Source organism: Lycium barbarum, chromosome 7 (assembly GCF_019175385.1).
Source record: "Lycium barbarum isolate Lr01 chromosome 7, ASM1917538v2, whole genome shotgun sequence".
Lineage (NCBI taxonomy): Eukaryota > Viridiplantae > Streptophyta > Magnoliopsida > Solanales > Solanaceae > Lycium > Lycium barbarum.
In genome coordinates, this window is record NC_083343.1 from 100,708,363 (window position 1) to 100,780,451 (window position 72,089).

General features: G+C 37.2%; 2 protein-coding genes and 1 pseudogene across 3 annotated transcripts; 2 read left to right on the forward strand and 1 right to left on the reverse strand.

Moving 5' to 3' along the window:
• Positions 1-19,526: 19,526 nt before the first annotated feature.
• Positions 19,527-19,970, forward strand: LOC132602357 (uncharacterized; annotated as a pseudogene).
• An 8,591-nt stretch (positions 19,971-28,561) lies between these two features.
• LOC132602358 (VQ motif-containing protein 11-like) lies at positions 28,562-29,435 on the forward strand. Its single transcript, XM_060315238.1, has one exon. The coding sequence runs from the start codon at positions 28,703-28,705 to the stop codon at positions 29,252-29,254; it is 552 nt and encodes a 183-aa protein (XP_060171221.1). The 5' UTR covers positions 28,562-28,702; the 3' UTR covers positions 29,255-29,435.
• Positions 29,436-38,201: 8,766 nt separating this feature from the next.
• LOC132603643 (signal recognition particle subunit SRP54 2) lies at positions 38,202-46,337 on the reverse strand. 2 transcript variants are annotated; one of them, XR_009568471.1, is made up of 10 exons: positions 45,886-46,337; positions 43,225-43,324; positions 42,863-43,016; positions 41,268-41,418; positions 41,046-41,194; positions 40,177-40,277; positions 39,866-40,023; positions 38,873-38,987; positions 38,405-38,795; positions 38,202-38,261 (listed from the first exon to the last, which is right to left on the reverse strand). XR_009568471.1 is itself a non-coding variant. In XM_060316785.1 (9 exons), exons 1-9 carry the CDS (start codon positions 46,114-46,116, stop codon positions 38,461-38,463), a joined length of 1,494 nt encoding a protein of 497 aa, XP_060172768.1. In that variant the 5' UTR covers positions 46,117-46,335; the 3' UTR covers positions 38,202-38,460. The 2 variants fall into 2 exon arrangements, 1 of the variants encoding a protein (XP_060172768.1); XM_060316785.1 differs by having other exon boundaries at positions 38,202-38,795; positions 45,886-46,335.
• Between the last annotated feature and the right edge of the window lie 25,752 nt (positions 46,338-72,089).

The window sequence follows — 72,089 nt, forward strand, 5'->3', positions numbered from 1 at the left end:
ATTCACGGAGTGTGACATTACTAACCTATAATGGAGGATGATCCAAAGGCATTCATCCGCAAGTGCGACAAATGTCAGTGGCATTCCCAAATGCTACATCAGCCGGGTGAGGAGCTGCATCCTGTGGTTTCCCTTTGACCATTCATGAAATTGGGCATGTACATAGTCAGACCATTGCCAGAAGGACCTCGTCAAGTGGGGTTCGTACTGATGGTAGTTGACTATTTCTCCAAGTGGATCGAGGCAGCTTCGTATCGAAAGGTCCAAGAGAAGGAGGTGATCAAATTTATTTGGCAGCACAAAATCTGTCACTTTGGCATCCCGAAGGAGATAAAATGTGATAATGGCCCACAGTTCATAGGGTCCAAGTTTACTAAGTTCCTCGAGGATTTGAACACCAAACGCATAACCTCTTCTCCGCATCACCCTGGTGGTAATGGTATGGCAGAATCAACAAACAAAACTGTCATTCATAATTTGAAGAAGAAATTGGAGGATGCCAAAGTTACCGGAGGTATTGTGGGCTTATAGAACCACAATGAGGTCTAGCACTGCAGAAAATCTATTCTCCCTAGTATATCGGGTGGAAGCGTTGATCCCGGTAGAAGTCGGTACGCCAAGTTCAAGGTACTTTCGGGCACAAGAACAACCTAATACGGAGGCGATGCTGATGCAGTTGGACTTACTAGAAGAACACATAGATCTTGCGCGTGTCCGGATGGTCGCCTAAATGCAGTAGATGGAGCGTTACTACAATCATCGAGCTAATCTCCGACACTTCAAACTCAGGGACTTGGTACTTCGAAAGGTGACGCACAATACCCGAGATGCGCTAGAAAGCTCTGGCCAAATTGGGAAGGCCCTTATCAAGTAATCAACATTGCTGGCAAAGGGTCGTACCAACTGGAAGATGAGGATGGCAATAAGCTCCCAAGCAACTGTAATGATAGCTTCCTCAAAAGGTATTACGCCTGACTGGGGAAACCCTTGATAGCGATGCTGCACTCTTTTTCCCTTCATCTGGTTTTTTTCCCGATTGGGTTTTTCGGGTAAGGTTTTTAATAAGGCGGCGTCGTACGGTTGTTCAGAAATTTACCCGAGGGCATTCCACAGTGCTTGGAACTTCATTATTTACTCCCAAACACTGAGGGGGAGGGGGGATCTATATATACACATACACTCGTGTGAGGCTATACGACTTGGCCATAAGCAAAAAGTTGGCCAAAAAGCAAAGAAAAAGTTGAAATCAGTAAGAACCAGGAACTGCCCGGACAAAGGAATAAATACATGTAATCGGACTGACCACACTACATGGCAGCCATATTTAAGTTTTGTAACTCAAGTAAAAGTTAAGGGAATCACAAAAAAAAAATCCTTCTTACAAAAAATATTTTCCATGGAAAGCAAGTACATTAAACGGATGCAATTTATGTCATACCAGAGTCTTGTACCAAAATGAATTGGAGACGTCCTTTTCTAAAGCACAGAAAAATAAGGGTCCTCTCTTATGTTAATAAAACTTCTTCCAAAAATAAAGGACGAAAGAAGGTTAAGTTCGGATATAATAGCAACTGAACGAAAGCTTTCCCGACATGTTAACCAGAAACGCTAATTATAAACCTCACAGGGAACTGGCAGTTTGGAAGTATGAGAGAAAAAACAGACGACTAACATTCCGAGATCGCGAGGTTAAAACCTTTCGGACCGAAATCCCAAGACTTTAGAGTCACAGGTTGAGTCATCTTATCCTTCGAATCAAGGGTTAATAAGCCTTATTCGGAGAATTAAAAAAATGCAAGGGCTAAATAAAGAACAAGTCATAAAGATAACTGCATTTTATAAAAGTCTCTCCGGGCTTATAACGCCCGAAGACAAAATAAAAAAAAGCTAAGGAAGTCATCCAGTAGGCTCGACTTCGTGAAGGACCAATCGAAACCACAAGTGTTTGTCTGAAAGAAAAAACAAAGATAAACATGGGCACGCAGGCCCGTGAAATTAAAAAGTCTTAAAGCTAAGAGGAATACGGATCGCCCCCTTCATAAGGAGTGATACTGGTTCCTCCTGTTGGAGCTTCTATCCTCGAATGGCTAGAAGTTTGCCATTGCAGATTCAGCGGCCACAGAGTCCACGTCGGCATCCAATAGAGCTTCAGAGAGATCCAATTTCGTGTCAAAAGCTTCCTAAAAGGCGTCTCTACGAGACTTCAAAATGGAAAGGTCACGAACCAAGTTGGCATTGTGCTCTTCGGCAGCTCAACACCGTTGAAATCCTCCTCATCGTGCTCGGAGCCGGGTTCGGGAAGCGTCTGAACACCTTAGTTTCTCCCGAATGGTCTCCAATTCACTTTCCAAGCAACGAATCCTTACCTGAATGTTTTATCGATCAGAACTCTTGACCCGAAGGGACTCTTCTCGCTTGTCTAGCATTTGTTTAACCTCATCATAATTTAGCTGTAGTGAATGCTTCAAGGACTTTGACTCACGTCACCTTATCCAGAGTGTCTCTACCTTACGGCGCGGTTGGCGGTTCTCCACTGCCATCAAGTATTCTGCCAGCAACTTCCTCGCTTCAGCTATGGCAGTGGTGGCAGTGGCATGGCTCGTAAGATTTTGGTCAGCCAGCTAGGCCAGCAATGTTTTCAAGTTATGACCAAGGGACCTGGGCTGAGTGGAAATCTTCCCAGGATTAGTGGCGTTGAGATGTGCTACCAGGGGGTTGGGACTAGCCTGCCCCCCTTCAGACTCAGAAGGCTCTGCCCCATCAGGGGCAGAAGGTTCTCATCCTCGTCATCAACATCCACCACACTGCAGCTGGCTTGTACTTCCCTCCATGTCTCAAGAAGTCGGCGCTGGGTCCTCACATGAGAACCAATTCTTTTGGTTGAAGTCCAAGCAGGTTGCAGAGGGCTACGGGCCCTTCGCTTTTGGTCGCCTGAGTTTCAACTGGCGACAATCATAATGTTGGAGAAAGCAGTCTCCCTCGAGGGGATTTTCTGGGCGGATGATCATTTCTTGGGGATACCTATGCGAGATCAAAGGAAGTTCATGAGGAAAAGATGAGAAGCACAAGCGGAAGATTCGTGGTGGGGAGTATTTTATCTTACCATCGTTCTTTCCCTTTCACCATTCGGCAGTAAGGCTTTTCCAAGTCCTAACTATCCCTGAAGTAGAGTGCAACAGGTCCATCACCTAATCAAATATCCCATGCACATAACTAGATGCTACAGGGGTGGCTGTAAAATAGAATCAAGTTATGCCGCGACACCTATAAAAAGTACGGGTAAGGAAAAACAGGGTGGATTCAGACTTGCAAGTATGGTTCCAGGATTCCGGGAAGGGTTCTGGGGAAGCACGACGGAGAATGTCTATTCTAATCATAATAAATAGGTCACACCAACCCAGTTGAAGTCGTCCTTAGCACTGGATATCAGCCCGCAGGAGCCCTAGGGGAATCAATGAATCATTCCATCCCGGAACAAATGTGGGGAATAAAGGTGCATCAAGTGGTCGATGGTAAAGGCGGGCCTGGAGTGGTTAGCAAGGTTCTGTATGCAATAAACGGTCCTCCACAGTTGGGGGCAAGCTGGTCTAGGCAGACCTGATACTTTCGACAAAAGGTCTCCATCAAATGAGAAACCGGTAGCGAGAACCCGATGGTGAAATAATAAGTGTGGACCATGGAGTATCCCTCACCGTGGTTTGTCATCCTTCCTTCTGTGCCAACTAGAAGGACCACAACCTCAGGTGCCCAATTGCAATCCTCGAATAATTGAAGGAGACTTTCATTGGTTATCAGCTAACTAATCTCGCCTACTAATTCGTGGCCGGTTTCAATCCGGAATTCACCCAGATATGCACAATCCAAGGGTAGGATCTCTGCAGCAAGGGACCCCAGGACGATTTCCATGGTGGTAAAAGTCTCGGGAGCTTTTCCTTGCCTTTTGGGAGGAGAACTCTCTGAGGTATGAGAGGAGGAAGGAAGTGAATGCATAGGGTTGTTCAGTGCTAATGCCATGATAAGAAGGGTGTGTTTTACTTAAGGAAAAGTTTATGACTTCTGTAAAGAAGGGTTGATGCGTAAAAGAAAGGTTATTCACATGAATGAGGTAAACATGGTAAAGGTTTTGAGTTTATATATGGAAGGGAGATCTTTGAATTCCCTTGAAACGAAGCGTCACCAGTCATTTCGAAGCATCAATCGACGCCGCCTTCCATGAATAGTAAGGTTTCTGGTGATTGGCGCGTCGATTGAGGTAATTTAACGTCATCATTTCCCATGCAATCATATTAAGTTTGAACCTTTTCCACTTCACCATTACGACCGTTTGTATATGGAAAGTGAGGGGGGGCTATCTATATTGGGCTGAATTCGTATAAAAGAGCTGGACCAATGCCATTCCGACACGTGGCAAAATGGATAAGTCAAAAATGAGTCATCACACACCTTCACCGGAGGTGGCATCATGGCACAGAAGATACTGGAAGACCGTTGGAATACCTCCAGAGGAGAGCTCAACCTATTGTCATTACAAATCAAGCTTAATGTTATCCGTGTGGTGTTATTAGACTTAATGGTCCTTTTTATTGCTTGTTATTATTGCGTAGTTAATGCTCATTATAGACAGGGGCGCAATACATGGAATATGTGCCCCTAGCTCTTAGTATGAATGGGGATTGACATTCCCATTGTAACATACGAAATTCAAGTGAAATACACAATATAAAGAATACAATCATTCTATTTTAAGTTCTTCTTTGATTTATTAGCTCCCCGATCACAAGCCTGACTGGAGGAGTTAACACCGAATTCTAACAAGGACCAGGCTATTTCTTAACTTTGCTTTGTTTACATTTCGTTTTATATCAACTTTACCTGCATATTACGTAGCTTTACTGGAAACTTTGATCCACATGTCCTTGACCACTGTAACGACCCGACTAGGGGGCCATGACGGGTACCCGGAGCTAACTACCGAGCACCACTCATTAAGCTAGTCATCATACTCATCCTGAACACATATAAACTCTAAAGCAATACATAAATATACATAAACCCTCACGGTTTCCAAAATGATATACAAAAATGTACACTGATGTATCCATGAAACAACTACTACCCACGCATCCGTATCTATGAGCCTCTACTAGAGTGTAGTGACATAAGGACGGGACAGGACCCCGTCATGCCCATATATCTACATAAAAGAATGCTTCAATAACTGGCACCTCCGGAATAGAGGGGTGCTTCTGCGTAGCTGCTAATGGACTCCTATGAATCTGGGCCACCTCCCTGTCTACCTGTGGGCATGAACACAGCATCCAAAAAGAAAGGACGTATGTACAAACATTGTACTGAGTATGTAAGGCATGAACAATAATAACATATCGAAGAGATAAGAGAACATCAAGTAAGGAAACAACCTGTAACTGAATGTCACTTAAGACGGAATAGTGCATGCTATCTTACATCATAAACAACATAATATCAAGTATGTATATATAAGCTGTCCGACCATATAGGTACGGTGTAATCATCATTAGCCCGCGTCCAGGCCTCCCGCGTCCGGGGTAACCATCTCATGCCGCCCACTAGTGGTGTCTGCCCATGCCATCCGGACATGGTGTATATGTCGCCCGCCTTAGCGGCGTCTACCCGGCCATATAGGCACGGTGTAATCTCATCATCATATACTTATCATAAAGCATGCATAGAAACTCAAGGACAATCTATAACTCTATCAGGGTGACGTAAGGTCAAGAATCCCCGATTCCATTATGGAGTAGTCATGATCATCATGCCCCACCTTGAAGGAACTAGCATTATAAGGTGAGCAGCAATAATGAATAACTTCAAGGAATCATTAGCTTCATAAGAATGTCATAGCGTAAGCTTTGGAACCTCTAGACTTAGACTCATCCTCATCATTATCGTATTCGTAACATATCTCTTAACTTTATCTCATGAGAAGCTCTTTATAAACATAGACTCATAGTTTCCTGAAATATAAGAAAGTTATAGAAAGATAAGGAAGTCATATTTTAAGGATCATGCCTTAGAAAAAAAAAAAGGGACTAGCCTTACATACCTTTTCGCCTTTCTAACTTGCCGACTAAACGCTTCCTTCCAAGTTTGTAATTCTACATTCAAGGGAATTCATGCTAAGATTAGATAATCGATAGCATACTTAAGCTTAAGCTAAAGCGACTAAAGGCTAATAGAAATTGGGCAGAACTTCCTTTGTTTCTACAACCTTCTCCATATAATATAACAACTCCCAAACATCAACAACACACCCACAATATCATAATCAATAAACTTTGTTAAGTTGGCCATTATTCAATTCTTACAATTCCTTCTCAAAGTCATCCATAACCATGGTTATCACCCAACGTCGTATTCATCCACATATAATGCTTCTCTAACTTTATTAATATTATTTATAACAAGATTATACTCATAATATCTCAAGAATTATGGTTCATGTGAAACAATTATTAAAGAACACCATTATTTCACATTTGAGCTCCATATTCTACTTTTTTCCATAATCCAAGTCTTTCAACCCTTCAATATTCTAAATAGCATGAAATGATTATAAAACTCACCTTTGATTATTTAGGAACGGGCTTTGGATGGAAATGTCTCACTTGGATAAAACCCTAACTTCAATTCTAAAGAGATTTCTTGCTTCCATCAACCCTAGCTAGCATTCTTACACTTGATTTCCTTGGATTGATAAAGTTGACCTTTGATTTGTCTTGAATTTATGTAAATGAATTGTGTGGAATGGTCTAGAGGTTTATAGAAAAGTGGTGAAGTTGAAAGAATGAAAAATGAGAAGTGGGAACACATTTTTATACTTGAAAAATACTTATCCCGTCGGGAGTTATACGGACCCTTACACGGTCCGTATAATATTATACGATCCGTATAAGTGATCGTATTTCACCATCAGGGAAATCCCTTCTTCTATTGGGTTATATGGACCGTATAAGTGGTCGTATAACTCCACTTTTCTGAAATTAGTTTCGTCGTTTCGTTTGATATCTAATCCTTATGGAGCCTTCTTAGCACTTGTTCAGCACTTCACTAACAACCTAAGGAGCATTATAACTTTAACTCAAGACATTATTAAATCAACATTAGCTCGATACTTGCAAACCCCTTTCAAAACACGACTTATACATGACATTCTTCAACGAATTTTCTTCTCTTTCCTTAAACGTCTTTGGAATCTTAATTAGAACCATTAAGTACTACTTCTTACTTGTCGAAACATCATATACTTCACCCTGCATTATTCTATCTACCATACGGCGACGTGAAAGTTTTCGAGGTGTAACACTCTTCCCTCCTTTAAAAACATTCATCCTCGAATGTTAAGTTCTCGGGAATTCTACAAAAATTTCGCCAAAGTTTTCCCTGTAATATGGCGCTATCATCCTGTCACAACAGCCCACAATAACAATGCCTCACAGGGCTACAATACAACGGGAAGAAAATATGGCTACACACGACCAAAAGCGCTAAAAAGAAAGCATTACATACCTCATAATACTGATGTCTCATCTTGAATCTCCTCCGGGGGTGGAAACAAGTGTGGGTACTTGGACCTCATGCTTTCTTCCGCATCCCAAGTCATTTATTTTCGGTTATTATTTTACCACAAGACATTAACCGAGGCTACTTCTTTGTTTCTAAGTTTCCGTAGTTGCCTATCTAGTATGGCAATGGGTATCTCTTCATAAGTCAACTTTTCTGTAACTTGAACATCATCTACAGGTACGATTTTAGTAGGATCTCCAACACACTTACGGAGCATTGATACGTGGAAAACTGGGTGGACTGATTCAAGTTCTGGAGACAAGTCCAGTTCATAAGCTACTTGGCTTATCTTGCGGACAATCCTATAAGGTCCAATGTATCGAGGACTTAATTTTCCCTTTTTATCAAATCTCATCACGTCCTTCATCGGTGATACCTTTAAGAATATCCTGTCATCAACTTGGAATTCTAAGTCTCGCCGACGGTTATCCGCATAAGATTTCTGGCAACTTTGGGTTGTCAACAATCGATCTCGGATAACCTTGATCTTTTCCATCGCTTGTTGAATCAACTCCGGACCTATTAGTTGTATCTCTCCTACTTCAAACCACCCAATCGGCGATCTACACTTCCTTCCATATGGAGCTTCATACGGAGCCATTTGGATGCTGGAATGGTAGCTATTGTTATACGCATACTCAATAAGCGTCAAGTGATCATCCCAGCTACCTCCAAAATATAGCACACATGCCCGTAATATGTCTTCCAAGGTCTGAATGGTGCGTTCAGCTTGTCCATCAGTTTGTGGATGTAATGTTATGCTGAGTCTCACTTGAGTCCCCAAACCTTCTTGAAAGGATCTCCATAATTTAGCTGTAAACTGTGCTTCTCTATCTGTGATAATAGATATTGGGACACCATAAAGTCGCACTATCTTCTTAAGATATAACCTTGCATAATCTTCTCCCGAATATGTGGTTCTGATCGGAAGGAAATGAGTTGATTTCGTGAGTCTATCCACGATCACCCATATGGAGTCATACTTGCGTCGGGAACGAGGAAACCCTACAATGAAATCCACGGTGATCACTTTTCATTTCCAGGCGGGAATTTCCATGGCTTGTAACAATCCCCCTGGCTTTTGATGCTCAATTTTCACTTGTTGGAAATTTGGACATTGAGCTACAAATTCTGCGATGTCTTTCTTCATTCCATCCCACCAATACATTAACTTGAGATCGTGATACATCTTTGTCGCTCCTGGGTGAATGGAATACCGAGAATAGTGAGCTTCTTCTAAAATCCGACGATGTAGTCCTGAAACATTTGGAACACATAGCCTGTGTCAGTACCTAAGAACTCCATCTGTAGAAACTTCAAATGGCGACTTCTCTTTCTCAGGAAATGTATCTCTATAGTGATTCAACTGATTGTCTTCATATTGGCGCTCTCTCACCTCCATATCTAAGGACGAAATAGCTGGGTTATGAACACCAATTCCTGCATTGCCTGAATCAATTAGATGAACTCCGAGGCTGGCTAGCTGGTGGAGCTCACGAATTAATTCTTTCTTCTCCAAAGGGACTTCACATAGACTTTCCATCGATTTGCGGCTAAGTGCATCAGCTGCTACATTCGCCATTCTGGGGTGGTATAAAATACTCACATCATAATCCTTTAATAATTCTCACCACCGCCTCTGTCGTAGGTTTAACTCCTTCTGCTTGAAAATGTATTGGAGACTCTTATGATCTATATAAATATCAATGTGAACGCCATACAAATAGTGTCTCCATATCTTTAGTGCATGAATAACTGCAGCCAATTCGAGGTCATGGGTCGGATAGTTCTTTTCATGCTTCTGCAACTGCCGGGAAGCATAGGCAATGACTTTGCCGTGCTGCATCAACACACAACCTAACCCAACACCAGAGGCATCACAATAAACAACATAACCGTCAGGCCCTTCTGGGAGTGTCAGGACTGGGGCTGAAGCTAATCTATCTTTCAATTCCTGGAAACTGCGTTCACAAGCATCAGTCCATTGAAATTTTTCTGATTTCTGAGTTAGCTTCGTTAATGGTGGTGAAATAGAGGAGAATCCTTCCACAAATCTTCTACAGTAACCTGCCAATCCCAGAAAGCTACGGACTTTTGTAGGCGTTGTGGGCCTTGGCCAAGTCTTCACAGCCTCAATTTTCTGAGTATCCACGCGACTACCATCAACTGAGATAATATGGCCTAGAAAAGTCACAGAATTCAGCCAGAACTCACATTTCGAAAATTTATCATACAACTCACGAGTCCGAAGAATCCCAAGGACAATACGCAAATGGTCAGGATGCTCTGCTTCTGTCCGAGAGTATACTAGGATATCATCAATAAACACGATCACAAGTAGATCTAAGAGAGGCCTGAATACATTATTCAGCAGATTCATAAACACGGTCGGAGCATTAGTCAACCCAAATGACATCACCCGAAATTCATAGTGGCCATATCTCATTCTAAAAGATGTTTTCGGAATATCTTCTTCTCTAACTCTCACTTGATGATACCCCGATCTTAGATCAATCTTGGAAAACCACTTGGCACCTTGTAGCTGATCGAACAAATCGCCAATCCTTGGAAACGGATATTTATTCTTTATTGTCACCTTGTTCAACTGCCTATAGTCAATGCACATTCGTAGGGAGCCATCTTTCTTCCTCACAAATAGGACAGGTGCTCCCCACAGCGATGAACTGGGCCTAATGAATCCCTTCTCGAGAAAATATTTCAGTTGTGCCTTTAGCTCCTTCAATTCTACAGGAGTCATTCTCTAAGGAGGAGTAGAGATAGGCTTAGTATCCGGTAACACATCAATAGTGAAATCAATCTCTCGTTCTGGAGAAAGTCCTGGAAGTTCATCCGAAAATACATCCAGAAATTCATTCACAACCGGGACGGATCGAAAAGTCGGTGGCTTTGCTTCGGTATCATGAACTCGGACTAGATGATAAATATAGCCTTTAGCTATCATCTTCCTTGCCTTAAGGTAGGAAATAAACCTACCTCTTGGAGACGTTGTATTACCTTTCCATTCAAACACGGGCTCTCCCGGGAATTGTAATCGAACTATTTTCATTCCGCAATCCACATTGGCATAAAAAGAAGCCCCCCAATCCATGCCCATAATCACATCAAAATCTAACATTTCCAGCTCAATTAAATCAGTAATAGTCTGACGATTACATACCACAATCCCACAATTTTTATACACTTGTCTAGCTATTACTGGGTCACCAACCGGAGTAGATACCTCAAAAGGTTTAATTGGCTCGGGTTTCACCCCAATGCGGCCAACAATATTAGGGGTAATATAAGACAACGTAGAACTCGGATCGATCAATGCATAAACGCCATGAGAGAATATAGATAGTATACCTGCAACCACATCCGGGGAGGACTCAAGATCCTGACGTCCGGCTAGAGCATAAATACGGGGCTGGGTGCCACCTGAACTGGATGCTCCCCCTCTGCCCCTACCATGGCCTACTGGAAACTGGGGAGTCTGCCCCATCGGGTGCACAGACGAGGAAGAACTAGCTGCTGATCCTATGGGCTGAACCCAACCTCTACCACTCATTAATAGATAATCTCACATCATATGCCCAACCTGACCACAGGCGTAGCAAGCATCTGAACCTCAGCGACACTAACTAGAATGTAATCTACCACACCGGCTACATCGCGGAATCGGTGGAATCCACTAGCTAAGATCACCCCCAAACTGAGGACCTGAGACTCTCGAACTCTGACCCGAACTAGAATAAATAGGGCGATCAAATCTCCTGCCCGCAAATTGAGGAGGTGCACTCGTCGTGGACTGGCCCGAATAGCTGGAATACTGTTGCCGCTAATCCCCTCTATACTCACTACTAGCAAACGCAGATCTGGCTCTCTTGCTCTGTTCTCTGTCAATATCACGCTTACCCCTCTGCGGCTGTTACTACTCTTTTAAATTTTGGGTGTGAGCCTGAATACGGGAAATGTCCATCCCCTCCTGCAATGAAGCCGTCAGACAATCCTTGATCAAGTGTGTCCCTAAGCCACTGACAAATCAATTTACTCTATCTCCTATGTCAACCACCATAGTCGGAGCATATCTAGCCAATGAATTAAAGTGAAGGCTATACTCCATGTCACTCATATTCTCTTGCTTAAGATTCAAGAATTTATCAGCTCTGGCCCGAATAACCCTGGGTGGCAAATAGTGATGAAGGAAAGCATCTACGAATTCTTGCTAAAATAGGGAAGGTGCATTTTCCTCTCGAAGATATCCAATTATTATACCATAAGACCACTACATCCCGGAGTCTATAAGATGCCAACTCCACATATTCAGTATCAGAGGCATGGATGATTCTCAATGTCCTCAACATTTCATCAATAAAACCTTGCGGGTCTTCATCCGGCTTTGACCCAAAAAATTCTGGGGGATTTAAACTCATAAAATCACGGGCTCTAGCACTAGTCGCCCAGTCTCCTAGACCCGTACTCTGCCGTTGTACCTGAGCGGCAACTAGTTGTGTCAATAGCTGAATAGCTTCGGTCATTTGTTGACTCGAAGCACCTGGTGGAGGAACTGGCGGCATAGGAGCCCGAGTAGGGACCCCTCCTTGTTCTTCTAGAATAGGCGGAGTGTGAGAGGTATTGGATGGAGCCTCATTATGAGATTCACCCTCATCTATATTTGTTGGTGGCTCCCTTTCCATCCGTCTTTCTGTCGTAGCCTTGCCCTTCTGGGCGGTTGTGGCTTTTCTCTTTACCGGCATCGCTGAAATCATAACGCACAATTAGGGAGGAGAAAATCTTATAACATAGCTATATGGCACTGTCACGACCCAACCCGATGAGCCATGACGGGAGTCTGACCTCTACCGACCAAACACCCCTAAATACTTATCTGGGACATACTGAACATCAAAGGCCCATAAATGGCACAAACTGGTCTCATAAAAAGGAAACATCAGAACTCTGTACAATCTGCATATATATATACACAACATACGGAAGAACAGTGCAAGCCAGCCAGGCTGCTACATATACTGTACACAAAAGAATAGAATTCAATAAGGCTACATCATCTGACTACTACATACAACTGCCTACAGACCTCTACTGGAATGAAAGCTATAGAAAGAACGGGACAGGGCCCTGTCATACCCATACGCATACACATCTCAAAAGGGCATACCAAACTGACTGTAGCATCGGATCGAATGGAGCATACTGACCACTGCTAGATCTAGAGGTCCTACTAAGCTGGACCACTTGTCTGTCTCCCTAAACCTGCGGGAATAAACGCAGCCCCCTGAGCAACGGGGAGTCAGTACGGATAATGTACCGAGTATGTAAAGCATAAGAACAACATATACATAAATATACATGAGAATCATGGATAAAATCTGAACTCATAAACTAAAATGACTGACTATATGTACTTGTATGAACTAGTATCTTCCTAAATCTGCATAAATCTGCATAACTGAATGTCGTCTTCGAAATGTCCTCTTCCTTGACCCTGACCTGGTGATATCCTGATCTCAAGTCTATCTTCGATAAATATTTAGCACCTTGTAACTGATCGAACAAATCATCGATCCTCGGGAGCGGATATTTATTCTTTACAGTCACTTTATTCAATTGCCTATAATCGATACATATTCGCAAGGAACCATCCTTCTTTCTTACAAATAACACTGGGGCTCCCCACGGCGATGTACTAGGCCTAATAAAGCCCTTTTTAAGCAAATTCTTCAACTGTTCCTTCAACTCTTTCAACTCCACAGGTGCCATCCTATAAGGAGGGATAGATATTGGTTGAGTATTTGGCAATAGGTCAATAGCAAAATCAATCTCCCTCTCTGGGGAAATGCCTGGAAGATCATCTGGAAACACTTCTGGAAACTCATTAACCACAGGAACAGAATGAAGAGTCGACGACTCTGCTTACACATCTTGAACTCGAACTAGGTGAAAAATATACCCTTTTCTGATCATCTTCTCTGCCTTAAGGTAGGAAATAAACCTACCCCTAGGCGAAGCAGCATTGCCCTTCCACTCTAAGACGGGTTCGCCTGGGAACTGAAATCGAACCATCTTTGCTCTATAGTCAACATTAGAATAACAAGAAGCCAACCAGTCCATGCCCATAATAACATCAAAATCAAACATCTAACTCAATCAAATCTGCTACGGTGTGGCGGTCACAAACTATAACAACACAATCCCGGTATACTCGCCTAGCTATAACCGGATCACCGACTGGCGTAGACACCTTGAAAGGTCTAATCAACTCGGGATCTACCCCAAACTTTACGCCAACAAAGGGCGTAACATATTATAAAGTGGAGCCTAAATCAATCAGTGCATAAACATCATGGGAGAAAACTGATAATATACCTGTAACAACATCAGGATACCTCTCGCGGTCCTGTCTACCAGCCAATGCATACATGCGGGGCTGAGGACCGCTCGAGCTGGATGCTTCACCCCTCCCTCTATCTCGCCCTGCTGGCGTTTGAAAAACCTACCCTGGAGCATCCCACACATCCTGGCCCGGTGCTGGAGGCGGTGTATGCGATGTCTCAGACGGCCCCTCACTCTGAATCTCATCCTGGGCTCTCGTGGCCTGTCGAGTGCAGCTAGTGGCCTCACCTGTGGCTTTCTTTCCCTTCTGGGCAGCTGTAGCTTTCTTGGGAGGGCATCGCTGAAATCATAACAAGTCATCAGAAAGTGAACGCCTAACACATGGCTCTATCACACAATCTAGGAGAGAAAGAATGACATCATCCTAACTGTCATGTAGCCTCCTGTTTATAAGTATGGTGCACAACACGCCCATAAACAAGACTCTACTAGACACGGTCTGTCGACAACCCTAGGATGAAACTGCTCTGATAACACTTCTGTCACGACTCAACCAGATGAGCCGTGACGGGAGTCTGACCTCTAGCGACCAAACACCCCTAAATACTTATCTGGGACATACTGAACATCAAAAGCCCATAAATGGCACAAACTGGTCTCATAAAAAGGAAACATCAGAACTCTGTACAATCTGCATATATATACACAACATACAGAAGAACACTGCAAGCCAGCTAGGCTGCTACATATACTGTACACAAAAGAATAGAAGCCGACAAGGCTACATCATCTGACTACTACATACAACTGTCTACAGACATCTACTGGAATGAAAGCTGTAGAAAGGACGGGACAGGGCCCCGTCATACCCATATGCATACACATCTCAAAAGGGCATACCGAATTGACTGTAACTCCGGATCAAATGGAGCGTACTGACTACTGCTAGATCTAAAGGTCCTACTGAGCTAGACCACCTGTCTGTCTCCCTGTACCTGCGGGTATAAAGGCAGCCCCCCGAGCAACGGGGAGTCAGTACAGATAATGCACCGAGTATGTAAAGCATAAGAACAACATATACATAAATATACATAAGAATCATGGATAAAATCTGAACTCATAAACTGAAATGACTGACTACATGTACTTGTATGAACTAGTATCTTCCTAAATCTGCATAAATCTGCATAACTGATAATACCTTTATGGGCACATAATATGAATGCTCATACCTATTATTGATGATCGTGCATCTATATGAGTGCGTATATTACGCCTGATGTATGTGCGTATGTAACGCCTGTAAGCCTCTATGGCATCTCGTCATATCATATTGGTTTCTCTGTGGCCATAATTAATATCATCATCATAGTAGTAATACGTATATAACGCCTATATCTCTTCTCATACTTTGCATATGTCTAATATTCGCGTATATAACGCCTGATATGTGTGCGTATATAACGCCTTCTAGTCACGGGTCAATATACATAATATATAATGAATGTAATGCATAAATAGACTGTATGCACAAAACTGGCTACATAAGACTGGACCCATGAACAGAAGGATCACTCATAAATGAGGTACATGAACATCAAAGACTGAAGTACTCCTAATACTTCTAAGAGTAGAGTAATATGTAATCTCACGTACTCGCTTGTTGGATCATATCATAGGATCATGCCAAAAGAAGGAAAGGTTAGTCTGTACAATCTGCATATATATACACAACATATTCGTCGACGTGTTGACGGTCCGTCGACTTGCCCGTCGACCTGCGACTGCAGATGCATGGCTGCGGGATCCCATCGACGCCGCACGTCGAAGGTCCGTCGAACATGTCGACGATGGCTGGTGTCCTGCAGGTTTTTCTGGTTCAGTTCGGATCACGTCGATTCGATTCGTTCAACTTTTAACTCTATAAATTTTCGAGAATATCTGTTGGTACCTTTGTACACGGGGTAAGACATTTTCTACCTCCAAACTCGGGCTCGGGTCTCTATTCCAAGGGCATACCCGACTAGGAAACCATAGGTTCTACCACTACGAACACGAGAGGTGTAACAGGCACGATCTAATAAGAAGAAGAATGGTCATTTTTCCTAAATGCCCCGCAGCCTCTTGTTTATAAGTGTGGCGCGCTTCACACCCATAAACAAGACTGCTGGACACGGCTCGTAGACATACCCTAGGACGAAACTGCTCTGATACCACTTTTGTCACGATCCGAAAAGGGGGCCATGACGGGTACCCGGAGCTGACTACCGAGCACCACTCATTACGCTAGTCATCATACTCATACTGAACACATATAAACTCCAAAGCAATACATAAATATACATAAACCCTCACGGCTGCCAAAATGATATACAAAAATGTACACTGATGTATCCATGAAACAACTACTACCCACGCATCCGTATCTACAAGCCTCTACTAGAGTGCTGTGACATAAGGACGGGACAGGACCCCATCATGCCCATATATGTACACAAAAGAATGCATCAATAACTGGCACCTCCGGAATAGTGGGGTGCTTCTGCGTAGCTGCTAATGGACTCCTATGAATCTGGGCCACCTCCCTGTCTACCTGTGGGCATGAACACAGCATCCAAAAAGAAAGGACGTATGTACGAACATTGTACTGAGTATGTAAGGCATGAACAATAATAACATATCGAAGAGATAAGAGAACATCAAGTAAGGAAACAACCTGTAACTGAATGTCACTTAAGACGGAATAGTGCATGCTATCTTACATCATAAACAACATCATATCAAGTATGTATATATAAGCTGTCCGACCATATAGGTACGGTGTAATCATCATTAGCCCGCGTCCAGGCCTCCCGCGTCCGGGGTAACCATCTCATGCCGCCCACTAGTGGTGTCTGCCCATGCCATCCAGACATGGTGTATATGTCGCCCGCCTTAGCGGTGTCTGCCCGGCCATATAGGCACGGTGTAATCTCATTATCATATACTTATCATAAAGCATGCATAGAAACTCAAGAACAAGATACAACTCTATCAGGGTGACGTAAGGTCAAGAACCCCCGATTCCATTATGGAGTAGTCATGATCATCATGTCTCACCTTGAAGGAACTAGCATTATATGGTGAGTCTAGCAACAATGAATAACATCAAGGAATCATTAGCTTCATAAGAATGTAATAGCGTAAGCTTTGGAACCTCTAGACTTAGACTCATCCTCATCATTATCGTATTCGTATCATATCTCTTAACTTTATCTCATGAGAAGCTCTTTATAAACATAGACTCATAGTTCCGGAATATAAGAAAGTTATGGAAAGATAAGGAAGTCATATTGTAAGGATCATGCCTTAGAAAAAAGAAGGGACTAGCCTTACATACCTTTTCGCCTTTCTAACTTGCCGACTAAACGCTTCCTTCCAAGTTTGTAATTCTACATTCAAGGGAATTCGTGCTAAGATTAGATAATTGATAACATACTTAAGCTTAAGCTAAAGCGACTAAAGGCTAATAGAAATTGGGCAGAACTTCCTTTGTTTCTACAACCTTCTCCATATAATATAACAACTCCCAAACATCAACAACACACCCACAATATCATAATCAATAAACTTTATTAAGTTGGCCATTATTCAATTCTTACAATTCCCTCTCAAAGTCATCCATAAACATGGTTATCACCCAACGTCGTATTCATCCACATATAATGCTTCTCCAACATTCTTAATATTATTTATAACAAGATTATACTCATAATATCTCAAGAATTATGGTTCATGTGAAACTATTATTCAAGAATACCATTGTTTCACATTTGAGCTCCATATTCTACTTTCTTCCATAATCCAAGTCTTTCAACCTTTCAATATTCTAAATAGCATGAAATGATCATAAAACTCACCTTTGATTATGTAGCAACGGGCTTTGGATGGAAATGCCTCACTTGGAGAAAACCCTAACTTCAATTCCAAAGAGATTTCTTGCTTCCATCAACCCTAGCTAGCATTCTTGCACTTGATTTCCTTGGATTGATAAAGTTGATATTTGATTTGTCTTGAATTTATGTAAATGAAGTGTGTGCAATGTTCTAGAGGTTTAGAGAGAAGTGGTGAAGTTGAAAGAATGAAAAATGAGAAGTGGGAACACATTTTTATACTTGAAAAATACTCAGCCCGTTGGGAGTTATACGGACCCTTATACAGTCTGTATAAGTGACCGTATTTCACCATCAGGGAAATCCCTTCTTCTGTTGGGTTATACGGACCGTATAAGTGGTCGTATAACTCCACTTTTCTGAAATTATTTCTGTCGTTTCGTTTGATCTCCAATCCTTATGGAACCTTCTTAGCACTTGTTTAGCACTTCACTAACAACCTAAGGAGCATTATAACTTTTCCTCAAGACATTATTAAATCAACATTAGCTCGATACTTGCAAACCCCTTTCAAAACACGACTTATACTTGACATTCTTCAACGAACTTTCTTCTCTTGCCTCAAACGTCTTTGGAATCTTAATTAGAACCGTTAAGTACTACTTCTTACTTGTAGAAACATCGTATACTTCTCACCCTGCGTTAGTCTATCTACCATACGACGACATGAAATTTTTCGAGGTGTAACAACCACGAACACAAATTCAACTAAACCGTTTTCCAGGTAAACAACTAGTTCTGATGGTTAGTTCAGAGGCACAGCCTATGATAGGATCTTGTATTCTATTTCAAAATTTTATTTTATTTTATTTCATTTGCTATGTGTTGTGGCATCCTTTACTTCGATATTTTCATCGTAGCTTCCTTACTCTTGTTTTTCTCAAACCTGTTTTGAAAAACATTTTAATTGAGCCGAGGGTCTATCGGAAACAACCTCTCTACCCCATAAAGGTAGGGATAAGGTCTGCATACACCCCACCCTCCCAGACCCACTTGCAGGATTACATTGGGTGGTTGTTGTATATGTTGTGGCGTCCACTTACAATCATGTAATACCGTTGGAACTTTCGCTTGATAACCTGATAGCTGCCTAGTTTATCTCATTTCAATATGCCTTGATAGTTTCTAATGTTATTCATATGATAGTTGAAGCTTCTTGATGTCTAATAATTGAAATAGTTGCTAAATTCGATTGATAGACTTGCTTGTCTAAAATTCGACTCAAGGGAGGCTTAGTTGGTTGAGCATGGGGCTTCCATAATGGAGGTCTCAGGTTCGAAACCCCCTGTCCACGGCAGCAAGGGATTTTCCTTCTGGGTCGAGCTCGTAGCACGGGCCTTACCTAGTGCGGGTTATCTCTCCTGTGTGGTTTGCGAGTTATTGCACAGGAGCGGGGCTTACCCCGTACGCACCCAAAGGGTAGTGGCTGCGGCCTGTGGGTTCCCTTGTCATCAAAAACAAAAAAAAAATATTTCTTGGTTTCCAGGAGCAATGGCTTGATAGTCTCTAATATTATTCATATGATAGCTGAAGCTTGATGTCTAATAAATGAAATAGTAGCTAAATTCGATTGATAGATGTGCTTGTCTAAAATTTGACTCAAAGAAAAGTTTTATGTATTAGTTTCCAGGAGCAATGGCTGGAAAAGCTGTAAAGTCTGTGGCAAAAGCAGTTGGAGGAAATCAATATCCTTGGCAAGAAAAGTTGGTCAAATACAAGGATGAGCTTTCAAGGGAGTTTGGGGCCTGGAAACGTCTGGGAATCAGTGCTCGCCATCGAGCTCACCTGCGCAAGGAAGTTGTTCTTGCTGGACAAGATTGGCCATACGATCCAACGAGGAAGGAAATGAGAACGAAGCAGAAAGGGCACAAGTGAGACAGAATATCAGCAGAAAAACAGGCAAAGACAGCTGAACTGATGCAAAAAATGCCGGAAATGTTGGCTGATTATAGGAAGAGAAAGTGGGAAAGGAAAATGAAAGCAGAAGAAGATGCTGCCAGAAAAGTTGTGCAAGAGTAGCAAGTAATGTGATCCTTTCTCTTCCAACAAAATAATGAAAGCATGGGCAGCGAATTTCAGTTTAAGCATGGGCAGCGAATTTCAATTTTAGGATAATGTACTTTTTATAGAATTGACGATAGATTTGCTTCTCAATTGGCCTTGTTTTCTTATATTTTCTGTATTTTGGAACCACCATGCTCATCTATACCATAGCAACGGGCACGAATAGCAGGATTTGCCTCGTCGTTCGAGGGAGTTTGATAACTGGCAGTATAATCTTATAAAAACAAACAAAAGATGTTTTGAGCATACGGGGTAATGAAATTGTTAGGCTAATAAGTCTACGGTGAAGCTGCAACCAGATTACAACTCCGATTTATATATGATTTGCCTGTCTTAATGTCTTAAGTAATGTTGGTTCTTTAAATTCACCTTCTCCCCATTTATTTGTTGTACCGAGAATCTTACATCCAGTGGCAGAGTCAGGATTTTCACTAAGAGGATTCAAAATATAAAAAAGTAAATACATGAAGAAGCCAAAGGGGTCAACATCTACTATATATATATATATATATAAACTAATTTTAACCATGTATAAATAGTGTTATTTTTCGTCGAAGGGGGTTTGGAACCCCCTCATCCCTATGGGGTTTGGAACTCCCTCATCCCTATGTGGCTCCGCCCCTACTTACATCTCAACTGAAAAATTAGGCTAGATTGTTAGTACCGCCATTTTGTTTAGGATTGTGATATGTGTCATATATATGTCATTTTATCAACAGTAAGGTCTGCGTACGCTTTACCTTCCTCTGACTCCACCTGATGGGATTATATTGGGTATGTAGTTGTTGGTGGTGGTGCTTTGAAGAATGAAAAAAAAAAATTGGAAAGACAAGTTGATAGATCGTGTCGTATAACCTCAAGAATATGTCTTCTTTGAAACGAGAACTTGCATCTTAATAACATTCAAGTGTCTCAGAGTAAATTGTGACCATTTGATAGATTCCATAACATATTGTTTGAGCTTTATCAGAAAAATCACTTAGTTCGTAACATATTCAAGAATTTTAGTAGCAAAGGATATAATTAACCGCTACTGGACAACTTGGTAATTTTTTTTATGTGTATCAAATATCAAATTGATAACCATCAAAGGTTGTGATAGGGTGATAAGTATTTTTTCATTCTTAATTGGAGGTTTTGGGTTCAAGCACTGGATGTTACCCCCAAAGTAAAATTTTCCGGTGCGAATTCGAATAAGCCAGGTCTCAAAGTTAGTACAGAATACCAAATGGAAATGCAAAATGATCAAAATTTACTAAATTATAATAGTACCATCTTAATATAAAATGGAGTAAAATATTTCATTCGCTGTAGCCGATAGACCTGGTACGAGCCTATATTTAGGCATTAGTTGCACTTGGTAAAACTGTTTCCCCTCAAAAGAGAGCAATAATTGAATTTGTACGCAGTTTAAAGGATATGTGATCGGACTTGCTAACAAGATAAAACGAATGATCGAAAAGTAAAGAATTAACGTAAAATTAAAAGAAGATAGCCTGTGTAATGAAGGAGAGCAACGGGTCCGAGTGGGAGAAAGTTTTATCTCCTTGCTTGGACCAAAACTAAACTAAAATAGACGAAACTTTGCTAATATCGGGCCTTTACTATGAAAGAAATTTTTAAATGTTAACTGCGAACTTGAGATGGAGATGAGATGAAGATGCCCTCTAATGGGGCTGTTACATGTGCATTTATAGTGCTAGAGTCCTAAACTAACTGTATGACTCAAGCTTCAACGTGGGTAAATAGTTCCGGAAATACCAGACACGTCCGTTGAGGGCGAGATTTTCGGCGAAGTCAGCAAAAATATAAACTCATTCAGACTTATCTTCTCGGACTCCCTTCGTGCAGGTCCGGTTTGTTCCCTCCGTCTTCTCGGAATGACCCTCGATATCATTCCGTATAAGCCTTTGATGAACCGAGGTGAACTTTCCAAGTTATCACCGTACACAAAAACAAATCATTCGATCACAAGTTAAATTAATTGCATATCTGGGGACTATACCATTGAGGAAAGATTGGATCATGTCATAGATGTCTTGATATATACATATTTTAATTATAGTCTTTGTTACTAAGGCCCCGTTTGGATATGATTTGAAATCATGTTTGGACATGTAAATTTGGATATTTTAAGGAGTATTTTCTCTTATAGACATAAAAACCCCACAAGTTGTGAAAGCTATCAAAACATTCTCAATTCTATACAATCTTACCAAATGAGCAAGTCATAGTTCACAACAAAATTAATACGCTAATTCATAACAACCGGCTCAAAATTAATACTAGAACACCTTTCTAAAAATGCAACATCAATTGATCAAATTTTAGTTCAATAAATAAAATTAAACTATGGGTCTTTTTTTACAAAATTAAAAGGTTGGTAGACATAAATAAAATTTGGTAGAAGTTAATGAGATTGGTAAATGATTGTTGGGGGTAATTGTTAAAAATATCTACCAACTTATGAGTCTTTTCTTACAAAATATAAACTTATGAGTTAAATTTTATATTTTAAAAAGTTAAAATCATGATTTCAAACTCCAAATCATATCTTTTTGGATGATTTGGGATTTGAAACTATAGTTTCAAACGCATGTCCAAAAAAAGATAGGCAAGCCCGCAAAGAAAGAGAAACCAAAAAAGAAAGAAATCCAAAGAGTAAAGCAAAGAAACTTGTACCAACATATCCCTAACATTAATATGATTAAATTTTACATCACCAGGTCATATTTATAAATAATTTTTTATAAGAAGAAATATAAATTGATAATTTGTAAATATTTGATGCAGGTTAGAATTTAAAATATATGGATTTTTACATCGGCAACTTCAAGTTAATACACAATAACAATTAAGTTCTCAGTTAAATATTTATAGATATTTATTGTGTACTCTGGACAAAAACTAGGTTCTCGTTAGCTCAATTGTTGTACTCTTGATTCGCATATGTTCGCAAACATATTAAATAACCTGATGCAGCCAATAAAACCACATTAAAGTATTAAAAAATTTATACTACCATTATACAATCATCCTCAATTATAGCATTTCACTATAAGAGTCTTGTTTAATTCCTATGGAATCGATATTTTATGTTATGCTATATTTTATGTTATCTGTAATTTGCTACAGCAGTCAACAAAATATATTAGAACAAACGATGCTATTTATTATAGAAAGATTTGATTGTATATAAACATTGGTTTGACAGTTTAATAGTCTAGGGGATAGGACTAGTATTTTAAGGAAAGACCACTAAAGCATATAGTGTGGCGATGGGGCTGATCCTCTCTTAGTCAGAGGTCTCGAGTTTGAGTCCTGAATATGTAAAAGTTCTTGTAGAACGTGCTTCACCCTGAATGGGGCATATGTTGTGCGAATCCGGATATAATCAGATTCCAATGTGAATAAACCGACACCAAATGAGGAAAAAAGTCTTTTAAGGAAAGTGGTGTAACCATTGTAGCAAAGATAACTAATATCCAAAGAGACAAAGCAAGGAAACTCAAACAGAAAGTAAGACCTGTTTTTTTCAGTTGTTTTTCAACGTGTCAAAGTTCCTTTCCCTCACGCAATCAAAGGCAATACAGAGAAGGATTCCGCGTCTAGACGTGTGTACTATCTATGTCGTTTATGTTTACTTATTACTCCAATAACTTTGTGGTCAAATATTCAATTCATAGTACTATGATGTTATCCATGTTATCAATCTTTGTGGTCACGAAATACCCAATCTAACATTTTCTACCTTCTGGTAATACCATTCGTCCCAATTCATACCAGGTTGGATCAATTTAGAGAGTCAAACAATTTTTTCTTTGACTCAATTTCAAATATAAATTTTTGAGTGTTTTATAATAATTTTACATAGTTGAAAGTTATATAAAAGCACTGCAGGTCAGCATAATTAATATATATGAAAACAGTTGAAGAAATCATAGTCAAAATAAAATCATAGGTTAATCCTCATATAAATTGGGACAGAGGAAGTATATAATGTGATTTTTCGCTAAGACAATTTAGATGAATCACTTTAACCTGTCTATCTCTGTCCCTGCTGATAATCATATGATAAAAGAAAAATAAAAAAGAAAAAGGGGTTTCCTCATTTTTGGCCAGTCTCTCAAAATTAATTATGGACGAAAGTTAAAATATACAAAATCTATACGATGGTTATGCATATAGTATGTATATCTTATTTATATTGTAGTTATATTATATGTATATTCCTCCATCTGTCTCAATTTATGCAATACACTTTTTTTTGTCTACCCTAAAAAAAATAATATACATTTTTTTATTTGACAACAATTTAACTTTAAACTTCATCTTTTACACTTAACGAGATGATTTACAATCACATAAATATCTTTGATTTATTTAGACCAGAAAATTCAAAAGTCTTTCTTTATTTCTTAAATTTTGTGCCCAACTAAATTATAGTATCACATAAATTGAGATAAAGAAAATATATAAAACATATAGTCCATCTGTTTCAATTCATGTGAACATATTTTCTTTTTAATCTGTGCCAAAATAAATGACCTATTTCCTAATTTGAAAACAAATTCACTTTATGAGATGATTTACAGCCACACAAATATTCAAGACTTATTCTAAATCACAAGTTTCAAAAGTCTTCATTCTTTTTTAAATATCGTATTCAGTCAAATAAATTCATATAAATTAAAACGGAGGAAGCAAAATGTCGCTTGTTTCCTGTTTCAATGCCCCGTTGACCCTTCTGTGGCTCATCATTAATACATTTCATAGACAGCTCATTACCATTTAATTTACTGCGGCCTTGTCCTTGTTTCCTTCCCCACACCCCACTGCTACTTACCACTTTAAATTTCAAACTTTTCAACTCCACTGAAAATTAATCACCATATACAGATATACTCATCGGTAAAATACTTCCTTCATTTCATAATAAGTCTCTTTTAGCTCATACATTTTTCTTAAAAAATTACTCACTCTTAAAAAATTAGGAGTATTTTTATCAACTTACCCCTAATTATATTTTAAGTTAACATTAGATATTGAGTAGTAGGTAATTAAAACTTTAGTTGGATGAACAATTAACGAGGGGTATCATTAAACCTTCAACTAACAAAGCTTAATGACTTCAATGAATCTTGATTATTTAAACAAGGGTAATTTTGGAAGAATCTATCCAAAATGTTCTTGAAATCCTAAAACGTCACTTATTTTGAAACAAAATAAAAAGCCTAAAAGGTCACATGGAGGGAGTATTATATTGCATTCTTTTTATCTTTTTACATTCATTTCGAACTTGAGCTTATTTCTCCTATTCACAGATGCATCCCTTCTTTAAAGTTTATGATTTTTACGGTGATCTTAAGTTAATATACAATAAAAAAAAATAAGAAGATTTCAAAATAGTTATTTATTATACATTTAGTGGATTTCTTAACATACAAATATAAGGTTTAGGCAAAACTAACTAGATTCACGTGAGCCCATAACTAATGGGCTAATACTCCTTCCGTCTCAAATTATTTATCGTGGTTACTAAAGATAATTGTTTTAAATTATTTATTATTTTAAAAGTTCAAGGCACGTTAATACTCTGTCTGTCCCAATTTATACGACACACTTTTCTTTTTAGTGTATCCCAAAAAAGAATGTCACTTTTCTATATATAGAAACAATTTAACTTTAAGAGATAATTTACAACCACACAAATATCTAAGACTTGTTTTGGACCACAAATAAAGTCTTCTTTTCTTTCTTAAATTTTGTGTCTAGTCAAATGGTACCACATAAATTGGGATGGAGGGAGTAATTTTTCCCATTTTAGTCATTAATGGAGATGACACATAAATAGAGTAAACATTCAATTGATAAAGATTATAACTTAGACATAAATAAGGATAAATATAGTTAAATATCCCTCCTAATTAATATTTCTTAGGGCGTGTAAATAAAAAGGTTACAAATAATTTAAGAAGGAGAGTGTAATCTGCCCCTGCCTTTTACACTATCTAATTCTCGTTACTGAAGTGTTTTGTTCCTATTGAAAATGTTAACACATTATTTAATTAGACAGAGTAGCTTCTGAAATGACTCTTTCATGACGAACACAAAGATGGTCCAATGCGACAAATACATTATAACGTGTGTGGAGTGGAAATAGCAAATCATGGATTATATATGTCAAAAAGTAAAAGCATTTAGTTATGCTTTTCCTAAAGCCTCAAAGCCTTCTTGGAATAGTAACTGACCATTTTAGTATTTTACATCAACATGCGAGTTTAACTTCTTAATATTAACTCATGTGTAAAGAGGTTAAACAACACCCGATTAATTAAAATTAATCTTTATACTGTCTCTGGGTGTACATGAACCGGGTTGGTTCGGGTTTTAAATATCAAACCAAATTAGCTATGTCGGATTTTTAAATTTACAAACAAAATCAAACCAATAAAAGACGGGGTTTTCAACTTCAAGTTTCTCGAGTTTTTTGGTTTTCTAATTATCGGATATTTTCCATGTCTTCATACAAAACATAAAACTTATGCTTCAAATATTTCTTTAGTCCTAATAAAATATAACTATCTAATTAAGGTGTTTCTTAATAAATAATACGAAATGTGAGATGAGTGATGACACTGTACTAAAATATTCAACAAAAAATATAATGAAATCGCGAGTTTTGGGTTAAAATTGTCCCTTATCTATGGGAGTAGGTTCATTTTGGTCCCTCAAATATTACCCTGAGCATATTTGATCCCTTATCTATGGGAGTAGATTCATTTTGGTCCCTCAAATATAACACTAAGCATATTTAATCCCTTAACTATGCTAAAGTGGGGCACTTTTTGTTCCCCTAATAGAATATGTTTAAAAAGTAACAGTGTTAAACTCATGTGACACTCACGTGACTTGTAAGAGGCTAAACCCATTGGACAAAAATACTAAACTCATTCGCCTTTCTCCCCAACTTCATATGAAGAAACACTTCACCAGAAAAAACTCTAGTCTCTCTCTAGAAAACTTCAATTGGCTGGAAGAAGAAGAAGAAGTGGATTCTTTAAAACAGGCAGAAACTTTATCTAATATATTAAAATTTGCATTCACATGCTTCTTAAAAAAATTGGAGCGGTTACACCAATTAAGATAATTTATAACAGTTGTTAAAATGAATTTTGATTTTTTGAATATTTAAGAAAAAAAAACTTTATATTCACATGCTTCCAAAATAAGTGGAACGGTTCCATGTGTGCTGCCAGATTACCGTTTAAGAGTTGGTTACCTACTATATGATCCAAATATTATGAGTTGCTTTACTAATATCTTATATGAGTTGCATTTTTGTAGAGAAATGCCATTACTCTGCTTTGCATTTTGTCCGATGGGTTTAGCCTTTTACGAGTCACGTGAGTGTCACATGGGTTTAGTACCATTACTTTTTAAACGGGTTCTATTAGGGGAACTAAAAGTGCCCCACTTTAGCATAGTGAAGGGATTAAATATGCTTAGCGTTATATTTGAGGGAACAAAATGAACCTACTTCCATAAATAAGGGATCAAATATGCTCAGGGTAATATTTAAGGGACCAAAATGAACCTACTCCCATAGATAAGCGACAATTTTTCGGATATTTTCCATGTCTTCATACAAAACATAAAACTTATACTTTAAATATTTCTTTAGTCCTAGTAAAATATAACTATCTAATTAAGGTGTTTCTTAATAAATAATACGAAATGTGAGATGAGTGATGACATTGTACTAAAATATTCAACAAAAAATATAATGAAATTGCTAAGCCATAATGAAAATGATCAAAATCTAAAGGTACTAAGTCATGCTAAAATAAGTACAACTAATAAGTATTAATTACAACTAATTATTAAAGAAAAACTAAATTAAATTATGCATTTTACACTATCCATACCAATGAAAAACTAAGAAATAAATACTCAACATTATTGTTATTCCTAGCGTTAGAATTGTATTTCTTTTGTTAGCATCAGTATGGATTTGGTTTTGATTTGGACTTTAGTTGAGTTACTAACATCCATGGGCTATAAAACTTGTTGGACCATTCAAAATTCTAAGTCCAAGCTTGAAATAATATGTGAAAAGACAAAAACAATGAATTTTATTTAAAAATATTTATAAAATACATTACAAATAAATGTTTTTATATATAAAGGATTTAAACAAGTTGTATATGTATAAGGTTGGGTTGGTTTGGTTCGGTTTGACTTTTTTTAGTTAAAACCAAATCGAATCAATTATGATCGGGTTTTTATTTTCAATACCAAACTAAGTCAAACCAAATCACTAGTCGGGTTTTTTTCTCGGTTTGGTGCGATTTGTCGATTTTCTTTATCCAACTCTTACTGCCTGTGTATATAACATCAATCTTTTGACTTCCTATACAGATGTAATAGTCAACATATGAGTTCAACTAATATCCACCGATGATTAGGCCATCTCCACTTATTATAACATGTATTTTACCTTAAAATTACATATCCACAGTTTGTGAAGAATTTAAGCGTAAAATTGATATAAAAGTTAAAACTTTTACTAACATAAAAGTGCAACCCTTAGGGTCCGTTGCAACTATAAAAACACCAACACATAAAGCAACTCAATTTCTCTCTTTCATTTCCCATCTAAAATAGCCAACTTTTATGCCTTTTCTTTTCCATCCCTCTCTCTTGATTTCTCCTTCTTGTTCTTCATAGATCTTTATTCAAAAAACATGGCTTCTTCTAGCCATACACTACATAACCAAAACAACAACCAACCCAATAATGTTGTGATGAACATCTCATGTGCTTCTCCATCTAGTAACAATAATAATAGTACTACTTTTGTCCAAGCTGACCCCTCTAACTTCCGCTCCATCGTCCAAAAACTCACCGGTCATGATGAATCTTCATGTCATCCCATCGGAAAATCCAACTTTGGCAAGAAAGGTCCTCCTCAACGATCGATATTTAAGTTGCACGAACGAAGGCATAGTGCAAGAAAGCTTGAAAATATTTTCACTAATAAAATCTTGTCATCACCTAATTATTCTACGTCTAGGCAAAGAAGTAATTTTCTTGCATCTCCAGTGTCCCCTCTTGAAATGATGACACGTGGAATAAGTCCAAGATCACCAATGGAAGAAGAAAAAGAAGAAGAAAGAGCTATTGCTGAGAAAGGATTTTACTTGCATCCAAGTACTCCTAGAGGTTCTCAGCCACCTCAACTCTTGCCTTTATTTCCACTTCAATCTCCTACAGCTACACATCATTCTTCTTCTTAGTTAATTCAATTATAGATATATTGTGTAGGATGTATTTATTTACATATAGACACTCAAATTAATCCTAGTTGATATTTATTGTTAATTCTGATGTTTTAATCATGTCGGTTAAATTTTGGGTGATCTTGTTGTGTCTCGAAAATATTTGAAGATACCATAAGCTTGCAGTCCTCTTTTTCTCCGATTAGTCTATGCAGTACTCTGTTATAACGAGGTTGTAACCTTTCTCCTGGTTATCTCCTTCCTTCTAATTTTTGTGTCACTTTTTACTTTTCGAGTCAATTTGATTAATTTTTGAAGTTAAATTGGATTAGATCAGCTCAATATTTTAGAATTAAAATTTGAATATTCAAAAAATTATATGAAAAAGTTAAGTTGTAGTACTTCTATGTTAATATGATGAAAAATACATGTTAAAATATTGGACAAAGTTTATATAATTTCAATTTTTTTTAAAAAAAAAGTCACATAAATTGAGACAGAAGTAGTAAAAAAAATTTCCCCTTATATTAATTTCGTATTTAAATTTTAGAATTAAGGTGTGATTGTTATATGAATTCAACTGAAGCTATTACATTTTGACACATACCATAAACATACTTGCGAACAATAGTAGAAGTAATATAAATATTAAATTTTGATATATATTTTCAATAATAACTCAGAGTAGAGCGAGGGGTCATATTTGAAGATTGGTGTCCTTTCATTTATCTTGATTCTTTTATGTATTATTGGCTAGGACATTTGAAGAATTCCACTGCAGTAATGATTAGTTCTTTAATTTGCTTGTAACGTTTGTGGAATTTTAGAGATATAAAATATTAATGAAACTAGTACTACTACAGTTATTAAATGTTTCATCAATCAGAAAAAAGGAAATTAATGGGGATTGGCGATCTTTCATTTCTTCTTAACGTGCTAGCTATTCTTTTATACTACTCCTACATCGTGCGTGTCAATTTATGTGGTATTTTTTATTTTTTTAAAATTTAAATTATACAAATTTTGACTACTGTTATAAAATATATTTTCTAATCCTATTGACATGAGAAAAATTATAACTTATAACGTTAATATATTTTTTGAGGAATATTAAGGCAGTTGGAAAAAAGACAAGAACGCTTATATGTAGTATAAGCTTTCTTGTCTTTTTCTTTTAACAAGTCTTTGACCTCTTTAACCAATTTCAGTTATGGATTACTAGGACCAGTTCATGAAATCATTAATTGGCATAGATCACTAGCATTAAAACTTACTAAGTACTCTATATCTTTGATTGAGAAGTCAAGTCAAGGTATAAATCAAGTTCGTTATTGTTTGAATGATGAAACACGACTTTTAGTGTTTTAATAGAAGTTGTATTTGGATAACATTTGCTGGAAAGGTTAATTAGTCATTGAAAACGAATACTTTTTGTATAATTAGTCCTCATTTCACACTAGCGTGCTGTATATTCTTACAAGAGGAAATTATATTAAGAATTCTGTTTTTTAAGTTCAAACTCTAAAGTTCAGGTTTAATATAACACAATTTATTTTGTCTATCATGTTGCCGATAAGCACTCTAAGTTAGTGTATTCTTATTAGCATCTCCATCTTTTTCCCTTTTTTCCCGCAATGACAATAACATAATGTATTGCATTTCCGATATACATTGGAGAGGAAATAATGAAACAAGTGAACGACCGTTGCATGCTTAGGTACAAGTTCCGGGGACCTAATAGTTTTTGCTTGTATCTTATATACATATTAAGAATTTATCAATATCTGATTGTGAACTAGTCACCATTGTAGATTAATTTGAAATTATTATAGAAATCCATAAATTAAACTTCAAAACCTGGATACGTGTTGCAAGCAAGTCTAAAGTATTTAGAAGTTGGAAATGAATGTACAACAATTTATGTAACACTAGACCAAGTGCATGCGAAATTAAGTGTCAAATTAATTCAGGCCAACGGCTACTATGAGCCTGTTTGGATGGGCTTATGCCTATAAGCTGAAAACAGCTTATAAGTCAAAAAAAATAAGTTGGGGTAGCCCAACTTATTTTTTTTTGGCTTATAAGCTGTTTTCAGCTTATAAGTTGCTTTAGATAAGCTAAATTAAATAGACCCAATTATTTTTTTGAGCTTATTTTAAGCACAAAATGACTTTAAGCTGGTCAGCCAAACACTCAAAAAAGCTAAAAACAGCTTATAAGCAACTTATAGGCAACTTATAAGCCAATCCAAACGGGCTCTATATCTGTCCTTGGTGTATTCAACCAACTGCTACGTAAATTATTGCCAAAATCTCTTCCTTAAATGTTGATCTAAATTTTAATATATTAGGTTTTTCAAATTCAAAATCGACTCTAGATAGAAGTCATAGAAGTGGTCCAAATCCAATATGCTGCTATACCAGTAATTGTCAAAGTTGTTCAATAAATAGCCTCCTATCTGCGAGAAATTTAAATTTGGTACTCCATCCTATAACAATAGTTATTAAATTAAAGTACATGTTTAATTAGAAATGATATTACTCTCAAGTACTCTTGACTTGTTGAACTTTAGCCTAATGATATTGATAAGAGTCTCACATACAATTAAAAAAATGAATTCCACTCCTATTATCCCTACTCCCTTCTCGGCAGTAATGAAAACCTTTTGGAAAAAGAAAAGGTTTTGAGGTTCATCGGAACAAAAAATGAGTTAACATGGGCATTCAACAAACAGTTTTTATCTTAGAAAATTATTCAACTTTATTTTGCAACATAAAAGTCACTCAACTAACGGTAATTATCTCAGAAAATCACTCAACTTTGTTTTGTAACAGAAAAGTCACTCATCTATTGTCGTTTCACCTACAAAGTCACTCAATTGTTGTTATTTCACCTATAAAGTCACTCAACCAATTCAAGCAATATTTTCGATAGATATTACTGACGTTGTAATTTTTAATAAAATAAAAAGCTATTTATTTTAATTAACCATTAAATTGACCCGCTTTTTATTTTTACTGAATTGAATCACTTTTTATTTTTTCTAAAATTTGGTTTTAAAAAAGTTCCACGTCAGCCATATCTACCGGAAACATCACTTGAATTGGTTGAGTGATTTGTAGGTGAAATAATAATAATTGATTTGTAGGTGAAATGACAACAGTTGAGTGACTTATCTATTACAAAACAAAGTTGAGTAACTTTTTTAGATAATTACCACTAATTAAGTGACTCTTGTGTTACAAAACAAAGTTGAATAACTTTCTAAAGATAAAAACTGTTAGTTGAGAGACCGTACGAGAAATTAACTCTAGCAAAAAGTATTAAGAAAATTAGATAGACGTAACTCACTACATAACTTGCCTTGAATGGCCATTTTCTTACTACGTTTGTGAACATATAGATGTAGCTTTGCTGGGCCGACTGAATGGGAGGCAACTAAGGCCATCTATTTGCGCGGATTGTCCTTCTTAATTTTTGTCCTTCAAATTGGTGGTTTTTAATTTTTGTCTTTCGTCTAATAGCTTGAGGTTCTGGATTCGAACCTCAGTTCAGTTAAAAAAAAAAAAAAATTTCGCAAGGCAGAGTTTTGCCTGAAGGTAAAATTCTATCTTAAAGTAGAGTTTGAAACTCTGCCTTGTGATTTTTTTTAAATTTTTGACTGAGCGGGTTTTTAAACCCGAAATCAAGAGATTTTTAACTAAGGTTAAAAATTAAAGACCACCCCAGCTAAGGGACAAAATTTAAAGACCACCCCAGCTAAGGGAAATCCTGCAAATTACCTAACTAAGGCCTTTGCCTTAGACCCCATAAATTTGGGGGGGCCATTTTATACAAATATGTGTGTGTATATATAAAATATTTTTCTCTTTAAAAATGGAAGGTTAACCATTGAAATTGTGATAAATTGAAAAAAATTACTCGGAATTAGAAGAATAAATTATTTAGATTCTTTTCTTACCTCTGAATATAAATCTATTTGGGTCATATACACTTGATATTGGAGTAAATAACTCAAATACTGCTTCTTGATTTTTGCTTTTTATAAGAAATTTGTTCCTTCACTTTAATCCCTTCATCCAAATACAAGGCATGTAGTTGGTTGAACATAGTAGATTGCATGCTCCTTTTAATTATTAAAAGCATTCAACAAGCAAATTGAAGTAATGAGAACTTTATTCTTATATAAAGTCTTCAAACTTTCAATTGTTCTTTTTGTATTTGTGTTTTTTTTTCTTCTTTTTTATTGCCAAAATTTATATTTTCTTATCTAAAATCAATAAAGCCTTAAGAAAGATTAAATGCATCGGTTATATAGTTTTGTAAATTGCAAAGAAATTATTAGAAGAAATCGACTAATGTTTTTTTTTCTTCTTTTTTATTGCCAAAATTTATATTTTCTTATCTAAAATCAATAAAGCCTTAAGAAAGATTAAATGCATCGGTTATATAGTTTTGTAAATTGCAAAGAAATTATTAGAAGAAATCGACTAATAAAAAAAGATAACAACTCTGCTTAATTACGTACATATATATGTGTGTGTATGCAAGCGCACATTTTTTTTCTAGGACAATTAAGGCCCATTATTAAGATTTGACTTATGCTACCAAATTTGTTGAGCCGCTCATGTAGCTTTGACAAAAATTAAGTGGAGAAATGTAAGTCCCGTTTGGCTATAAATTTTGAAGTTGAAACTTGAAATTTGAATTTGTGTTTGGACATGCATTTTACTTGAAAAAAATTGAAGTTTGTGAGTGGAAGTCACAAAAATCCAAAATTGGCTTGGACTAGTTTTTGGAACTTGAAAATTTTTTGAGCCTGATTTTCAAAATCTATGGTCAAACATATAGTTGAAGATGCATTTTTAAAATCTGATCCAAAATTTATGACCAATGCTTGGATGGTAGTAGTTGTTAAATTCAAAACGTGTCTTGCATAACAACGAAGTATAGTTGACTTTAAGCAGGACGTAAAAAAGCAAGAATTTTTACCTTTCTGACAGGGCCAATTCACACATTGCAATCCAAGTTAGATGACAAACTAGTCTTACAAGAAAAGAACAATATATTGTTAAATTCTGCATAGATTGTGTCATTGTGACCCATTTATTTTGTCATCCATCCCAAACCTTATCTGCGCCCTTTGGTCCTGACAATGGTGGGGCAAAGCGTTGAAAATGAGAAGAAAACAACACAAGGTAAAAGAGTCAATTGAAAGTTTTCTAGATTTGTGGTGATTTTGCATTGATTCTTCTATATCTAAAATAAATAATGGGAGCTTGACAGTTCAAAATCAAGTAATTTCAAGATCGTCATCCAACTTTCAAATTGTACCAAAGTTATCAAGTGGACAAAAAAACACCGGAAAATACTAAATCTTATCCTTTGAAAAACTCAAGTAGGTGTGGTTTCAACAATTAAAAAAAATAGTTCTAGCATAAGTGTTACTTTAGGAATCCAAGAAATTTTTTAGTTTTTTGATCTAACTATTTCTTCTTAATAGTTGTCAATTCTCAAGAAATATTTAATAGTCAAAAGGGATATAATGTTCACATTCTCATTATCTTTGGTAAAATCAAGTCCACCGCGAAGACATTAATAAACGGCTCTACCACAGTTTTAAGGGGATAACCGCAATTTAGGTTACTAGTACATTCCAACAGCGGACGACCATGCTTGTCCAATTTATCTCATTCAACTTGGATCCCATGGGGACCTTGGAAAGCTTTAACATAAGCAGGAGGGATTCGCAGATCTTACTGACGTAGAGCGCGCGGAGCTTTGAACCCAAATACAGTACCTACAATGGAAGTAAACGTAACAGAACCTTCTTAAACTATGTATTGTATTTATTGATTTCTTAATGAACGTGAAATAAGCTAAAGCGACACTTATTTTTAGGGCGGATGAAATATAAAATTATTGTGTAAGTATAACCAAATATCAGGAACTCACTTTACATAATCCACGTGGCACTACTTAAAAACTCAAAAAAAATCATTTTTGACTCACTTAAAAAACAAAAAATAACTCATGATGTGTCACATGCATGGTGAAACACATCGAATTTTAGGTTGGTCTATAAAAAAGTTTTTTTAGTTTTTCTAGCAGTGCATATATATATATATATATATATATATATATATATATATATATATATATATATTCTGTAAGGTGAATTTTCGAAGTGGCAGCCCACTTGTGTTTTTGGGACTGAAATTAGTTTTGTTTTGACGTTATATATATGGAGCTTTGAATTATTTTCTATTGAAAAAATTAGTTTTATGGCTTTGGCGTAAAACTCAAAAGTTACATGCTTATCCGTGATTTTTTTTTTTTTTTTTTTTTTTGCGCGGATTACCCTTCATTTAGGTGGTCTTTAATTTTTGCCCTTCAAATTGGCGGTCTTTAAGTTTTGTCTTTCGCCTAATACTCTGAGGTTGTGGGTTCGAACCCCAACTCAGTAAAAAAAATCACAAGGCAAAATTCTACCTTTAAGGCCCAAATTTTGCCTTAATGATGGGCAAAGAATTTTTACCTGAAGGGCAAAATTTAAAAACCACCATTTTGAGAGGCGAAAATTAAAGACCACCCCCAGCGAAGGGCAATCCTGCAAATTGCCCCTGTAACATTGACCCCAAAGTATGTGAGCTATTTGGCTGTGAAGAAGAAAGAAAAGGAAATATGTTTTTTTGGTAACTATTCTGTGGTGGTCGGACCGACTTGTGCACACCTCAACTAATTTTACAGGTACCTGTCACCTCCCACCAACAACGGTACCAGATTACTCTAGCCACCTAAGTTTGGACCGATGGAAAGAAATCACCTAAATTTTTTGTACCGCTGAAATTTAAACGTGGAGAAGAAAAAGAAAGAATATTGAGTAAAAGAAAGAGGAGCCAGTTGAGATGACGCTTGGAAGAAGAACAAGTTTAATTTCTTGAGAAGAATATAAGCAACTTTTAGGCACAAATTTAGGTAGTCTTGCGTGATGTCTACAACTTTGTCAAATCATATATTGCTTGCCGAGTCATTTTATTATGCTAACATCATACCAGTATATATCTCTTTTTTCTTTATTGGAATTTTGATGCTTAAAACAGCCTAAGGAATAATTCCACACGATAATGCCACTATCAGTCAATACTTTCACATTTAACTATTAGGGGGTTCGTTGGAATTAAACATCTGCTTTGCGTGCCATTTCTTAGGTGTTCAATCAATCCTCAATTGCTATACAAAAGTTAAAAAAGGATACTTTTTAGATGGTCTAGGTTTGTTATCATTCACTATCATCTGCCGTAGTCCATACCTGCCAATAAACTTATCATATTGTATTTACACAATAATGGGTCTTTCGTGTGTGTGTGTGTTTTTTTTTTCCTTTTTTCTTTTCTTTACAGTTTACACTAATAATAATAGGTTTGTAAAAAAAAAAAGGAGAGAAACAGAATAGACAGCAGCAACTTCTAGGTTATTAGAATTCGTAATTCTACCATTTAAATTAAAAAATATTCAGGCACCACACTTCCCCGTGGAAACACAAGTAGACCCTTCCTTTATTTACTTACAATGGGATCTTGTCATTTTTCTACATACGTGTGTGTCAGTGTGTAAAGACTTGTTATTTTATTAACGGGGTCTTCGTTTACCCTTCATAATTTCCCTCATCTGCTATTTAGGACTAATGTCAGTTGTAGATATAATCAGATTTGACTCTACTAATTTAGGCCTCATTTGTTTGCACTTATTGGAGGTCTGAATCTAAATGGTTCAGATCTTAAGTCATTAAGTGCATTTATTTGCATTAAGATCTAAGCACTTAATGAATCTAAATAAGTCTTAATTATTAAGATCTTGAACCAAGTCTTAATATCATTAAGAGATATGTTTGTATGGAACTTTTTTATCACCAGCTCCAATCCCAACCCTCCACCTCAACCCCATTCCCACCCACTCTCCACTCCAACCCCACCCATCCACCTCCACCCCACCTCACCACCCACCGACCCTCCACTCCAACCCCCCACTCCCCACCACCCCACCCCACCACGAACCCCAATCCCACCCCCACCCCCTACCCCTACCCCACACCACCTACCCCCACCTCCCACTCCCTGCCAACCCACCCCCGCTACCTCCCACCCCAAACATCCACCACCCACTCACCCCTCCACCCCCATCACCACCTACCACGACTACAAAACATCTCCAGCATTACTAGTGAAAATAAATGTTTCATTTTTTTTAATCAAATAATATTTTAGTTTATTAAATTTGTACTATATATTTTCTACTATTTAGTTATTTTTTAATTTGAATTGTATATTTATTATGTTTAAATAAATACATTATACACATTCAGATATTGAAAAACAAACAGTCTTAATCATTCAGTGTTCAGATTTAGAGACAACATCTTAATCATTCAGATTCAGACGTATTAATCTTAATGAAAACAAATGAGGCCTTAGTCAGAAGAAAAAGGCAGAAGAGAAGTTTGCAGTTGTTCATCGTTTAATAGCATGAAGACAGCTTGTAACAAGTCAATTTCTCACACTGGGTATATAAACAGGCTCAGCTCCTGGCATAATATGTGGAAACTCCTATTGATTTTCTTGTCTAACCATGCAGTATCAGAAGCCTACTAGACCAGCTAAATCTGATTAGCATATTGTAAGTCCGATAAAGCGCTCTCTATTGACAGGTTCGGATCACAACAATCCCACAATACCAGTTGGTGGTGCTACTCAGAGCTTGATGAAAGATCTTCAAGGACAACTGAGATTCAAGAAATGGTCTTTCTGATGTTTGCAAAACAATGCCATTATGCTATCTTAAGGAAACAGAACCGTCATTTATGCACTCTGTACCACTCATACATCAGAGGAAAACAAAGAAGAAACTCCAACGGAGATCCTGAGACTATTTGAAGAGTTGAGAAACACTGTAGGTAGAAGCATGCTGAGAGAAAAGATTGACATCTATAATGCTACTCAACAATTTGTACCTGTGAAACATCCCGCTACAAAAATACAGCAACAAAATCATGAAGCTACAGGAATCACAACAAATCCTTCTATTGACATGATTTGTTTCCCAAACTTCCAAAATCTATGGCCAATAATACAAAGGGAAAGAGGAAATTCCGAGGTTAAGATGTTTTACCAGTTAAAAAAGATATTTGCCAGCTTCGAATTTAACTTGTTAATCGTGGTTTCATGTTACTTGTCCCCGCCACCACCACCAAACATACCCATCATGTCCTTGGCCGAACCCATTTGCTTCATCAAGTTCTGCAAACCACCCATGCCGCCTATTTGTTTCAACATCTGAGGAGGCAAGACTTTACTCATGTGCTGTGCATTCATGTTTTGAGACAAGGCACTCATCTGTCCTTTCTTTGGAATCTTAAGCCCCTTCATCTTACTCCATATCTTCGCCAGTCTTTTGTATTCCTCCATCATTTCCATCACCTCATGCACTTGCCGCCCAGACCCCCTAGCTATCCGCATTATTCGCGAGTCCGTCATAAGCTTTGGGTTCGAACTATCCAATTCTGCAATCATATTAAAAGTTTCAAACTAAATTCTAAAACCAACTAATGCGTAGAAGTCACAGTATTAGATCACTTGCCTTCATTAGTCATTGAATCCATCATTGTCATGTATCGTTTAATTTTTGCCTGGCTTTCCTTTTCACGACCTTGCGGCATCAACTCTGCACTGAATCCCGGAAGCATCGAGAAGACCTACACCACATAGAAACATCAACAACGTGTAAGATGATATCAAGTCAACTTCTAGCAGGGTTATGAAGCATTGCAGCTATGAATTTTGAAGGGGAGGCAGGAAGCCAAAGACTGGGAAGGGAATGGGTGTTGGTTGAGCAAAAGAGTTAGGGTTGACAATTCCCTTCAATTATAGTCAAGGAACTAGATCGGGAGCTTTCTCAAAGTTATTTTATCATTAGCCATGGTTTATTAGAATGGGAACAATAAAATAGCAAACAAACCTAAGAGACATATACTGCAAGAATTATGAACATAATATAATGGCATAAGCACCTGCAGTAGACTACAGGCGTGTTTAGTATTGGAGGAAAACCTTTTTTAGGAAAATGTTTTCCAATTTTCCCATGTTTGGTTGGTCAAATTATTTCGGAAAACAAGTTCCTTACAAATGAGGAAAATGACTTCCCTACTGAGTGTAGGGGGACCATGCCACCCCCAAACCCTCCACTCCCCACCCCACCCCTATAGTGTTTTCCTAGATTACGTATAAATGCTCCTGGGACAATATTCTTTTGCCTACTAACCAAACGCTAGAAAATATGTAAGAAAACCACTTAAAGGGCAGCCCGGTGCACTAAGCTCCCGCTATGCAGGGGGTCCCGCGAAGGGCCGGACCACAAGGGTAAGTAAGAAAACCACTTCTTATCCAAAAAATATTTTCCATGCAAAACATTTTCCTTCATACCAAACACACCCTATATTTAAATTAGTTCTTTCCAAATAAATTGGATACTGATGAAACTTTTCCAACCCGAATGTGAAGGAAGTTGACACCCAAAACCACCCAAAAAGAGAGTTTCAGAATTAGAAAATTTAAAAGCAAGCAAGTAGCAAACCTGGCCAATTGGACCCATTTTAAGTATGTTTTGAAATTGCTCATACATTATCCTCAAGGTAAAATGTCCTTCCGACAGCTTCTGAAGCAGCTCAGGCTGTTGGTCCATCGGGACAACTTCTTGTATCTTGTCCATGAACCCAGACCAGTCACCCATGCCTGGTGGACAGTGAGACAATAGACATCAGCAACATCTAATACCTCAAATAAGTAGAGATGGTTCAGGACCCAAAAAAAAAAAAAAAAAATCAAATAGCAGTAGAGATGTAAATGTATCCAAGCAGAGGGAAGGAAGACAAAAGTGATGCAAACCTAAAAGACGGCTGACAAATGGTTTAACATCGAAAACTTCAAACTCATCCATGTGTTCACCAGTTCCGATAAAAATTACGGGACTTTTTGTCGCAGCAACTCTGCATAGAAGAGAAACAGATAAATAAATCTTCTCCACTCCCAAAATTAGGTTATAAATTTCATTGCATAAAACTATTTAGTGAAATTAGTTCCAAGTTAAAAACTGAAAATACGAAAAAGAAGTGCTTGTAAGCAAAAGAAGAACATAGCTGAACAGGGTAGTAGAATTTTTGGGTTAATCAAGGCTTCAGAAAAATGTATTTATCCTAGATAGGAATCAGCAGAAGTTGTGGCTTTAGGCCATTCGAAACCTTGAAATTTCAATTCTTAAACAGCATCTATTCCCCCACCACCACCACAAATACAATTTGCATTACTCATTTGCATCAACTTATCAAACTTGTCAGATAAAGAAAAATAATTTTCAACAGGGACATGTTCTATAGCTTAGATGAGCAATTATGTAACTGGACGAGGTTATAGAAAGAGATTTTACCTAGCAAAAGAACAACTAAAATTAAAAGACTGCAACTGACATGGCAAAAGTTGTAATCCTTGGAGTTTCCCAGACGTGCTCCAAGGCATATTTTATTGGACTTTTTCATTTTTGGCCCGTCGTCCAAAGTTAATTACGGGTGTTAGCCAAGCTATACAAAACCTATACACTGGTTATGTATATTTATGTTTAATTATACATTTGTTGGCTATTTTGTAAATTAGATCACCGAAAGGTATTGGACTGTAATAATCTCTATTTTATCTAGTTGCACAAAAGTGCAATAGAAGGCATACTTTATAAGTGCGACAACAGAAGCAAGGAAACTTACGCACTGAGGGCACCACCTCCTTTTGCATGGCCATCCATCTTAGTGACAATCACAGCTCCAACTGCAACACTTTGCTTAAATGCTTGAGCTTGATCAAAGGCAGCTTGACCAATACTGCTATCCATAACAAATATCACAAGATCTGGTTTCTGGAAAACCAAATAGGAAGATTAGCATTTCTTATTCAACCTAACCATCCACGTGGAGCATAGTAAAACATACCGTTGCTTCAGCAACTTGTCGCATCTCTTCAAAAAGAGCCGCTTCTTGTTTGTGGCGCCCACTGGTATCAACAATTATTAGATCACAATTTTCCTTCTTAAATGTTTCAACACCATCAACTGCTATTTTTACAGGGTCTGACTCCGTGTAGCTGTTGCAGAAACATTCATTAAATCAAAATACAACATTACCTATAGTTTTGCTTAGAACAGAAAATGTAGTTCAACATAACCTATTGAAGAATGAAAAAAAAGTCCCTCATTGGTGGTTAATGAGATGGGTGATCTACTTATAAGAAATTGAGCAGTCCTCCCCTCATAAGCTAGCTTTTGGGGTTGAGTTAAGCCCATGATCCATTTCTTTACATGATATTAGAGCAGGACCCATCTCACCCAATGTTGGGCCCCCAAATTAAATTGCCCACGCTTCAGATGTCCAGCCCTGGGCGTGAGTGTTGAAGAATGAAAAAAAAAAAAAAAAAAGTCCCTCATCGGTGGTTAATGAGATGGGTGGTCTCCTTACATGAACTTGGGCAGCCCTCCCCTCATAAGCTAGCTTTTGGGGTTGAGTTAGGCCCATGACCCATTTCTTTACATAACCTAATTGATTAGTTACTATGTTACGGCTATGCGATATGGATCTTGTCACAGGGCGATTCACTGAAAAGTCTGCGCTTAACGGATCCTTTCCCTTGTTTTTATTCCGTGAACGACCTATTTTGCTAAAGGAAACAAATAAGCTCGTTAGAAGGGAGCCTATAACCTTAGGACTCGTTAGAGAGAGTCCCAGACCTCTTGTTTTTTGATAGAAATTTTCCTCCCTTCTTTTATTTCATCTGCGTCTTTAAGTAGAGAACCCTATTACAAGATATTAAGAAAATCTAGGAATCTACTAACATAGAGAATCTATTCAGCTACGAATTCTAGTAAAACTAAACTACTGCCTATTTATGAGAATTCTAGTGAAACTAAACTACTGCCCATTTTAATGCAAATAAAATCTGCCAGCTGTATCAGATCTCCTTATCCTCTTTGACGTTATTATCTTTTTTCAACATGAGGGCTCCGCCTTGCATAAACCTTACCCACGAATGAGTCTATAGCATACTAATTCATAGTATGCAAAACACAATAACAGCAAACTTCTCAATCCATTCAAAAGCAGATGAGGATTTTCTTCTTTTTCTTTTTCACGAGGGTTGAAGCAATTAGGAAAAACAAGTTAAAAAAAATGTCCATTTCCATTTCAGGAGAGAGAGAGAGTGAGATCACTGGTTTCTTAGTAGTGAGAGCTCTTGAGCAGACTAGCTTAAAGACTCCCCCTAAAAGCAGGTAGCTTAAGGACTTCTGTCCAAATTGAAAATAAAAAGTGAATCGGAATAAATATGCAATCCTATGCCTATGACATTATTTATCAATTAAATCAACTAACCAATATGTAGAACAATTAACTAACCAGTATGTAGAACAATTAACTAACTATTATGTAAAACGCCTTCAGAAAGTACGATGGACAACATTCACGATCAACCTTTTGTAGCCTCTCAAGCTTATAAGAGTGCAAAGAGAAGTAACACTAATAGATTGAAGAGGTACCTTCCATAAAAGGGTATCTTGGCTTTTGTGGCATTCTGCTTCAATTGATCGAAAGCACCAGCTCTGAATGTATCAGCACACACTAAAGCTGGTTTCCAACCTTTTTTCTGGTGGTAATATGCATACTTTGTACATGTTGTTGTTTTTCCAGACCCTGCGATAAGTTATATTATAAATAAGGATGTCCATCTTAAGCAGTGAAAAATAAGAAAGAGAAAAATAGCAGGGGATTCGGCTTATGTATTCAGGCGAATTCCTATTGCCACTCAGAAAGCTAACTCCTGGTCATGTGGTAGTCACTAAATTTCTGAGGTATCATTTGATATGATATCACTTAAAAGTTGAAAGTTGTATCAACCCACCTTGCAAACCAACAAACATGACAACACTGGGTTTCCCTTTTTTCGGTGTAAAAGAAGGCTTCCCAGGATCCAATATTTTGCAGAGCTCATTAAAGACCGCCTATACATGAGAGAAAATTGCCTTAAGTCAATAAAAGAATATGATAAGAAAATAAAGGCATAAATGATCCTTTCACCTAATAACTCTGAACAACATATTAAGAAAATTCCAACTGGGAAAAATGAGTAACAAAAAGGAAGAAAAAGAAACAAAAATCTACATAAGAGATTTCAAATATGATACTTCTCACCCAAAGGATGAAAAAGAATCGAACAGCGGCAGGAGAGCCTTGCAAACCCAGATAAATGTTACTCTATATATTCAATTTTATATGATGGTTTTTGACACAGAGTTTAAGATGTTGATTTGGTTTATATTACTTTAGTGATGGTGGAAGAAAAATATTAAAGTATTGGATCAATAGTCAGTTTGATAAACAAAAACATCAACAATTTGAATTACTTAATAAATTTGATTTTTGATAGTTGTGGGCATTGTATAAAATGAAAAGGCATCAAATATTTTAACGTCTCAAAAATGGAAAGAGCATCATATAATTTAGGATGGAAGGACCATCATGCATGCGTACAAGTTTTTCCAGGCAACATAACATGAGTTCTTTTTCATAACTCTGGCGTCTGGGCCAACTTGCAGGCACCTCAACTAATTACATGAGGCACCTGCTGTGTAACTCTGTCCACCAAGGCTTGACAGATGGGAAAAATCACCTAGTGTAGAGGCAAAAACAGCAGTGCATGAATTTTCAGAATGGCGATGGCTGCTGCAGTATATTACTTGTGGCAGGAGAGGAACTATAGAGTTTTGTCAGAACAAGAGGAGGACTCAAAATGGCTATCACCAGGCAGATTATCCAGATGTTTTTTATGGAACCAGTAGTATTCCTAAACTGACTGTATCTAAAGAACTTCAATTTTTATCCAAGCTAGGCAAGCAGGTAGATAGTGCATATGTGACGAGATGGTGAGGAGAGGATGGATCATATTCTGGGGCTTCATGTCCAGTGTTCAGTCAGTACTAGTCCGTTTAATTTTGTTGGGCTGTAGTTTCTATAATTGGTAATAAAAGTTAATCTTGATTACCCAAAAAAAAGATCAAGAAAACATCAGCAATTTGAATTACTTAATGAATTTGACTTCTTGATAGTTGTGGAAATTGTATAAAAGTGAAATGGCATCAAATATTTGGACATCTAAAAAATGGAAAGAGGATAATAAAATTTAGGACAGAAGGACCATCACGCACGTGTACTAGTTCTTCCCAAGCAACATAACATGACTTTTTTTTTTTTAAATAATTATGGTGTTTGGGCCAGCTTGCAAGCACCTCAACTAATTCCACGAGGTACCTGCTACCTCCCACCAACACAAGTACCGGGTAACTCTGCCTACCAAGGTTTGGACAGATAGGAAGAATCACCTAGTGATTTTGCCTCCGTAGCCTCCTTCGAAGACAAGTAAATGCAAAGTCCTTAAACTGTCCATCTCAACATTTTACTAACTCAATTTCAACTACAAGCTTAAAACTAAATATAACAAATGCTGATATTTGTATTTAAACAAAGACGACATAGAACTATGTGTTCTTCCTTCCTTCCTTTTCATTATAAACCAACATTTCATAATTTCTTATTATTACAGCTAAATATTGAAATTTAGAAGAACCCTATAACAGATGCTATTTACTAACATTACTATTACATGGCTAATCGTATAGTTAAAACTTGTGTGCCACTCTAAATGTTCAAGGCTAATATTTGCGTTTCCACCTTTTAGATACTCCCTTCATCCCAATTTATGTGACATTCTTTCCATTTTAGTCTGTCCCAAAAAGAATGATATCTTTTTATATTTAGTAACAATTTAACTTCATACCTCCCATTTTACCCTAATGAAATGATTTATAGCTACACATTTCTCTATGGCTTGTTTTTACATCACAAATTTCAAAAGTCTTCGTTATTTCTTAAACTCCGTCCCCAGTCAAACACATCACATAAATTGGGACAAAGGGAGTATATATTACGCAAGGTTTTATTTTTTGGATAGAAAAATCACATAGAAGTATACCAACAATTTAAAACAAGCAATATGAAATACTCCCTATGTCCCAATTTATTTGATACGATTCAAATTTCGAGAGTCAAACTTCTTTATTTTGACCATAAATTCGGACATAAAATCTTTGAAGATTTTTGAAAAATAATTTACATATTTAAAAACTGCATAAAAAGTACTAAAGTCACAAAAATTACTCCCTCCGTCTTTCTTAAAAAAGTTGTCTCGGGTCGTTTTTAGAAGTTCATGACAAAATTAATTAGTTTTTTCCAATTCTTGAAGACTACAAAAACCTCAATTATGGGGTGATGTTATGATTGTTCAAATAACAATAAAGGGTAAAATAGTTAAAACCCCTCATGGCGTTTAAAAGAGAATCACGACATATAATTTGAGACGGAGGGAGTAACAAACCAAAATATTTAAAGGGCATACAAATAAATCGCGGTCAATAATTTTCTTGTTAGCCTCTCGAAATCTGAACTGTATCACATAAATTGGGACAACAAAAGAAATCCAAAAATGAAGCTAAAAGTAAATTTTGACCTGTTGGATGATCCTACGCTTGTTATGACCAGCAGCAAGATCATCAAGATTAACAATTTTCTTAATATTAGTTGTCATATCACGGACAAGTTTAAACTGAACATCAGCTTGAAGAAGGGCACGCGTGATTTCATTAAGACATTCGTTCAAGACTTTCTCATCAATGATTGTAGCATTGCTCATCTGCTGGAGAGCACGTGATATGCTCCCCCCTAATTGTGCTAACACCATCTTGAATCAACAATTGGAAAAGGAGATCAATTAATTGGGGTTAAGGTGAGAATTAAGGGATGATTTTAGGGGGTTGAGGGATGGAAGGGGGAATTATGATGGGGAGGATAATCTTTGCTGAGGTACAACAAATGCAGGGTGGAGAGGAAAATAAAACCCGACCCGTTACAACTTATTTCTGCTCCGTTTAGGCTGGTATTTTGAATAAAATAGTCTCTCACACAACCAATTTTTCTTTTTGGATTCCTAAAGTAACACTGATTCTAGAACTATTTTTTAAGAATTTAAGAAAGAAACTAGGGTCATTTAATTATAGGTGACCTTTAAGTTTTAAAATTAAGGGGAGGTGACTTAAATTTTAATTATTGGGTAGAGGTGATGATTTTTTATTAGTGACTAACGGATTTTGAGCTTGCCTAACAATTTTATTTTTGACACTTTGACCCTCATCTTTATTTTTGACACTTTGACCCTCGTCTTTATTTTTACCTTCCGTTTGGCCTCAAGTTTTATTTTTAACATTTTACCTCCCGCCCCCACCCCCTCCCTGCCCCCAGCCCCCCACGCCACCCCCTGCCCTTGCCCCTCTCCCCCACCAAAAACAAATGTTTTTTTAAAAAGATTTTGAAAAGTGTTTTTTTTTTTTTTGCACCACCCCCCGCCCTCCCAAAAAAATTTAATTTTATTTAAAACAAAAAATTAAAAAGTTTTTATTTTTTGTTTTTGCCCAACAATTTCGTTTTTGACACTTTGACCCTCAGTTTTATTTTCAACACTTTGCCCCCCGCCTCCGCCCCCCTCCCTGCCCCCATCCCCCAATGTCGCCCCCCGCCCTTGCCCCCCACCCCCCACAAAATAAAATGTTTTTTTAAAAAAGATTTTGAATTTTTTTTTTTGCACCACCCCCCGCCCTCCCAAAAAAAAATTATTATTTTTTTTAAAAAAGAGTTGTGAAAAGTTTTTGTTTTTGGTTTTTTGCACCACCTCCACGCCCCCACCCCCCAACCAAAAAAAATGTTTTTTTAAAAAGATTTTTAAAGTTTTTTTTTTGTTTTTATGTGCCACCCTCCCAAAAAAAAAATGAAAAGTTTTTATTTTTGGTTTTTTGCACCACCCCACCCCCTCCCCCTCCCCCCCCCCCCGGAACCCCCTACCTCTCAAAAAAATTAATTTTATTTTTTAAAAAGAGTTTTGAAAAGTTTTTGTTTTTGGTTTTTTGCACCACCTCCACGCCCCCACCCCCCAACCAAAAAAAATGTTTTTTTAAAAAAGATTTTTAAAAGTTTTTTTTTTTTGTTTTTATGTGCCACCCTCCCAAAAAAAATTTGAAAAGTTTTTATTTTTGGTTTTTTGCACCACCCCATCCCCTCGCCCTCCCCCCCCCCCCCCCCGGAACCCCCTACCTCTCAAAAAAAATAATTTTATTTTTTAAAAAGAGTTTTGAAAAGTTTTTGTTTTTGGTTTTTTGCACCACCCCCTCCCCTCCCCCTCCCCCCCCCCCCCCCCCCCCCCCGTCCCGCAAAAAAACATTTAAAGGAAATTCTTTTTCTTTGGTTTCTTACTCCACCCACCCACCCACCCCAAAAAAAAATATTTTTTGTTTTTTGCACCACCCCACCACCCAAAAAAAATCTTGAAAAGAAGTTTTGAATTAGAAAGAGAGATACCTCCTCCATATGTTGATCCTAGCAAACCCGGAAGAAGGCAGACAAAGAGGAGGTGTGGAAGCGGGGAATCATTGCGAACGAGGAAAAACAAATGCTCCTTATGCAAAACAGTTGGCACAAAAAATAACATGTCCAAGCTGAAATGCTCCATAGTTGTTAATTGCACTGTGTTGTAATAATAGTTATTTGTTAGAACTTTATGACATTTTAATGTTATTTGTTCTTTTTTAGAATGGTAATTTCTATTCTTGGTGTTTGTGAACTTGGTTTATATGATATGTTAATCGTGTTCAATCACAAATGTATGTATTCTTCTTAATAAATTGCTGAACAGTTTCCCACAAGTAATGAATCTGTTGCAACAGCTCTGTAACTTGTTATGTTTTATCCAACAAGTAACAGGATTTGTTGCAGCAACTAGTATCTTGTTGGTTTTATCCAACTGCTAAAAGATTTTTAGCAAGTAAACAATCTGTTGGAACAACTGACAGGCCTTGTTGCAGCAACTAAGTTACATGTTGGGGTTTTCCCAACAAGTGGAGTGACTTGTTGCAGAAACGGGGTAATTTGTTGTGTTTATCCAACAAGAGTAAGGACATGTTCAACAACTATGTCACTTGCTGCAATAGATACTACAGTTGTTGCAACTAGAGCTGGGCATAAATACCGAAAATCGAAAAACCGGACCGAACCGAACCGAACTTCAAGAAACCAAAATCGAAACCAAAAAAACCGAACCGAACTAGTTTGGTTCGGTGTTTGGTGTTCAACTTCAAAAAATCGAAACCGAAATAGCCTAACCGAACTTTGATGAAACCGAACCGAAGAACAGAAATTTAAACCGAAATTTATAAATTACCCAAAAAAATTAAAATAGTTCAGACCCATTAAGTTTAAGCCAAAAAAAAACCTAATTGTAATAAGCTCTCTTTTGCTTTTGTATCCCTAATTTTCCACTTCAGTTGAGAAAATCAAATATCCTTAACAAATAAAGGTGACTAGGATGTGTCTTTAGGATTAATGTATGTCGTTTATGTGTTTTCTTAATTATTCTTACTGTATGTATATAACACCTAGTAATCCTATATTATGGTTATGATTTTCTGTTCTTGTGTATCCTGTTTGTTTGATTTTGATTTTAATTTATTAGTTTTATGTTTTGTTACTTTTGAGAATATGAATTAGTGTAAATGGAATCGCTTCTAATATCATATAAAAAACTGAATTGAAAAAATCGAAACCGAATCGAACCAAACTTCAAAAAGCCGAAACCGAAAGAACCGAACCGAACTAGTTTCGGTTCGGTGTTCGGTGTCCACCTTAAAAAAATCGAAGCCAAACCGAAGTTTGATAAAACCGAACCGAAGAACCGAACGCCCACCCCTAGTTGCAACAGATACTACGCTTACTGCAATAATATTACAGTTGTTGCAACAAATACTACTTGATTCACCCATATTTAGTGATCAACAAAGGGAATCAATGGTATTTAGTGATAAACAAAGGAAATCAACGATATGTAGTGATCAATATATAATACTTAATCAATTTGATGGTATTTTGAGTCAGGAAAGATGATCTACTAAGTCAGTATGCACTAAATCCAATGATCATTAGAGTGAATTGATGTGAACTATTTGATTCACCCATATTTAGTGATAAACAAATGAAATCAGCGATATGTAGTGATCAATATATAATAATTAATCAATTTGACGGTATTTTGAGTCAGGAAATATGATCTACTAAGTCAGTATGCACTGTGAACTATTTGATTCACCCATATTTAGTGATAAACAAAGGAAATCAACGATATTTAGTGATGAATGTATAATACTTAATCAATTTGATGTATTTTGAGTCAGGAAAGATGATCTACTAAGTCAGTATGCACTAAATCGAGTGATCATTAGAGTGAATTAATGTGAACTACTTGCTTCACCCATATTTAGTGATAAACAAAGGAAATCAACGATATTTAGTGATGAATGTATAATACTTGATCAATTTGATGTATTTTGAGTCAGGAAAGATGATCTACTAAGTCAATATGCACTAAATCGAGTGATCATTAGAGTGAATTGATGTGAACTACTTGATTCACCCATATTTAGCAATAAACAAAGGAAATCAATGATATTTAGTGATCAATGTATAATACTTAATCAATTTGATGTATTTTGAGTCAGAAAAGATGATCTACTAAGTCAATATGCACTAAATCGAGTGATCATTAGAGTGATTTGATGCTAACTACTTGATTCACCCATATTTAGTGTTAAACAAAGGAAATAAATGGTATTTAGTTATGAATATATATATCTACTAACATCCTTAATGGATTAGATAGTAATTTCATGTAATTTCATGGATTAGATGGGCAATTCTATTGTAATTTTCCTAAATCGAGTGATCATTAGAGTGTTTTGATGTGAAGTACTTAATTCAACCATATTTAGTGATAAATAAATGAATTCAATGTTATTCAGTATAAGCAAAGGAATTTAATATGATCAATATCGTGAATATGTTACAACAATGGAGGAATTGTTGCAACATATGATATACCTGTTGCAACATATGAGTAAGTTGTTGCAACATATGAGATACCTACTGTTATACCCCATTTTAACCGGGAGTTGAAGCGGAGTACAACATATTGGAGATTCCTTTATTGTTTTGTTTTAAGGAGTCGCCACCTAATTAATTTTAACGGTGAATTAGGACACCTAGACATTAACTAAGGTAAATCTAATTAAACCTCCGTTAATAGTCTGCTTAACCAGTGTGATTTTAGGTAAGGGTTCTATATTATTCCAAAGGGAAGGAGTTAGGCATCCTTTAGAATCCGTTAACTACGGTTATCCGGCCAAACTTAGGTTAATGAATTAATGCTAAATAAGGTGCTTTAAATTTTTTAAAAAAAAAAAAAAGGTTAGGAAATGTTGCTAAGGTTTTTAAGGAAAATATAAGAATGTTGCTTAAAATAAGACTTAAGAAATATGCTAAAGCTTTAAACAAAAATGTTATTTAAAACAAGACCTGTAGGATAATTTGCACAAAAAGAGACCTCAAATGATATTTAAAATAAACTATAAATGTTGCATATAAGTGATAACTTTTAAGAAAGGACTTAGCACATTTAAACTTTGAATAAAATCATGTGATATGAATATGGCAATGTAAAAATCTAGACTTTTTTTTTTTTTTATAAATAGGATGCAAGGGGAGTGAATTTTCTTTCTCTTTTTATTGACTCTTATTAACTTAGCTAAAATACGTGTGATTAATTCAAAACTTGGAGAGTGATTTATAAAACATACTGGAATTTATATTTGCATATTAGTGATATTTTGAAATTAAGATAATGAGAGTGAAATATGATTCCTTTAACTCAAAAATATGAATTTATGCTATCAATTATTCTAGAAGTAAATATTATAGATACCATAAATAACTTTAATATAAAAAAAGCAGAAAATGAAACTTATGGGATTAATTGTTAATATTCCTTAAACTAACTACCCATTACTAAAACTAAAACCTACTAATCTTGCTAAGGTTCATTTTATCTAAAAAAAACAAACAAACAAAATAAAGCATTAATTGTGCAATACAAGATTAAGGCATAAAAAATAAAATAGAGGAGCAAATGATGTTAAATGGGCTCAGTCCATTTTCAGACCGTTAGTCATGCTGCTGTTGGAATGGGTTCAGCCCATTTTAAAAGGCTGCTGCGGATCGGTTTGCTATTGGGCTTCGGCCCAATAAATTCTGTTTTCTATTTTTTGCTGCGGCCAGGATTGATAGGGAATGACTCGGAAAGATTTCGTTGGGGGGCTTTTAGGCCAACTCCGAATGCGGGAGAAGAACGAGTCCCTCGGACTCGTATGCGATGATCATGCATAAAATAAAAGAAAAAAAGATTAGTATATAATCGACGAATGCGATTAAACATACGAAACGTGAACTCAGAACAGATGTAAAAAAAGAAACTTACTGAACAAATTACTAAAGGGATTTAAGTAATAAAATGCAAACATGCATAAGTCATGTATTCCTGTATCTGTGCTAAGTGTACGTACTGCATTAAGGGGAGTGTAAACTAATTGAACACAGGCCAAAAAAAAAAAAAGACAGAAAATGAGAGAAGCAGTCCCAAAATACCAGCTCGTAAAGCGATAGGCCCAAATCTAGGATTTTACAGTATAGAGGTTTGCAATTCTGAGCCCCTTACAAGTGGCATTCCATGTTTATACTGAATATACAAGTTTTATATATAACAGGTATATGGAAAGATACAGCAGGATCGCAAAGGTATGACAATGAGCAATTTGACAACGCCAAACTGACTATGGATAGACAACAGTTCAGAATAAGGCTTCAAAAAGTCATTTGACAGATGGATATATACACTAGATAGTTTATTACTTATTTGCAGTCTTATGATGACTACAAGGAATCAAAGCAAGCATGAGTTTCCCCATAAAAGGGGCTAACAGGCAAATAGGATACTTAACATTTTATGGGTTTACATCAAATTTCAAAAAGGGAAAACAATGCATTTCCAATCCACAGGGGAAAATCAAGATAAAACACTAATATTCATAGGAAAGGAAAAGACATGCTCAGATGTAAAGAATACCACCTAAACAGACATTTGGCCTTAGGCAAACTACACGAAACTCTTAAGATTAACATGGATTAAGTATGTTAGTTATCATGCAGAGAGTCTTCATTATGCATCATAGAAGTTGAGTATTCCACTCAAAATGAAGGCAGTGGGCAGGATGCAGGACAAGCAAGCAACAATTCGATTCAAGAGGAAAACAAAAGGGGCTGAAATGTGCTCTCATATGACCTGTTTGTGCAGCAGAGTGAATAGGACCTTATCTACTCAAAGTTATGATTTCATTTCCATGACTATAATTGAATTTAGATTCTTATTTTTTACTTCATTCAGACTTAATCAGGGACCATCTGTCCTATTATCCTATCATGTTGAGAATTGAATGAAACAAGTAACTCATGCTACACCAAACCTCCCCATTTCCAGCCTATGAATCAGCATAGGGATTACTGTTTCAGGCTGGGGATACTATATTCAGCTAGAGATTATTAATGGCATCACTCAGTCAACTAAGCCATAAACGTGTGTAGACTTAAACTAAGGTGATTTCAGACAATGCAGACACATGCCAGCATCAAGATTAAAACTAAATGAAACATATGAGTAAACTTATTTCAGTTAATCAGACAGTAGGGGGGTCAAACTAACAGCGTAGATTACATTGGGGCTCACTTAACACTTCTGAATGTCAAACAGCAGACCAAATGACCCCTACAGGTAATTCAGTGGACCTTTTCACATAATAAAATAGGACATCCAACTAAACTGTTCAACATACTACTAACGACATGACTGAGTCAGCACATGAAACACATATTGTTATTAAACTAAGTTAACATTTGTATCAGATCAGCAAATTGAACCCCAAACTGCAATAATTCAATACTGATTTACCAAAATAACCAGTGAACACTCACTCACATGCTAGATTATTAAGAATCAAAATTTCAATTAGCAAAAGCACCCACTATACCTACTCATAATTAGACATGGCTTAAATAATCACAACCAAACAACTGATGCACATTTGAGCATGCTTAAGCAATTATCAAATCAGGGAATTAGCTAATAAACGCAACTAAATCCTTATTTATCATATTAAAGCCACTACCAATAGACAAAGTTATCTAAATGGATGCTCAGCAATAGTTTTAACTAAACAACACAAGTGTAAGCATACTAACTTAACTTAACTTAACTATCAAAACGAATATCTAAATACACCATAATCATGCTCGCACTACTAGTATTAGCTCGCAAAAAAATCAAACAGAAAAATAAAATAACTAAAGGGAGGAGGTTCACATATGGGCTAATTGAATTCAGCCGCTACTTGCTAACATTGATGTGTCAACTTAAGACGGAACTAATGTTAACACACATTAACACTACACTAATTAACTAATTCATATGTAGAATTTACACAAGTCTAATCTACGCAGAATTGGAATAACATCTTTTGACACTGTCAACTATTAGACTGACCTAGCAGTGAACCAACAAAGCACGTGAAGCACACAAAACAAATAACCCGAACAGAAGAACGCTTAATCCACTGCTAAATAGATAAAAGGGGTGTTTACTGACCTTCTTCGGGTGCAGCGAAGTGAGTGCGAAGCCTTCGATACACACTCAAACACTTCAAAACTCAATTCACAGACATAAAAGAGATTGATAAAATTGAAATTTTTGCTTGGGGGATTTTAGCGACAAAAACGAAGGCTTTTGTTTCTATGGAACTTTTTCAGACTAAAAGACTCAAATTTTTCAAGGGGGTTTGTGCAGTGAGAACTTAGTTTCTTTGTTCCCGTCCCTCAGAAAATCCCCGTTTTTTTTCGTTCCCGTTCCTCCTCCTCTCCTTCGTTCCCCCCTTTCCTTTTATAGGTTTTTGCTTGGAAAAGGGAATGAGGAGCGGGAGAGAGAGAAGAGTGGGGGACAAGGGTGAGTGGGGAGCGGAGAAGAAGGAGGAAAAAGGGGAAGTGGGAGCGGCGGAGGAGAGGGAAAGGAGGAGAAGAAGAGGGAATGGGAAAGAGGGGGTGCGGCGGTGGAAATGAGGAGATGAAGGGGAAACCCTAAAAAGGGTTTCCCTTATTTGGACGAAAAAAATGGATCGGACCCGGTCCATTTGTGGACCGGGTCAAATTTTAGACTGGGTATTAAAAGATGGACTAGTGAATTTAAACGTGGACTGGTCTAAAATTGAGATAAAAAATATGGTCTAGTCCAAAAAATATTAGGAGTTAATTGGACTTTGATTTGGGGTCCGGTAAGTCAAAATACGGACCGAGTGCAAGAAATAGTTTGGCTTCTAAATTTGAATAAGAGACACATTTTGATTAACGGTGTACTAAAGGTGCCAGAATATCATCTAATACGGAAATACTTAATTATAAAAAGACCCGGGTAAAAATTATATGATGTCGCAAGTGACCGTGCTATAATATTTAATAACAAAACGCTATCATAAGAAATGTGCGAAATAAATGCGATGTGTGTGCGGAAGTTGGTAGAAACGTCGAGAAAATGCAAGTTTCAATAATACTAAATAATAACAGCAAATAAATAGCGGTAGTGATACTGTTAATAACAATAATGATAATGGTAATAATGATAACGTTGATGATAAATGGTGATAAAAATAATAATAGTAAACAACAAATATTGATGATAATAATTAATAAAGCTAATAAAGATGATAGTAATTAATAATAAACGATAAATAACAATTATTGCAAATAACAAAATGATAATGAATTAATAATAATAACAATAATAGGGGTAATAATAATATAATAATGATGATAATAATAAGAGAAATAATGATGATAATAATAATAATAAATCAATTATTGATAAAACAATGATAATAATTAATAATAAAAAATAACGATGATAATAATGATTAGTAATTAATAATAATAATAATAATAATAATAATAATAAATAAATGACAATAATAATAATAATGAGAATTAGTAATAATAATATTTTAAGGATAATAGTGATAATTAATAATAATAATAAAAACGATAATAATGATAATAATAATAATAATAATAACAATAGCTGCAGTGGAATAATACAACGTGGGTGTTAATGAAAGACTAATAATTATAAAAACATATTTTTTTTTTTTTTTTTTTTTTTTTATTTTTTTTAATTATTATTATTATTTTTTAACATGCCAGAAGTATAAATAGGTGTTTCGGAGGAGAGGCGGGACAAAATTGGGTGTCAACAACTTCTCCCTCTTTGCCTGATAATGATGAAAGAATTTTCGGGCAAAGACGTTGACTTAGTAGCCTATTTTGTCTCGGCTAGAGGATTATGAAGGACTAAGGGTAAAGAAAATTACGGCCGAACTCTGGTCTCTGAATCGCCTACATATCTCGGGTTGCACGAGAATCAGGCCGTGTGTAGTTCTGGGAAGACTATGACACCTATGACTGGCGACTCACGATTTGATGCGATCTTCGCAAAAACATATTGTCCCAGTGTCGAATTATGATGACACTGGGTATTGTGATAGAACCCTGAAAATTGATTGTGCTGGAATGTGAACGGGAAATTTGAATTTGAAGCCGAGTGTTCGAGGTAGATCTTTGACCCTTGTCGAGAAGTTTGCTTGTCCTTCCCGACGTATTGCCCCAGTTCGCTGCCGAAGAAATAGTTCCACGTTGCGCTAAAAGCTCCTGCGAAACTAAAAACTAGATAAAAATAGTCAGTAAGAATAAATATTGAAATACAGCGATGCAAGCGCGGTGCAATACTGCTGCGAGCATATGCAGGGCATCAACAAAATAATAATAAAACAAGGCAGGTGCGGTGCAATGTCTTTATGCGGAGATTTAGAAAGGCGGTGCATGGCTCACGTGATATACGAAAGAGATGCAAGGGCGGTGCTCGGCTTTATGCAGAAAATTAAAAGGGCGGTGCATGGCCCAAGCAATATATGAAAGCGATGCAAAGGGCGGTGTATGGCTTTATGCATAAAATTTAAAGGTGGTGCTCAGTCTTATGCGGAAGTTTGAAAGGGCGGTTTATGGCCTAGGCAATATATGAAAGCGATGCAAAGGGCGGTGCACAACCCATGCATCATATGAAATGCGGTGCACAGCTTTATGCAGAAATTTAAAAGGGCGGTGCATGGCACAGGCAATATATGGAAACGATGCAAAGGGCGGTGCACAGCCTTATGCAGAGATTTAAAAGGGCGGTGCATGGCCCGAGCAATATATGAAAGCGATGCAAAGGGTGGTGCACAACCCATGCATCATATAAAAGGCGGTGCACAGCCTTAAATGTCCTATTAAAGGCGGACGAGCCTAAAATGTCCAATTAAAGGCGGACGAGCCTAAAATGTCCAATTAAAGGCGGACTAGCCTAAAATGTCCAATTAAAGGCGGACGAGCCTAAAATGTCCAATTAAAGGCGGACGAGCCTAAAATGTCCAATTAAAGGCGGACGAGCCTAAAATGTCGGTGCTTTTGCGAACAATGATGTTGCGTCTTTGCAGGGCATTTGAAGGTGATAATGTAATGCAGGTGCGATGCGATGCGGCTGCGCATACACAGGGGCATTTGAAAATAATAAAGCCATGCAAGTGCGGTGCAATGCGAGCAATGATGCAGTGCTTTCATAGGGTATTTAGTGCATATGCAGCGCTTTGGTTCGCGTTGACTCTGAAGATTTGGTTCTCGACGCTTTATGCTTCCAACTTTGTCTGGACTTGTAAACTCCGCCTATTTCTGAGTCTTGGCTAACTGGGACTGTGACGCACTGTGAAGAGCGTCCTTTTCCAAAGTTTCCTTTTGCCTGATGACTCTGTTGGCCATATACTCCTTCATTTTTCTCGATATCGCTTGCGATGATGCCCTAAAAAATTTGTCCCAGTTTTGGCGCAGGAGGATGTTGGGCTGCGATGACGCCTTTAAAATTTGTCCCAGTTTCTGGCACGGAAGGATATTTAGCTTTTCGCAGACGACGAATCCCACTGAGGGAATCGGGTCGAGCGTAGTTCAGGTTACAAAGCAGAATGAAATTGAGATGGAAAGCGGCGCTCGACTTTATGCAAAAGCATCAAGAGGGCGGTGCTAAGACCATGCGACAGATAGAAGGCGGCGCTTAGCCTTTGCAGAAATTTCAAAGGGGCGGTGCACATCCCATGCAACATATAAAAGGCGGTGCTCAGCCTTAAACGTCCTATTAAAGGCGGACTAGCCTAAAACGTCCAATTAAAGGCGGACTAGCCTAAATGTCCAATTAAAGGCGGACGAGCCTAAATGTCCAATTAAAGGCGGACGAGCCTATAATGTCCAATTAAAGGCGGACAAGCCTAAATATCCAATTAAAGGTGGACGGACCTATAATGTCCTATTAAAGGCGGACGGGCCTAAATGTCCAATTAAAGGCGGACGAGCCTATAATGTCCAATTAAAGGCGGACAAGCCTAAATATCCAATTAAAGGTGGACGGACCTATAATGTCCTATTAAAGGCGGACGGGCCTAAAATGCGGTGCTTTTGCGAACAATGGTGTTGTGCCTTTGCAGGGCATTTGAAAGTGATAATGTAATGCGGGTGCGGTGCGATGCGGGGCATTTGCAAATAATAAAGCAATGCTAGTGCAGTGCAAATGCTTTATGCAGGAATTTCAAGGGGGCTGTGCTCAGCCTTATGCGAAAAATTCAAAGGGCGGTGCACAGCCCATACAACGCATAAAGGCGGAATGAGCCCGAAATGACCTGTTTAATTTATGGTTACCAAAATTAGTGCGGAGCGAAGAGCCTTTGCGATGCTTGATTCATATACGGTGAGACGTGTCTCGACGCAGTGCGTAATTTGCGGCAACAAATATTCATGATGCAATGCCGAAGATTTGGGGACTTTCTACCCTGCCAAAATTTGCAACTAAAAGGTTCCTGCACTCAAAGAAATTTGTAAGTTTTCAAAATTAATTAGTATCAAGTTGACTTTGCCCTTTGTTGTATCTGAATCTTGCAATTGTCGATTTGATACTGTGCGATGTCCTTCAAGAATAGCTAAAATATGTCCCTGCATTACTCAAAGAAAATTTTGTTAGTGTAAAATAACATGGTTGCCTTGCATTGAACACCAAAGCTTTGGCGTTGAATCTGCATTTCTTGAGGTGATGGCATTGCAACAATCTGGTGACGCTGATATATTGTTCGAGATTTCGATTCACGTTTTTTGTCGAATAATGATAGGCCATTTGCAAAGCTGCCCCAGTGTTGCTTTATGGGGAGGATGGAATTTTCACTATATTAAGACCGTGTCCGAGAATGGACTGCCTACTTATCCCGAAGGAATCAGGTCGAAAGTAGTTCATAACAAGCTTTAGCAAAAATTACAAGAAGGAAAGTTGATCATGAGGCAAGTGGGTGGAGAACGCTAGTGACGGTAGATCCTTTCAATCGTCTTACTTAGTTCCACGCTTCCTTTTCAAATGTCTCGGTGCCAATTTTGACAGATCACCGGTAACAATAATTGCATTTGCAACTGAAGGGCCATCATTGTCGCACAATTTATTTTGTTGCACACTTATCTTATCCTTTTCGATCATGTTCTGGATCTTATGCTTAAGGGCCGGGCAATTTTCTGTGTCATGACCTGGAATATTAGAGTGGTAAGCACAACTCTTGGACCAATCAAAATCTGGCGGTAGGCTTTTAGGGATCCATCCTTTCTTTGGCTTCAGGAGTCCCTTGGCTTTCATTTTCTCAAATATGCTGGTTAACGACTCTTCAAGAGGAGTAAAAGTGCGGAGTTTTGCGTGCTCTGACCGTCGTAAGCTAGACTGTGCTGGATCGGGTTGATATTGAATGCCTCGTTGATGAAGGTATATATGATCACGCGAACATTGATAGTTCTGCCGTGATTGAGGCTGATGTGTAGACCTGATAGCTGAGTCGGTTTCTCTGTTTTTGCCTTGCAAATTGTTGAATGTCTCGACTTGAAAAGTTGCTTGTACTGATGAACTGTCAACAATTCTTCCTGCTCGAATGCCCGCTTCTACTTGCTTTCCAATTTGAATTAGGTCAGCAAAGTCGCGCAACCGCGCACATAACAACTTTTCATAATATATGCCCTTTTGTATTTGGATGAAAGTTGAAATCAACTCATTCTCAGGCAACGGAGGACGTATTTTTGAAGCTTCCAATCTCCATCGGATGGCATATTCCTGAAAAGACTCATGTGGCATTCTTTCTATCTCAAGCATATCATACAGATTTGGACTAACCCCGATGTTAAATTTGAAATGTTCTACAAAGTCGCGGGCCATGTCCTCCCATGTGTACCATTTGCGAAAGTCTTGTTCTGTGTACCAATCTAACGCCAACCCTGATAGGCTCAGAATGAACAATTTCATTCTTATGGCTTCATCTTGTCCAATTCCCATTAATCTGCTACAATAGTCCTTCAAGTGCGTAATAGGATTTCCTCTGCCATTAAAGGTGTTGAATTTTGGCACTTTGAATCCTGGCGGCAACTCAACATTTGGAAGTATGCACAAACTTTCATATCTTAAGCTTTGGACATTTCTTGCCCGCATCTCTTCTTCGACAATTCTCCTCAAATTGTGAAGCTCTCTATCCGAGTCATTCTGATTGATTGCGTTCGCTTCATCTCTCAATCTCTTGTGTGGGTATACCGCTAGCTGATTTTGCTGGTTTTCTGTGAAGGGCGCTGCAAGTGCAGGCTTTTGGACATTAGGTATCAATGTGACTTGCAAAGCTTCTGGTTTAATAGAGTATCTTGGCGGTATATTTGTAGGAGCTGGGTGAGGAGAAATAGTGAAGGAAATGTTTTGGGTAGAGCTGGAAGCTGAACTTGTGTTAGGAAGAAGGCTGAGGGTATTTCCCAAATTGACCAATACGCTTCTTTGTACTACATTCTTCTCGCCATCCTCATTTTGCGCTTGCACCAACCCCACACCGGTGTTGAATGACTCAAATCTTTTTGCCATTGTATCTCGTCCTTAATGCAGATTCGCAGCCAAAACAATGTTCAATGCCAGATAACCCGTAAAAGAAGGACACAAGAAGCTCTAGAATTTGTAGTCTGACGGTATCGTGACAGGCTGAATTGATGGCACGTAATCCTGATTTGATCTGTCTTTAATCTCGTCAACCTTCAAAAACAGGTGTATAAAGTTATAGAATTATATTGATAAGAATAAATTAAAAGATAAGGCTGAAAGTAAAGTTGCATGGCTTTTGAGGCGAGGCCACAATGGCCCTGATTGGTAGACTTGATTGTTGATCTCGCGATTTCCTGCATTCAAAGAAAAATTCTCAGTTTGGGAGGGGGAAAGTTGATTCGTGTTGACTCGAAGCTTGACTTTGTTGGCGCCCCATTCATCCTGTTTGTTTGGATCTTGCGGCCTCCGTTTAAAGCCTCGGTAGATGAACATCAGTGAAATAATTTGAAAGAAAGCCTTCCATTCGAAAAATATATACGTAAGTGTATGTATGTAAGGAAAGATATATATGAAAATATATGTATACAAGTTGTAAGATATTCCTGCTAACTTTCGATTGCGACACTTCTGAGAACTTTGAAAGGTCGTTTGTGTGTACTATTCTTGTCTAGTAGCCTTAATAGCGTCGATGTCCAACTTTTCTCTGGTCTAATCTTCCAAAATATGCCCCAGTTTTGATTCTGGAAGGTATACTAAACCTATGATATGTTGTGACCGAACCTTGTATAGGTTGCCTACGTATCCACCAAGGAATCAGGTCCGAACGTAGTTCGTGACGCATAAAATATTTTGGATTTTTGTTATAAAGCAACCGAACCCTATGTGGGTTGCCTACGTATCCCACCTCGGGAATCAGGTCAGAACGTAGTTCGTACGCATGTGAATGGCAAAACTTCTAACCTAGTATGACCGAGTCCCTATGTGGGCTGCCTACGTATCCACCGAGGAATCAGGTCAAGAACGTAGTTCGTACGCATGTGAATGGCAAAAATTCTAACCTAGTATGACCGAGTCCCTATGTGGGCTGCCTACGTATCCACCGAGGAATCAGGTCAAGCGTAGTTCGTAAGCATGTGAATGGCAAAAATTCTAACCTAGTATGACCGAGTCCCTATGTGGGCTGCCTACGTATCCACCGAGGAATCAGGTCAAGCGTAGTTCGTAACAAAAGGAAAGGTTGCAAACTAGGTTGTCTAACCTAATTGCGTACTTTGATTTCTTCTTGAATTGCCAGCTTTTAGGCTTAGGTTGTCACCTATCGGCCATTTCAATTTCTCGAGTGGAATCTTGTCTTGTCCCCTAGTTTCTTTGTTACTCTCTCAGGATTTGTCTATTCGTTCATGTCACAATCGTAGAGTTGGCAGATTTGATAAGTAAAGTAGAAAATAGATGATTAAGGAAAATCCGAAATGCATTCATAGTTTTGCAATTCAAGCTTCCACAAGGTGAAGCAAAACAAACAAAAATTTAGATACGGTTCAAGCATCAATAAAAGAAAACAAGTTCACTACATGTTCATGCCACCAAGGCTCCAGGCGACGGAGTACAAGTCCAGTTATTCAGAGTCTCTCCTGGTTCTGTACCCTGGATGGTTGGTGTCTCAGTAGTTGTTGCAGCCATCTTCACTGGCACTTGTTTTCGGATCATCCCCACAGGCGCAACGAACGTTGATGACACGCCTCTCTCCATCTTTTCCAATTGGCGTAACAGCCTCCTTTTGATTCTTAACTTTTTGATAATTATCATGTTCACGTTGGCGTTTTCGTGAGTAGGAAAAGGGATGGCGATCCATATCGGGTCGAGCTCCAGTGAGCTGGATTGTTCCTTCCTTAATCAAGGCTTCCATTTTGCTTTTGAAGCCATAGCAATCCTCAGTGGCATGCCCCGGAACTCCAGAATGATATGCGCAATGCTTGGAACTATCAAACCATTTTGGGATAGGATTGAGAATTTTCCCTTCAATAGGTTGTACCACGCCTGCCGCTTTCAGTCTTTCAAATAGCTGAGACAAAGGTTCAGCGAACTGAGTGTAATCACGGGTGTTTTTTATGACAGGGTTTGGACGGGCTCTATGTGTGGTATGTGGTCGATTTCGGTGGGTGGAAATTTGGGCAAATTGGTATGGATGTAAGTTTTGATATTGATGTGCTCGGGGTTGGTAGTAATTTAGTCGAGTACTATAGACAGGGTAAGGGAATAGTGGAGCTTGGTAGGGTTCAACGTAATGGTAAGGGTAGAAAGGTTGTTGTGGATGGCCAAAGTACGTAAGGACTTGGTTTGGTGGGTTTAGAGGAGTAATTGTAGGTGGTGGATTAGTGTTGGTGGGTAAAGCAATGTAAGGAGTGTTACCTAGTGATTGATTTGGTGGATTTGCGGAGGTGATTGGAGGTAAGTTGTTGTTGGTAGGTGCATTGTTTTGTGGAGGAAGATGTTCTGGAACTAAAGGTTCAAGTGATGGAAAATGAGGCGGGTTTGGCGCGACACTCCTAGGTTCAGGAGGTGGACTTTGGAGTGTAATGGATAAGTTGGTCATGTTTCTAACCCGATTTATCTCTCCACGTAGATCCTCAATCTCTTGAGTCAGGCGGGCGATATGTTCATCCCGTTGAATAGTAGTTCCGTGTTCAAAAATCTCGGGAGGGTCATTGGAAACCATGATGCTTTCCAGGCTAGTTGAAATAGATGCGGCTGGACCAGACGTAATATTTGCTTTTCCTTGAACAACCCAGCTGCGTTGAGGTAACGATGATGTCTTTGACCTTGTGATGTAAGGATGGTCGGCCATTGAGTGTCAACACGAATCAATTTTTTTTTTTTTTTGGGAATAAGATAAAAGAAACACAAAGTATAAATGATGTTAGTCTCGTGAACATATCTAGGTAAAGTCATGAACATGTAAAGTCAAGTAAGACGTGTAGCAAATAATTCATCAAATAAAGTCAAACAAATTGTCAAACAAGTATATCAAACAGTAACGCGTCCTAATATGCATGTGACCTCTTTGTGCCAGAGGTAGGCCTATCGTCGTTTGAAGGGCAAAGTGTGCCATAATATGTCATCCCGTTGCTTTGATTAATTAAACAGATTCTATTTCTCAAATAAAGTACAAGATAATGCAATATTTATTACATGTTAAATGAATACAACATAAAGTGTTTCCTAATTTAAGTAAAGTAAATACAGTTTCCTATGTCTAACTTCTAGCTCCATTTGTGCTGTCTTTGATCTTCATCATTCGTTGTACTCCAATGCAAGTCCATACCTGTCATAGAAATATTAATCATGCCCTCCCTCCTAAAGTTTAATTAATTAGAGCAAATAGTCAATATTTAGGCACAATTATCCTTCAAACATGGACATAAAGTGTGATTGGTGTCACTCGGGGTCGCGAACCCGCTTGGACGTTTTGGGTAAAGTCATCTAATGAATTTAATACACCAAGGGTATTAAACCTCCTAAGTCATGAAATGTATGCTCTTAATAAAAGGTGTTGGTTTAGCTCTATCTTAGGCTGACTAAGAGTTGGCTTCCTATGACACAAGATTCCCCCAAGCGGACAACTTGGGAGTGGAAAGTCCGTGGCCGTCGACTGCACCGCTGATCGACTAAATCCACTAGACCAATCCAACTAAAGGGGTAATTTAGTAGTGCACGGGCGCAAACTGCGAAGCCGCTTTAAGTGTGTGAATATGTGTGAGTTTTCCAGGAGTGGAAGAAATATGAGCGGAATGCCAATTTAAGGAAAGCAATAACATATTAAAAGTTTCACATAATAAAACAATCACTTAAAAGAACATAAAAAAAAAAATAAAAAAATAAAATAAAGCAACAATAAAGGCAAAAAATAAAGAAAACAACCAAACATCCAACAAATTTAATTATTAACCTAAGTTGTTATGGTTAAGAACCTAAAAGTCCCCAGCAGAGTCGCCAAGCTGTTATACCCCATTTTAACCGGGAGTTGAAGCGGAGTACAACATATTGGAGATTCCTTTATTGTTTTGTTTTAAGGAGTCGCCACCTAATTAATTTTAACGGTGAATTAGGACACCTAGACATTAACTAAGGTAAATCTAATTAAACCTCCGTTAATAGTCTGCTTAACCAGTGTGATTTTAGGTAAGGGTTCTATATTATTCCAAAGGGAAGGAGTTAGGCATCCTTTAGAATCCGTTAACTACGGTTATCCGGCCAAACTTAGGTTAATGAATTAATGCTAAATAAGGTGCTTTAAATTTAAAAAAAAAAAAAAAAAGGTTAGGAAATGTTGCTAAGGTTTTTAAGGAAAATATAAGAATGTTGCTTAAAATAAGACTTAAGAAATATGCTAAAGCTTTAAACAAAAATGTTATTTAAAACAAGACCTGTAGGATAATTTGCACAAAAAGAGACCTCAAATGATATTTAAAATAAACTATAAATGTTGCATATAAGTGATAACTTTTAAGAAAGGACTTAGCACATTTAAACTTTGAATAAAATCATGTGATATGAATATGGCAATGTAAAAATCTAGACTTTTTTTTTTTTTTATAAATAGGATGCAAGGGGAGTGAATTTTCTTTCTCTTTTTATTGACTCTTATTAACTTAGCTAAAATACGTGTGATTAATTCAAAACTTGGAGAGTGATTTATAAAACATACTGGAATTTATATTTGCATATTAGTGATATTTTGAAATTAAGATAATGAGAGTGAAATATGATTCCTTTAACTCAAAAATATGAATTTATGCTATCAATTATTCTAGAAGTAAATATTATAGATACCATAAATAACTTTAATATAAAAAAAAGCAGAAAATGAAACTTATGGGATTAATTGTTAATATTCCTTAAACTAACTACCCATTACTAAAACTAAAACCTACTAATCTTGCTAAGGTTCATTTTATCTAAAAAAAACAAACAAACAAAATAAAGCATTAATTGTGCAATACAAGATTAAGGCATAAAAAATAAAATAGAGGAGCAAATGATGTTAAATGGGCTCAGTCCATTTTCAGACCGTTAGTCATGCTGCTGTTGGAATGGGTTCAGCCCATTTTAAAAGGCTGCTGCGGATCGGTTTGCTATTGGGCTTCGGCCCAATAAATTCTGTTTTCTATTTTTTGCTGCGGCCAGGATTGATAGGGAATGACTCGGAAAGATTTCGTTGGGGGGCTTTTAGGCCAACTCCGAATGCGGGAGAAGAACGAGTCCCTCGGACTCGTATGCGATGATCATGCATAAAATAAAAGAAAAAAAGATTAGTATATAATCGACGAATGCGATTAAACATACGAAACGTGAACTCAGAACAGATGTAAAAAAAGAAACTTACTGAACAAATTACTAAAGGGATTTAAGTAATAAAATGCAAACATGCATAAGTCATGTATTCCTGTATCTGTGCTAAGTGTACGTACTGCATTAAGGGGAGTGTAAACTAATTGAACACAGGCCAAAAAAAAAAAAAGACAGAAAATGAGAGAAGCAGTCCCAAAATACCAGCTCGTAAAGCGATAGGCCCAAATCTAGGATTTTACAGTATAGAGGTTTGCAATTCTGAGCCCCTTACAAGTGGCATTCCATGTTTATACTGAATATACAAGTTTTATATATAACAGGTATATGGAAAGATACAGCAGGATCGCAAAGGTATGACAATGAGCAATTTGACAACGCCAAACTGACTATGGATAGACAACAGTTCAGAATAAGGCTTCAAAAAGTCATTTGACAGATGGATATATACACTAGATAGTTTATTACTTATTTGCAGTCTTATGATGACTACAAGGAATCAAAGCAAGCATGAGTTTCCCCATAAAAGGGGCTAACAGGCAAATAGGATACTTAACATTTTATGGGTTTACATCAAATTTCAAAAAGGGAAAACAATGCATTTCCAATCCACAGGGGAAAATCAAGATAAAACACTAATATTCATAGGAAAGGAAAAGACATGCTCAGATGTAAAGAATACCACCTAAACAGACATTTGGCCTTAGGCAAACTACACGAAACTCTTAAGATTAACATGGATTAAGTATGTTAGTTATCATGCAGAGAGTCTTCATTATGCATCATAGAAGTTGAGTATTCCACTCAAAATGAAGGCAGTGGGCAGGATGCAGGACAAGCAAGCAACAATTCGATTCAAGAGGAAAACAAAAGGGGCTGAAATGTGCTCTCATATGACCTGTTTGTGCAGCAGAGTGAATAGGACCTTATCTACTCAAAGTTATGATTTCATTTCCATGACTATAATTGAATTTAGATTCTTATTTTTTACTTCATTCAGACTTAATCAGGGACCATCTGTCCTATTATCCTATCATGTTGAGAATTGAATGAAACAAGTAACTCATGCTACACCAAACCTCCCCATTTCCAGCCTATGAATCAGCATAGGGATTACTGTTTCAGGCTGGGGATACTATATTCAGCTAGAGATTATTAATGGCATCACTCAGTCAACTAAGCCATAAACGTGTGTAGACTTAAACTAAGGTGATTTCAGACAATGCAGACACATGCCAGCATCAAGATTAAAACTAAATGAAACATATGAGTAAACTTATTTCAGTTAATCAGACAGTAGGGGGGTCAAACTAACAGCGTAGATTACATTGGGGCTCACTTAACACTTCTGAATGTCAAACAGCAGACCAAATGACCCCTACAGGTAATTCAGTGGACCTTTTCACATAATAAAATAGGACATCCAACTAAACTGTTCAACATACTACTAACGACATGACTGAGTCAGCACATGAAACACATATTGTTATTAAACTAAGTTAACATTTGTATCAGATCAGCAAATTGAACCCCAAACTGCAATAATTCAATACTGATTTACCAAAATAACCAGTGAACACTCACTCACATGCTAGATTATTAAGAATCAAAATTTCAATTAGCAAAAGCACCCACTATACCTACTCATAATTAGACATGGCTTAAATAATCACAACCAAACAACTGATGCACATTTGAGCATGCTTAAGCAATTATCAAATCAGGGAATTAGCTAATAAACGCAACTAAATCCTTATTTATCATATTAAAGCCACTACCAATAGACAAAGTTATCTAAATGGATGCTCAGCAATAGTTTTAACTAAACAACACAAGTGTAAGCATACTAACTTAACTTAACTTAACTATCAAAACGAATATCTAAATACACCATAATCATGCTCGCACTACTAGTATTAGCTCGCAAAAAAATCAAACAGAAAAATAAAATAACTAAAGGGAGGAGGTTCACATATGGGCTAATTGAATTCAGCCGCTACTTGCTAACATTGATGTGTCAACTTAAGACGGAACTAATGTTAACACACATTAACACTACACTAATTAACTAATTCATATGTAGAATTTACACAAGTCTAATCTACGCAGAATTGGAATAACATCTTTTGACACTGTCAACTATTAGACTGACCTAGCAGTGAACCAACAAAGCACGTGAAGCACACAAAACAAATAACCCGAACAGAAGAACGCTTAATCCACTGCTAAATAGATAAAAGGGGTGTTTACTGACCTTCTTCGGGTGCAGCGAAGTGAGTGCGAAGCCTTCGATACACACTCAAACACTTCAAAACTCAATTCACAGACATAAAAGAGATTGATAAAATTGAAATTTTTGCTTGGGGGATTTTAGCGACAAAAACGAAGGCTTTTGTTTCTATGGAACTTTTTCAGACTAAAAGACTCAAATTTTTCAAGGGGGTTTGTGCAGTGAGAACTTAGTTTCTTTGTTCCCGTCCCTCAGAAAATCCCCGTTTTTTTTCGTTCCCGTTCCTCCTCCTCTCCTTCGTTCCCCCCTTTCCTTTTATAGGTTTTTGCTTGGAAAAGGGAATGAGGAGCGGGAGAGAGAGAAGAGTGGGGGACAAGGGTGAGTGGGGAGCGGAGAAGAAGGAGGAAAAAGGGGAAGTGGGAGCGGCGGAGGAGAGGGAAAGGAGGAGAAGAAGAGGGAATGGGAAAGAGGGGGTGCGGCGGTGGAAATGAGGAGATGAAGGGGAAACCCTAAAAAGGGTTTCCCTTATTTGGACGAAAAAAATGGATCGGACCCGGTCCATTTGTGGACCGGGTCAAATTTTAGACTGGGTATTAAAAGATGGACTAGTGAATTTAAACGTGGACTGGTCTAAAATTGAGATAAAAAATATGGTCTAGTCCAAAAAATATTAGGAGTTAATTGGACTTTGATTTGGGGTCCGGTAAGTCAAAATACGGACCGAGTGCAAGAAATAGTTTGGCTTCTAAATTTGAATAAGAGACACATTTTGATTAACGGTGTACTAAAGGTGCCAGAATATCATCTAATACGGAAATACTTAATTATAAAAAGACCCGGGTAAAAATTATATGATGTCGCAAGTGACCGTGCTATAATATTTAATAACAAAACGCTATCATAAGAAATGTGCGAAATAAATGCGATGTGTGTGCGGAAGTTGGTAGAAACGTCGAGAAAATGCAAGTTTCAATAATACTAAATAATAACAGCAAATAAATAGCGGTAGTGATACTGTTAATAACAATAATGATAATGGTAATAATGATAACGTTGATGATAAATGGTGATAAAAATAATAATAGTAAACAACAAATATTGATGATAATAATTAATAAAGCTAATAAAGATGATAGTAATTAATAATAAACGATAAATAACAATTATTGCAAATAACAAAATGATAATGAATTAATAATAATAACAATAATAGGGGTAATAATAATATAATAATGATGATAATAATAAGAGAAATAATGATGATAATAATAATAATAAATCAATTATTGATAAAACAATGATAATAATTAATAATAAAAAATAACGATGATAATAATGATTAGTAATTAATAATAATAATAATAATAATAATAATAAATAAATGACAATAATAATAATAATGAGAATTAGTAATAATAATATTTTAAGGATAATAGTGATAATTAATAATAATAATAAAAACGATAATAATGATAATAATAATAATAATAATAACAATAGCTGCAGTGGAATAATACAACGTGGGTGTTAATGAAAGACTAATAATTATAAAAACATATTTTTTTTATTTTATTTTTTTTTTTTTTATTTTTTTTAATTATTATTATTATTTTTTAACATGCCAGAAGTATAAATAGGTGTTTCGGAGGAGAGGCGGGACAAAATTGGGTGTCAACAACTTCTCCCTCTTTGCCTGATAATGATGAAAGAATTTTCGGGCAAAGACGTTGACTTAGTAGCCTATTTTGTCTCGGCTAGAGGATTATGAAGGACTAAGGGTAAAGAAAATTACGGCCGAACTCTGGTCTCTGAATCGCCTACATATCTCGGGTTGCACGAGAATCAGGCCGTGTGTAGTTCTGGGAAGACTATGACACCTATGACTGGCGACTCACGATTTGATGCGATCTTCGCAAAAACATATTGTCCCAGTGTCGAATTATGATGACACTGGGTATTGTGATAGAACCCTGAAAATTGATTGTGCTGGAATGTGAACGGGAAATTTGAATTTGAAGCCGAGTGTTCGAGGTAGATCTTTGACCCTTGTCGAGAAGTTTGCTTGTCCTTCCCGACGTATTGCCCCAGTTCGCTGCCGAAGAAATAGTTCCACGTTGCGCTAAAAGCTCCTGCGAAACTAAAAACTAGATAAAAATAGTCAGTAAGAATAAATATTGAAATACAGCGATGCAAGCGCGGTGCAATACTGCTGCGAGCATATGCAGGGCATCAACAAAATAATAATAAAACAAGGCAGGTGCGGTGCAATGTCTTTATGCGGAGATTTAGAAAGGCGGTGCATGGCTCACGTGATATACGAAAGAGATGCAAGGGCGGTGCTCGGCTTTATGCAGAAAATTAAAAGGGCGGTGCATGGCCCAAGCAATATATGAAAGCGATGCAAAGGGCGGTGTATGGCTTTATGCATAAAATTTAAAGGTGGTGCTCAGTCTTATGCGGAAGTTTGAAAGGGCGGTTTATGGCCTAGGCAATATATGAAAGCGATGCAAAGGGCGGTGCACAACCCATGCATCATATGAAATGCGGTGCACAGCTTTATGCAGAAATTTAAAAGGGCGGTGCATGGCACAGGCAATATATGGAAACGATGCAAAGGGCGGTGCACAGCCTTATGCAGAGATTTAAAAGGGCGGTGCATGGCCCGAGCAATATATGAAAGCGATGCAAAGGGTGGTGCACAACCCATGCATCATATAAAAGGCGGTGCACAGCCTTAAATGTCCTATTAAAGGCGGACGAGCCTAAAATGTCCAATTAAAGGCGGACGAGCCTAAAATGTCCAATTAAAGGCGGACTAGCCTAAAATGTCCAATTAAAGGCGGACGAGCCTAAAATGTCCAATTAAAGGCGGACGAGCCTAATTTTCAGACTAAAAGACTCAAATTTTTCAAGGGGGTTTGTGCAGTGAGAACTTAGTTTCTTTGTTCCCGTCCCTCAGAAAATCCCCGTTTTTTTTCGTTCCCGTTCCTCCTCCTCTCCTTCGTTCCCCCCTTTCCTTTTATAGGTTTTTGCTTGGAAAAGGGAATGAGGAGCGGGAGAGAGAGAAGAGTGGGGGACAAGGGTGAGTGGGGAGCGGAGAAGAAGGAGGAAAAAGGGGAAGTGGGAGCGGCGGAGGAGAGGGAAAGGAGGAGAAGAAGAGGGAATGGGAAAGAGGGGGTGCGGCGGTGGAAATGAGGAGATGAAGGGGAAACCCTAAAAAGGGTTTCCCTTATTTGGACGAAAAAAATGGATCGGACCCGGTCCATTTGTGGACCGGGTCAAATTTTAGACTGGGTATTAAAAGATGGACTAGTGAATTTAAACGTGGACTGGTCTAAAATTGAGATAAAAAATATGGTCTAGTCCAAAAAATATTAGGAGTTAATTGGACTTTGATTTGGGGTCCGGTAAGTCAAAATACGGACCGAGTGCAAGAAATAGTTTGGCTTCTAAATTTGAATAAGAGACACATTTTGATTAACGGTGTACTAAAGGTGCCAGAATATCATCTAATACGGAAATACTTAATTATAAAAAGACCCGGGTAAAAATTATATGATGTCGCAAGTGACCGTGCTATAATATTTAATAACAAAACGCTATCATAAGAAATGTGCGAAATAAATGCGATGTGTGTGCGGAAGTTGGTAGAAACGTCGAGAAAATGCAAGTTTCAATAATACTAAATAATAACAGCAAATAAATAGCGGTAGTGATACTGTTAATAACAATAATGATAATGGTAATAATGATAACGTTGATGATAAATGGTGATAAAAATAATAATAGTAAACAACAAATATTGATGATAATAATTAATAAAGCTAATAAAGATGATAGTAATTAATAATAAACGATAAATAACAATTATTGCAAATAACAAAATGATAATGAATTAATAATAATAACAATAATAGGGGTAATAATAATATAATAATGATGATAATAATAATAATAAATCAATTATTGATAAAACAATGATAATAATTAATAATAAAAAATAACGATGATAATAATGATTAGTAATTAATAATAATAATAATAATAATAATAAATAAATGACAATAATAATAATAATGAGAATTAGTAATAATAATATTTTAAGGATAATAGTGATAATTAATAATAATAATAAAAACGATAATAATGATAATAATAA

Coding starts and splice junctions, on each gene's coding strand:
- LOC132603643 (XM_060316785.1), bottom strand. CDS start 46,116: ATGGTGTTAGCACAATTAGGGGGGAGCATATCACGTGCTCTCCAGCAG. Junction 43,325..45,885: donor AGCGTAGGATCATCCAACAG/GTCAAAATTTAC, acceptor TCTCATGTATAG/GCGGTCTTTAATGAGCTCTG. Junction 40,278..41,045: donor GGAGGTGGTGCCCTCAGTGC/GTAAGTTTCCTT, acceptor TCTTCTATGCAG/AGTTGCTGCGACAAAAAGTC.
- LOC132602358 (XM_060315238.1), top strand. CDS start 28,703: ATGGCTTCTTCTAGCCATACACTACATAACCAAAACAACAACCAACCC.